At 36.3% G+C, this 72,089-nt stretch overlaps 1 pseudogene; it reads right to left on the reverse strand.

Moving 5' to 3' along the window:
• Nucleotides 1-36,656: 36,656 nt before the first annotated feature.
• On the reverse strand, nucleotides 36,657-36,748 carry LOC124508981 (uncharacterized; annotated as a pseudogene).
• Between the last annotated feature and the right edge of the window lie 35,341 nt (nucleotides 36,749-72,089).

Below are 72,089 nucleotides of genomic sequence, written 5' to 3' on the forward strand. Positions count from 1 at the left end.
TCAGCTTTTATTGCCTCTGTTTTTGGTGTCAAATCCAAAAAACAATTATTGCTAAGACTGATTAAAACAATTATTGCTAAGACTGATGTCAAGGAATTTGACACTATGGTTTCTAGTAGGATTTTTATGGTTTCAGTTCTTACATTCAAGTCTTTAATTCATTTGGTTTAATTTTTGTGTGTGTAGTGTAAGTTAGTGGTACAGTTTCATTCTTTTGCATATGACTGTTGAGTTTTCCTAACACCATTTATTGAAGAAACTGTCCTTTCTCTATAGTAAATATTAGCTTGTTATTACTTAATTGACCATATATGTGTGGGTTTATTTCTGGGCTCTCTATTCTGTTCCCTGCTTCTGTGTGCCCATTTTTATGGTAACTCCATACCATTGTTATTATTGTGGCTTTTTAACATATTTTGAAATCAGAGAGTGTGATGCCTCCAGCTTTGTTCTCATTCTGAGGATTTCTTTCTCTGTTTGGGGTCCTTTGTGATTCTATACAAAGTTTAGGATTGTATGGTCTGTTTCTGTAAAAAATGTCATCAGAATTTTTTTAGGGATTGCATTGAATCTGTAGATTGCTTTGGGTGTATAGATGTTTTCATAATACTATATTTTCATGACGATGAAATAGTTTTCCATTTATTTGTGTCCTCTCCAAATTCTTTCATCAATGGCTTATAGTTTTCAGTACACAGGTCTTTTACCACCTTGGTTAAATGTATTCTTAGGTATTTTATTATTTTTTATATAATTATAAATGGGATATTTCTCTAAACTTCTCATTCTGATGGCTCATTATTTATTAGTGCATAACAATGCAACAGATTTTTGTATGCTGATTTTCTGGACTGCAACTGTGCCTAGTTTATTAATTATAACTTTTTTGTTAGTCTTTTGAGTTTTCTATATAGAATATAGTATCATCCACAAATAGTGACAGTTTTACTTCTTTTCAATTTGGATGCCTTTATTTCTTTTTCTTACCCTTATTGCTCAAGGTAGGATTTCTAGTACAATGTTTAACAGAAGTGGTGAGAGTGGGAAACCTTATCTTGTTGATAATGTTGGTGAAAAAGCTTTCAGATTTTCACCTTTGATTATGCTGCTAATCATGGGCTTGTCATATACAAAATTAACTATGAAGAAACAATTTCTTCTATTCCTAGTTTGTTGAGGGTTTTTTTTTTATCATAAACTCATGTTGAATTTAGTCAAATTCTTTTTCTGTATCAATTGAGAGGTTTCTAAGATTTTTATCCTTAATTTTGTTAATGTGGTGTGCCATATTGATTGAGTTGGAGAGGTTGGGCCACCCTGCATCCCTAGAATAAATCTCAATTGATCATGGTGTATGGTCCTTTTAATGCATGGTTGAACGCAATTTACTAATTTTTTTTGAACGCATCTGTGTTCATCAGGTCAATTAGCCTATAATTTTCTTGTGGTTTTGGTATCATCCTTGTCTGGTTTTGGTATCAAGGTAATGCTGGCCTTACAAAATGAGCTGTGTTCCTTCCTCTTCCATTTTTGGAAGAATTTGAGAAGGATCAGTATTAATTTATTTTTAAATGTTTGGTACACATCACGAGTAATGTCATCTTTTCCTGAACTTTCTGTTTGTTGGGGATTTCTGATTACTGAATCATTTTCCTTATTAGTAATTTCTCTGTTCAGGTATCTATTTTTCATGGTCCAGTCTTAATAGGTTTTTTTTTTTTTCTAAGAACTTATCTATTTCTTCTAGGTGTCAAATATATTGGCATATATTGGTCATAGTAGTGTATGATACTTTGTATTTCTGTGGTAATAGTTCTAAAGTTTATTCTTTCATTTCAAATTATATTTATTTGAGTCTTCCCTCTTTTTTTTCTTAAGTCTAGCTAAGTGTTTGTCAATTTTGTTTATTTAAAAAATTGGCTCTTCGTTATATTAGTCTTCTTGTCTTTTAGTGTCTATTTCACTTATTTCCATGCTATCTTCTTCCTTCTAACTTTAGATTTTTTTTCTAGTTCCTTGAGGTATAAATTTAGGCAGTTTATTTGCGATTTTTCTTTTGTGTGAGGTAGACCTTTATCCCTGTGTATTTCCCTCGTAGAAATACTTTTCTTGCATCCCTTAAGTTTTGGGATGTTGTGTTTGTATTTTCATTTCTCTCAAGGTATTGTTTTTTCTCTTTTGATTTCTTCTTGGCTGTCCAGTAGCATGTTGTTTAATCTCCATATATTTGTGGATTTTCCACTTTCCTTTCGGTACTTGATTTCTAGTTTCATACCATTTGTTCCACAGTGATCCTTGACAGTATTTCAATCTTCTTAAATTTATGGATGCTTGTTATATGGCCTAACATATGATCTGTCCTGGAGACTATTCCATAAGTGCTTAAGAAGAATTCTCTTGCTTTCAGATAAAACGTTCTGTATATATCTGTTAGATCCATCTGGTCTAATGTGTCATTTAATGCCAATGTATTTTTATTCATATGCTGTCTAGATTATCCACCACGTGGTGAAAGTGGGGTATTAAAGACCCTTAATATTATTGTACTGCTGTATACTTATCCCTTAGGTCTATTAGTCTTTGTTTTATATACTTAGGTGCTCCTATGTGGAGTTTTAACCATTTATAAATATTATACCCTCTTGTTGGATTGTTCTCTTTATCATTATGTAATGCCTCTCTTTATCTCTTATTACATTCTTGTTTTAAAGTCTAGTTTGTCTAAATATAGCTACCCCAGATTTCTTTGATCCATTCGCATGAAATATCCTTTTTTCATCCCTTCCCTTTCAGTCTATGTATGTCCTTATATCTGAATTTACTTTCTTGTTGGCAGCATGTACATGAGTTGTGTTTTTCTATTAATTCAGTTACTGTGTCTTTTGATTTCATAATTTAGTCCCTTTACATTTGAAAGTATTACTGACAGGTATGCACATATTACCATTTGGTTAATTTTTTTGTGGTAGTTTTGTAGTCAGTCTCTTTCTTTTATTCTGTCTTGTGATTTGATGATTTTTTGTATTTTTATGCATACTTTATATTTTGTCTATCTACTTTGTGCTTTGTGGTTTTCATAAGGCTAACATATAACAACTTAAAATTATAACAATCTGCTTTAAATTGGTAGCTTCTTGAGTTTAAATGAATTCTAAAACTGTACATTTTCCACCTCCCCACATTATATGTTTTTGATCTCACAATTTACTTTTTTTTTGGCTTCTGTATCTCTTAACCAATTATTGTGGTTATAATTATTTTCGCTACTTTTATGTTTTAACCTTCACACTAACTTTATATCTAATTGTTCCATTATCTTTACAAAATTATTCCAAATTTTACCATTTATCTTTACCAGTGAAATTTATACTTTCATATTTATTTGTTAATAATTAGCATCATTTCATTCCAGCATAAAGAAGTTCCTTTAACATTTTCTAGAAAGTTGGTCTAGTCATAATGGACTCCTTGTTGTTGCTTGATGGAATACTGTACTCTTTGATTCTCAATGACAACTTTGCCAGATACAGTATTTTGGGTTGGAAGCTTTTTCTTTCAGTACTTTGAATATATCATGCCCTTCCTTTCTGGCTTGCAAAGGATCTGCTAAAAAATATGATAGTCTTATAGGGGTTCCCCTTGTCCATAACAATGTGTTTTTCCTTGATGCTCTTAGGATTTCCTCTTTACATTAAAATGTCAAGTTAAAGACCATGTATTTTTTTGTTGGCCTCTGGGTTCAACTTATTGGAACTCTCTGGTGTTCATGGATGTGGATGTCCATTTCGTTTCTCCATTTAGGGAAGTTTTGAGTCATTACTTCTCCCAATAAGTTTTCTCCCCCTTTCTTTCTCTCTTCTCCTCCTGGGACTTTGGTAATGCAATATTGTTCCACTTGATACTGTCTCATAAGTCACCTCAGTTACATTATTTATTTATTTTTTTTTTTGTTTGTTTATGGCCACTTGGAGTTTTTATTTTTTTAAATTTTTTTTCAATATATGAAATTTATTGTCAAATTGGTTTCCATATAACAGACAGTGCTCATCCCAAAAGATGCCCTCCTCAATACCCATCACCCACACCCCCTCCCTCCGACCCCCCATCAACCCTCAGTTTGTTCTCAGTTTTTAAGAGTCTCTTATGCTTTGGCTCTCTTCCACTCTAACCTCTTTTTTTTTTCCCTTCCCCTCTCCTATGGGTTTCTGTTAATTTTCTCAGGATCCACATAAGAGTGAAACCATATGGTATCTGTCTTTCTCTGTATGGCTTATTTCACTTAGCATCACACTCTCCAGTTCCATTCACGTTGCTACAAAGGGCCATGTTTCATTCTTTCTCATTGCCATGTAGTACTCCATTGTGTATATAAACCACAATTTCTTTATCCATTCATCAGTTGATGGACATGTCAGCTCTTTCCATAATTTGGCTATTGTTGAGAGTGCTGCTATTGGGGTACAAGTGCCCCTATGCATCAGTACTCCTATATCCCTTGGGTAAATTCCTAGCAGTGCTATTCCTGGGTCATAGGGTAGGTCTATTCTTAATTTTTTGAGGAACCTCAACACTGTTTTCCAGAGTGGCTGCACCAGTTTGCATTCCCACCAACAGTGCAAGAGGGTTCCCATTTCTTCACATCCTCTCCAGCATCTATAGTCTCCTGATTTGTTCATTTTGGCCACTCTGACTGGCGTGAGGTGGTATCTGAGTGTGGTTTTGATTTGTATTTACCTGATGATGAGTGATGTTGAGCATCTTTTCATGTACCTGTTGGCCATCCGGATGTCTTCTTTAGAGAAGTGTCTATTCATGTTTTCTGCCCATTTCTTCACTGGGTTATTTGTTTTTCGGGTGTGGAGTTTGGTGAGCTCTTTATATTTTGGAACTAGCCCTTTGTCCAATATGTCATTTGCAAATATCTTTTCCCATTCCGTTGATTGCCTTTTAGTTTTGTTGATTGTTTCTTCCTTTGCTGTGCAGAAGCTTTTTATCTTCATGAGGTCCCAATAGTTCATTTTTGCTTTTAATTCCCTTGCCTTTGGGGATGTGTCAAGTAAGAAATTGCTACAGCTGAGGTCAGAGAGGTCTTTTCCTGCTTTCTCCTCCAGGGTTTTGATGGTTTCCTGTATCACATTCAGGTCCTTTATCCATTTTGAGTTTATTTTTGTGAATGGTGTGACAAAGTAGTCTAGTTTCAACCTTCTGCATGTTGCTGTCCAGTTCTCCCAGCACCATTTGTTAAAGAGACTGTCTTTTTTCCATTGGATGTTCTTTCCTGCTTTGTCAAAGATGAGTTGGCCATACGTTTGTGGGTCTAGTTCTGGGGTTTCTATTCTATTCCATTGGTCTATGTGTCTGTTTTTGTGCCAATACCATGCTGTCTTGATGATGACAGCTTTGTAGTAGAGGCTAAAGTCTGGGATTGTGATGCCTCCTGCTTTGGTCTTCTTCTTCAAAATTCCTTTGGCTATTCAGGGCCTTTTGTGGTTCCATACAAATTTTAGGATTGCATGTTCCAGCTTCGAGAATAAAGCTGGTGCAATTTTGATTGGGATTGCATTGAATGTGTAGATAGCTTTGGGTAGTATTGACATTTTGACAATATTTATTCTTCCAACCCATAAGCACGGAGTGTTTTTCCATTTCTTTATATCTTCTTCAATTTTCTTCGTAAGCATTCCATAGTTTTCAGCATACAGATCTTTTACATCTTTGGTTAGATTTATCCCTAGGTATTTTATGCTTCTTGGTGCAATTGTGAATGGGATCAGTTTCTTTATTTGTCTTTCTGTTGCTTCATTATTAGTGTATAAGAATGCAACTGATTTCTGTACATTGATTTTGTATCCTGCAACTTTGCTGAATTCATGTATCAGTTCTAGGAGACTTGTGGTGGAGTCTATCGGATTTTCCATGTATAATATCATGTCATCTGAAAAAAGTGAAAGCTTAACTTCATCTTTGCCAATTTTGATGCCTTTGATTTCCTTTTGTTGTCTGATTGTTGATGCTAGAACCTCCAACACTATGTTAAACAACAGCAGTGAGAGGGGACACCCTGTCGTGTTACTGATCTCAGGGGGAAAGCTCTCAGTTTTTCCCCATTGAGGATGATGTTAGTTGTGGGCTTTTCATAAATGGTTTTCATGATGTTTAAGTATGTTCCTTCTATCCCTACTTTCTCGAGGGTTTTTATTAAGAAAGGTTGCTGAATTTTGTCAAATGCTTTTTCTGCATCGATTGACAGGATAATATGGTTCTTATCTCTTCTTTTATTAATGTGATGTATCACGTTGATTGATTTGTGAATATTGAACCAGCCCTGCATCCCAGGAATGAATCCCACTTGATCATGGTGAATAATTCTTTTTATATGCTGTTGAATTCGATTTGCTAGTATCTTATTGAGAATTTTTGCGTCCATATTCATCAGGGATATTGGCTTGTAGTTCTCTTTTTTTACTGGGTCTCTGTCTGGTTTAGGAATCAAAGTAATACTGGCTTCATAGAATGAGTCTGGAAGTTTTCCTTCCCTTTCTATTTCTTGGAATAGCTTGAGAAGGATAGGTATTATCTCTGCTTTAAACGTCTGGTAGAACTCCCCTGGGAAGCCATCTGGTCCTGGACTCGTATTTTTTGGGAGATTTTTGATAACTTATGCAAGTTCTTCACTGGTTATGGGTCTGTTCAAGCTTTCTATTTCCTCCTGATTGAGTTTTTGAAGTATGTGGCTGTTTAGGAATTTGTCCATTTCTTCCATGTTGTCCAGTTTGTTGGCATACAATTTTTCATAGTATTCCCTGATAATTATTTGTATTTCTGAGGGATAGGTTGTAATAATTCCACTTTCATTCATGATTTTATCTATTTGAGTTATCTCCCTTTTCTTTTTGAGAAGCCTGGCTAGAGGTTTGTCAATTTTGTTTATTTTTTCAAAAAAAACCTACTTTTGGTTTCATTGATCTGCTCTACAGTTTTTTTAGATTCTATATTATTTCTACTCTGATCTTTATTATTTCTCTTCTTCTGCTGGGTATGGGTGTCTTTGCTGTTCTGCTTCTATTTGCTTTAGGTGTGCTACTAGATTTTGCATTTGGGATTTTTCTTGTTTCTTGAGATAGGCCTGGATTGCGATGTATTTTTCTCTCAGGACTGCCTTTGCTGCATCCCAAAGCATTTGGATTGTTGTATTTTCATTTTCGTTTGTTTCCATATATTTTTTAATTTCTTCTCTCATTGCCTGGTTGACCCATTCATTCTTTAGTAGGGTGTTCTTTAACCTCCATGCTTTTGGAGGTATTCCAGACTTTTTCCTGTGGTTGATTTCAAGCTTCACAGCATGTGGTCTGAAAGTATGCATGGTATGATCTCAATTCTTATCTACTTATGAAGGGCTATTTTGTGACCCAGTATGTGATCTATCTTGGAGAATGTTCCATGTGCACTCAAGAAGAAAGTATATTCTGTTGCTTTGGGATGCAGTGTTCTAAATAGATCTGTCAAGTCCATCTGATCCAATGTATCATTCAGGGTCCCTGTTTCTTTATTGACCGTGTGTCTAAATGATGTATCCATTGTTGTAAGTGGGGTATTAAAGTCCCCTGCAATTACCACATTCTTATCAATAAGGTTGCTTATGTTTGTAATTGTTTTATATATTTGGTGGCTTCCATAGTCAGGGCATAGACATTTATAATTGTTAGCTCTTCCTGATGGATAGACGTGTAATTATTATATAATGCCCTTCTTCATCTCTTGTTACAGCCTTTAATTTAAACTTTAGTTTGTCTGATATAAGTATGGCTACTTCAGCTTTCTTTTGACTTCCAGTAGCATGGTAGATAGTTCTCCATCCCCTCACTTTCAATCTGAAGGTGTCCTCAGGTCTAAAATGAGTCTCTTGTAGACAGCAAATAGATGGGTCTTGTTTTTTTTATCCATTCTGATACCCTATATCTTTTGGTTGGCACATTTAGTCCATTTACATTCAGTGTTATTATAGAAAGATATGGGTTTACAGTCATTGTGATGTCTGTATGTTTCATGCTTGTAGTGATGTCTCTGGTACTTTGTCTCACAGGATCCCCCTTAGGATCTCTTGTAGGGCTGGTTTAGTGGTGATGAATTCCTTCAGTTTTTGTTTGGGAAGACCTTTATCTCTCCTTCTATTCTAAATGACAGATTTTCTGGATAAAGGATTCTTGGCTGCATATTTTTTTTCTGTTCATCACATTGAAGATTTCCTGCCATTCCTTTCTGGCCTGCCAAGTTTCAGTAGAGAGTCTTATCGGTCAGGAGTCTTAGCAGTCTCACTTTATATGTTAGAGCATGTTTATCCCTAGCTGCTTTCAGAATTCTCTCTTTATCCTTGTATTTTGCCAGTTTCACTGATATGTCATGCAGAGGATCGATTCAAGTTACCTCTGAAGGGAGTTCTCTGTGGCTCTTGGATTTCAATGCCTTTTCCCTTCCCCAGATCAGGGAAGTTCTCAGCTATTATTTCTTCAAGTACACCTTCAGCACCTTTCCCTCTCTCTTCCTCCTCTGGAATACCAATTATGCGTAGATTATTTCTCTTTAGTGCATCACTCAGTTCTCTAATTTTCCCCTCATATTCCTGGATTTTTTTATCTCTCTTTTTGTCAGGTTCTTCCTTTTCCATAATTTGATCTTCTAGTTCACCTATTCTCTCCTCTGCCTCTTTGATCCGAGCTGTGGTCATCTCCATTTTATTTTGCAGCTCATTAATAGCATTTTTTAGTTCCTCCTGGCTGTTCCTTAGTCCCTTGATCTCTGTAGCAATAGATTCTCTGCTGTCCTTTATACTGTTTTCAAGCCCAGCCATTAATTTTATAACTATTATTTCTAAATTCACTTTCTGTTATATTGTTTAAATCATTTTTGATCAGTTCGTTAGCTGTCGCTATTTCCTGGAGATTCTTTTGAGGGGAATTCTTCCGTTTCATCATTTTGGATAGTCCCTGGAGTGGTGCAGAACTGCAGGGCACTTCCCCTGTGCTGTCCTGAATAACTTGCCCTGGTGGGCAGGCCACAGTCAGATCTGATATCTGCCCCCAGCCCACCGCTGGGGCCACAGTCAGACTGGTGTGTGCCTTCTCTTCCCCTCTCCTAGGGGCGGGATTCACTGTGGGGTGGCATGGCTCATCTGGGCTACTTGCACACTGCCAGGCTTGTGGTGCTGGGGATCTTGCGTATTAGCTAGGATGGATGGGCAAGTGCACAGCAGCATGAGGGGAAGGCTCAGCTCAATTTTCCTTCGGTGATCCACTTTGGGAGGGACCCTGCAGCATGGGGAGGGAGTCAGACCCACTGCCGGAGGGATGGATCCACAGAAGCACAGCATTGGGTGTTTGCGTGGTGCAAGCAAGTTCTCTGACAGGAACTGGTTCCCTTTGGGATTTTGGCTGGGGGGTGGGTGAGGGAGATGGCGCTTGTGAGCGCCTTTGTTCCCCGCCAAGCTGAGCTCTGTCAACTGGGGCTCAACAACTCTCCCTCCGGTTGTCCTCCAGCCCTCCCGCTCTCCGAGCAGAGCTGTTAACTTATAACCTTCCAGATGTTAAGTCCAGCTTGCTGTCTGAACACACTCTGTCTGGCCCCTCTGCTTTTGGAAGCCGGACTCGGGGGCTCTGCTTTGCTGGTGGGCTGCCCCTCCACCCCGGCTCCCTCCTGCCAGTCCGTGTAGTGTGCACCGCCTCTCTGCCCTTCCTACCCTCTTCCCTGGGCCACTCATCTGCACGTGGCTCTGGAGAACCCATTCTGCTAGTCTTCTGGCAGTTTTCTGGGTTATTTAGGCAGGTGTGGGTGGAATCTAAGTGATCAGCAGGACGCGGTGAGCCCAGCATCCTCCTATGCCACCATCTTCCTCAGGATCTCTCAGTTACATTTAAAAAAAAGTTTTTGTTTTCTACTCTAATTCGCCAGATTCCACTCTGGTCTTTGCATGTGCTTACACATGACCTCTTGGAGAATTGTTTCTCCTTTTGCTGAAGCCTTGTGGTCATGACCCCCATTGGGTTTCATACATATGTGCTTTGGGGGGCTTGCTTTTCTGATACAGGTATTAACATTTGGGGTGTTCAATGTGGTGTTCAAACCCTTTGTTCCTCAGGGTAAAGTTCTGGATTTTGTGTTTCTTCCCAGTTGTGGCTCAGAATGCTGGAGTTTTTGGTGAAATTGTATCTCAGTCTTTCTACCTATTCAGTGATGGTTTTCTTTGTTTGCCTGTTGTGTAGTAGTTGCTCAGCTAGTCCCCTCTACCCCCAAGGTCATTTTTACATATGTGTATCTGTTGTGTCCCTAGGTCCCTCTTCCTATTTCACCATCTTAAACTGGTCTCTTTATTATATTTTAAGCCCTGTGTTAATTGATATTAATAAAGATTAGCTTATCAAACTTGTAAGGTATGTATTATTATTAGCCTCTTATATAAATGATAAAACTGAAGCAGAGAGAGGCTAAAGAATTTACCTAAGGCTATACAGAAAAATTGAGAGCCAGTTCATCTAATTCTGTGGACTGCCATCGTCATCACTGTTCTATGTGCTTTAAAATCTTAAACAAGAATTTCTAAGAAAAAGAAAGAAACTGGGGCGCCTGGGTGGTGCAGTCGGTTAAGCGTCCGACTTCAGCCAGGTCACGATCTCGCGGTCTGTGAGTTCGAGCCCCGCGTCAGGCTCTGGGCTGATGGCTCAGAGCCTGGAGCCTGTTTCCGATTCTGTGTCTCCCTCTCTCTCTGGCCCTCCCCCGTTCATGCTCTGTCTCTCTCTGTCCCAAAAATAAATAAACGTTGAAAAAAAAATTAAAAAAAAAAAAAGAAAAAGAAAGAAACAGAGAAAGAAACAAAAGAATTAGGTGGTGAGGGGGATTAAGAAGTGCACTTCTTGTGATGAGTACCAGATGTATTTAAGTGTTGAATCACTAAATTGTACACCTGAAACTAATATTACACTGCATTTTAACTAGAATTTAAATAAATACTTAAAAAAAAGAAAAAAAAACAAGCAAAGGAAAAAAAAGAGAAAAAGAGAGTCAGGGTTGGGGGAGAGAAATCAAGAAACAGACTCTGAATTACAAACAACAAACTGATAGTGGAGAAATGGGTTGAATGGGCGATGTGGATTAAGGAGTGCACTTGTAATGGTGGGCACAGGGTGTTACACGGAAGTGTTGAATCACTATATTGTATACTTGAAACTAATATAATGCTGTATGTCAGCTAGTGGGAATTAAAATAAAAGAAATCATATTATTCAAACTTCTGATTATTGAATCTGAAGTCCAGAAAAGTTATATGAATTTACCTGGATGTTCTTGAAAAACCATTAAACCTTCTGAATTTTCTCATCTTTCTTTGCCGTTACTATGACAACAGTGTCTCTTACGCTTAGCTGTAGAATAGGGAAAATCTTGTAGGTATGAGAAAAGATGAAAACTTGGGGATAATAATTGAATTCAGTTACCCTCACCAGTTGTTACGTGTAGTATTATTTTATATTCGTATACGCTTTAAAATGCTTGCCAAAAAATGGGAAAATCCAAAATTTTAACACACACATTTATATGTGAAAAGAACTATATCTCAAATAAACAACATAACTATAGGTAAAAAAAAATGAGTAAGAACAATTCAGTAACTGAAGAAGTATCTGGATAATACGTTCTCTGGCTAAAGTCAAAAGTCACTCTAAATAAATAGTATGATCAAATTCATAGGCATTCCTCTTGCTTTTTTGATTGGTAGCAGAGGATGGCAATTCAGAAACTTCTTTTTATACATTCTAGAAATGAGGAAGTAAGTATATATATGCCGGTTTTGTCCTGTTGAAGAGAATCACAGATAAGGAAATGAGTAAGAATTGAAAGAACACAGCAGTGTTGAACTAGAATTGGAGATATCAATGTGAATCTCAGGAAGATAGATATGTATATATGTACATGCTTTGAGAGGGTCTAGAAACAATAATACATAGTAGCAGTGAGCACATGTAGCGTTCAGATACATTGGTTTTTATACACCATTCTCCAGTAAAATGGGGCTTGTAGGAGATTGGCTGACTCCAGTGCTGGGCAGGGCAAGAATAAAATGAACCTGGAATGCTTTGCTGGACTACAAAACAAGACATAATGGTAAGAGCGTGTTAAAAGGACACCAGGCAAATGTTAAGAGACTTTTAAATACAAAGAATAAACAAAAGGTTGCTAGATGGGCGATGATGGGGGAATGGGTTAAATGAGTGTTAGGCATTAAGGAGGGTGCTTTTTGGGATGAGCACTGGGTGTCATATGTAAGAGATTAATCATTGTGCTCTACTCCTGAAGCCAAGACTACACTGTATGTTAACTAACTTGAATTTAAATTTTAAAGAAGCCCTCTGCCTCCCAAAAAAAAAAAAAAAAAAAGAGAGAGGATACCAGGGCTATTTTAAACAGAATATCACTGGCCAAATATGAGATAGCTGGAGAAACAAAATGACAAATGATTATAATGCATTATACTTTATAGAGTAAAATTAGAATCCACAAAACCATAGAAATATTATTTAATCAGTAGTGGTAAAAGAGAAAGATTTTCCTAATAGAAAATCAACTAAACGATGTAGAAAGAATAATGTAAGTAGAGAATAACTGTTTTCAAACATCATCATATTAATTTAAGAATTATCAATGGGGGCGCCTGGGTGGCGCAGTCGGTTAAGCGTCCGACTTCAGCCAAGTCACGATCTCGCGGTCCGGGAGTTCGAGCCCCGCGTCGGGCTCTGGGCTGATGGCTCAGAGCCTGGAGCCTGTTTCCGATTCTGTGTCTCCCTCTCTCTCTGCCCCTCCCCCGTTCATGCTCTGTCTCTCTCTTTACCAAAAATAAATAAAAAAACGTTGAAAAAAAATTAAAAAAAAAAAAGAATTATCAATGGATGCAACAATTAATGGATAAAATTTGGAACCGTTACAGGATATTGTTTTCAAAGCATATCTCCAAATCATACTCATTAATGACAAAAAGTAAAAATAGGGGTGAACTTGGTAGGTATGAACTTAAGCAAATTATCAAATACAACTTTTTAGTAACAAGACTACTGACAGAAAGTGCTTTTTCTAATATGATGCCAGGTAAAGAACTTAGGATGGCTTCTGTGGTATCCTGGCCAAAAGGGAATAAGCTGGATCTTATCATGAGGAAACATGAAGTAAACCTAAACTGAGAGTAGTTCTATAGAATACTTGGCCTATAGTCTTCAAATAGGTCAAGGTCAAGAAGTATAAAGAAATATAGGAAATGATTCAAAATAAAAGAAACAAGAGAGACATGACAATGTAATGTAACCCATTCTCTTATATTTTCTTTCATAGTAAAAGACAATTGATACACTTGGCAAAATATCAATGAAGTCTTTATATTGGATAGTAGTACAATATCAATGTTAAGTTTCTTATTTTGACAATTCTGTGATTATATAGAATTCCACAGTTTTAGGAAGTACATACTGAACTACTTAAGAATAAAAGGATGATGTTGTGTCTTTAACTCATTCTGATGTCTCAGGAAAAAAAATTCACATACATATGCATTGAAGAGATGAGAGAGAATAAAGCAAATATATAAAATGAAAAATGAAAAGCATTTGGGAACTCTTTGTGCTCTACTTGCAATTTTTCTGTAAGGCTAAAATTATATCAAAATGTAAAGTTCTCAAAAAAAAGTTGGGGGGTGCCTGGGTGGCTCAGTCAGTTGAGTGTCTGACTCTTGAGTTCCACGTAGGTCATGATCCCAGGTTCATGGGCTTGAGCTCCACACTGCGTGTGGAGCCTGCTTAAGATGCTTTTTCTCTCTCTCTCTCAAAAAAGTAAAGTTTTCTTATAATCTTAAATTACAGTAAATACTTCTCTAATAGTAAACAATTAATTGAATAGATTTTAAGATTAGTAAAAATATTGAAATATATGTATTATGTACATATAATAATAAGTAGAATTCTCCAAACACAGTAGAGATAGAAATTTGTTAAGTGACATATTACAGTTGTGACAGAACCTCCTATATCACATATTCAGTAAGAGATCAGACATAAACTATTTTCTTAAACATAAATTGCAGATGCTTTAGTGGGGAAAGTGAAAATCAAAGCAGTGTAATGTAAACTTTATGTATTAAATAGGTTATATATAAGATTTATTAAACTTTATGTTCTAAACTTTATATATTCCATTTAACATGGAGTTGATATAGAAGAAAATATAAGAAAAAATAAATGTAGTTATACCTTTTTCTATAATTTCAAACAAATATTTCCCAAGTCAGTAAAAATGTTTGATAATGATGATGTATTTTAGCACACTGTCAGAATCTATTAAAATTTAGCAATTTTACCAGGTTTTCACCAATTATTATAGTATCCTATTAAACAGTTATCCATCAATTGATGTACCCACAATAAGAACTTGAAAACAAATATGTATATATTTACTTATGATATCCCACATGCAACAAAAAAGGAATCGTTAGGATTTTTTTAACAAAAAATTTCTAAAAAAAAAAAAAAAGATTGTGACAAATACATGGATAGATAGATCTATATATCATAATATAACATAGAATTTTGAATATGATATATAGATATGTGTATCTATGTTATATTAGCTCTATATCAATATCTACCTAACTATCCAGCTAGTTATCTAATCTCTTAGTAATTCTTTTTTTTTTTTTTGGAACGGATATATTGTTCAATTGGAAAGTTATGAACACATTTATTCAAGCATAACAATTTTTTTACAATATTTTATAAAAGATGATCTCTTACTGCAGAAACAAATACATGCAAACAAGAATATGCAAATATAGATGTAATGGATACACTGTTGTTTAATTTATTGAAGATGTGTTGAGGAACATAAAGACCAACTTGTATAAAACGTTGACTGACAAGTGCTTTCCTTTCACAACTATAAACCAATCCAGATTGTTTATAAACAAACCACAGAGTTAACTAGCTAGGCTCTGTAACAATGATGAAATTTTTTTGTGTTGTGGCTCATCTTGAAATTAAGTAATCTATTTAAAATCAGTTAAGTCTGATCACAGATGTGATTTTTGTGTTATACATCTTGTCACTTAAGTCTGAGGTGGTGACATTTGGCAGACTTTTACTTGAGGTATAAATTGCCACATTCAATGGTAACTATTTCACAATAAAATTGCCGCATCTTGATTAAAGTAATTACTGACCACAGACAGTTCCAAGTTGTGCTTGATAAGTTAGAATTCTTCAACTCTCTACTGTATTATATGTAGGTTAAGTGGTTTAATATGTGATGCACAGAGATGCTTCAAACTGACTAAAAGTTTTAAAATTTGATTGACAGTGCAACTTATAAATTATAAAATTATGTAAAATTATAAAAATTATGTGTATATAACTATATAAATATATAACTATGTAATTTATATATAGTTTTAATATTTTAAATATAAGTTTATAATTTATATAAACTAAATATATAACTATAAAATATAAAAATTATATAAAACTTATAAAAATATTTTTACATATATATGATTAAATTTGGCAGGTATCACTGGCAACACTCAGTTTCAAACATCTTATTTGCCTACATACCAATGAAAACAGTTTTGAACTCTGACAAGTTTCGAGAAGTAAAAAAAAAAATGTTATAAAATACAGACTAAAATAGTTAAGAAATAGTCTTAATACATACTTCAAGGTAGTATATTAACAGTACACAATTTTAACTTTATTTGTGAAAATCATATACCCAACTACCATCCTGCTATTTAAATTTTCCATTAAAATTCCATGTTAGGGAGAATGTTCAGGAACTGGAATAATTCTGCTTATGACCAAATAAGGCAGCATCTTTGATTCATAGTAAAGTCTGATATGGTCCAGTGTTTATGTGTCTGTGGCAAATGTATAAATACACACTAGGGCATACATAAAAACACTCTCTTCCTATTTCAGCTAATAATAATTCAAGGTTTTTTCAGTTCAGTTTTTTTTTAACGCAGGTATAGTTGACATAGAATATTCATTTCAGGTTCACAACATAGTGATTTAACAAGTATATACATTATAAAATGCTTACCATGATAAATGTAGTTCCCATCTGTCACAATTAAAAGTTATTAAATAATGTTGACTATATTCCATATCCTGTAGTTTTTATCCTTGTGACTTATTTATTTTATTACTGGAAGTTTGTACCCCTTACTTGCCTTTACTTATTTCACACATAAAAACTCCCCTAAAATCTACCAGGTTTTTTCACTGTATTTATTTATCTGATTCTGTGTTGTATTTGTTTTTTAGATTCCACATATAAATGAAATTATATGGTATTTGTCCCTTTCTGACTTAACTCACTCAGGATAATATCTTCTAGGTCCATCATCTTGTCATGAATGGCAAGATTTGATTCTTTTTTCTGACTGAGCAATATAACTTTGTGTATATATACCACTTCATCTATGGATGGGTACTTGGATCACTTCCATATCTTGGCTGCAGTGAACATAAGGGTGCACATATCATTTCAAATTAGTTTTTTGGTTTTCTTTGGGGAAATACCCAAATTTAGGCGTTGAATACATAGAGTATGCTGTTTGTGTGTAGTAGAAGAAAGTGGTCCTAGTTCATTTTTTTTCATGTAGCTGGCCGAAACCATTTATTGAAAAAACTGTCTTTTTCCCATTACACATTCTTGCCTTCTTTGTTGTAGACTAATTGAGCATATAAGTGTGGGTTTGCTTCTGGACTCTGTGATCCATTGGTCTATGTGTCTACCTTTGTAGCAATACCATACTATTTAAATCACTTAGCCTTTTTAGCATAGTTTAGGACCTAGGATTATGATACCTCCAGTTTTGTTATTCTTTCTCAAAATTGTTTTGGCTATTCAAGGCCTTTAGTGGTTCCACACAAATTTTAGGATTATTTGTTCCAGTTCTGTTACAAATATTACTGGTATTTTGATAGGGATTGAATTGAATCTAAAGATTGATTTGACATTTTAATGATATTAATTTTGTGATCCCTGAGCTCTTTATTCACTTATCTATGGATGGGTACTTGGGTCACTTCCATATCTTGGCTGCATTGAACATAAGGGTGCATATATCATTTCAAATTAGTGTTTTGGTTTTCTTTGGGGAAATACCCAGAGGCAGAATTCCTGAGTCACATGGTATTTCTGTTTTTAAGTTTTTCAGGAACCTATGTACGTTTTCCTATGGTTGCATGAACTTAGATTCCCACCAACAGTGCACAAGGTTTCCCATTTTCTCCACATCCTTGCCAGCTCTTGGTTGTTTGTTTGGTTGGTTTTGACTTAGCCATTTTGGCTGGTGTAATGGGATAACATATTGTGGTTTTGTTTTTTATTTCCCTGAAAAATGTTGACCATTTTTTCATGTGTGCTGACTGGATGTATTCTTTGCAAAAATGTTTATTGAGGTCTTCTATACATTTTTTTAATTATTTGGACTTTTTTGATGTTTAATTTTATGGATTCTTTATATATTTTGGGTATTAACCACTTACTGGATATATAACTTGCAAATATCTTCTCATTTCACTAGGCTGCCTTTTGTTTTGATGTTTCCTTTGCTGAAAAAAAAAAACTTTTTAGTTTGATGTAGCCAACTATTTATCATTATTTTTTTGTTTCCTTTGCCTGAGGAGAAACATCCAGAAACATATTGCAGACTCTTATGTTCAAGAGATAACTGCCACTATTCTCTTTAAGGCTTTTCATGGTTTTAGGTTTTAATATTTGAACTATTCTGGAGAATGTACAATGTCACTTGAAGAGAATGTGTATTGTGTTGTTTTGGGATGGAATGTTCTGTAAACATCTGTTAAGTCATTTGGTCTAATGTGTCATTCAAAACCTTTGTTTCCTTGTTGATTTTCTGTCTAGATCTAGCCATTGATGTAAATGGGGTATTAAAGTCTTCTACTATTATTGTCACTTTCTCTCTTTATATCTGTTAATACTTACTTTTTTTAAGGTGCTCCTATGTTGAGTGCATAGATATTTATAATTGTCATATACTGGTGTTGGATTAATCTGTCATTATTTAATGCCTTTGTCTTTTGTTACTATCTTTGTTTTTTATTTTATTAATTTTATAAAATGAGCACGAACAGGGGAGAGGGGCAGATAGACAGAAAGAATCTTAAGCAGGCTTCACGCTCAGTGCAGAGCCTGATGAAGGGCTTGATCCCATGACCCTGGGGTCATGACCTGAGCCAAAATCAAGAGCCCGATGCTCTACCAACAGAGGCACCTTGCTTTAAAGTCTCTTTCGTGTGATAGAAGTATTGTTACCCCAGCTTTTTTTTTTTCCACTTGCATTTGGGTATGTCTCTGTAAATCCCTTTACTTTCAGTCTGTATATTTCTTTAGGTCTGATGTGAGTTTCTTTTAGGCAGCATACAGATGGGCCTGTTTTTGTTTTTTAATCCATTCAGTCAGAATATGTCTTTTGATTTGAGCATTTAGCCAGTTTACATTTAAAGTAAATATTGTTACATATGTACTTACTACAGTTTTGTTTTGGTTTTTTTGGATGTTTTATAGTTCTTTTGTTGCTGTGTCTCCTTGTGATTGTTGGCTTTCTTTAATGTTATGGTGGCATTCCTCTCTCTATATTTGTACATATTATAAGTTTTGGGTTTGAGTTAGCATGAGGTTCATATATAATATCCTAAGTATATAGCAGTCTTTATTAAATTAGTGGTCACCGAAGTGCGAACACATTCTAAAAGAACTGCATTTTATTCCTCTTTTTCCTCCTCCACATTTTATTTATATAATTTCATATTTTACATATTTTTAATTTGTGTATCCTTTGACTAATTTTTGTTGAGATAATTTATTTTACTACCTTTGTCTTTTAACCTTTAAAGTAGCTTTAAAATGATTGATCTACTACCTTTAGTCAATTTTTGCTTTGGCTAGTGAAATTTTCTTCTGTCATAATTTTTTCATTTCTGGTTATGGCCTCTTCTGCTTATAGAATTCCCTTTAAAATTTCTTGTTTGGCAAGTTTAGTGTTGCTGAACTTCTTTAACTTTTGTTTATCTGGAAAACTCTTTATTTCTCCTTCATTTGAGTGCTTATTTTGCTAGTTAGAGTCATCTTGATTGTAAGATTTTTTTTCTTTCAGCACTTTGTGCAGGCCAGAAAGGAGTGACATAATACAAAGTTTTTGCTGAAAAAAAAAAACCCAAAAACAGCTAATAGTTTTATGGAACTGTTTGCTGTTTTTAAGATTCTTGCATCAATCTTTGCCATTTTAATTATCATGTGTTGTTGTGGACCTATTTGGGTTCATCTTTTTTGGTGTTCTCTGTGCTTCCTGAACCTGGATGTTTGTTTCTTTCCACAGATTAGGTAATTTTTCAGCTATTACTTCTTCAAAAGTTTTCTGTCCCTTTCTCTCTTATCTTTCTGGGACCCTTATAATGCAATGTTTAGTACACTTGATGTTGTCCCAGAGGTGTCTTAACGTATTCTCATTTTTTATTATTGTTTTGTTGGTTCCTACTATTACCATCTCCTTCAGATTGCTGATCCCTTCTTGTGCACCCTCTCATCTGTTGATTCCCTCTCATGTAGTTTTCATTTATTTTATAGTTCACCTCTGCTAGGTTCCTTTTTATATTTTTTTGAATCTATTGTTGATGTTCTGAGTTCATCCATTCTACTCTCAAGTCCAGTGAGCGTTTTTATGTCCATTACTTTGAACACTTCATCAAGTTTTAGGTCTTTTTCTGAAATTGTGTCTTGTTCTTTCATTTGAAGCATATGCTTCTATCCTTTCATTGTGTTTGTCTGTGTGTGTTTCTATGAGTTAGGCAAAACAACAACTTCTCCCAGTCTTGAAGAAGTGGGCTTGTGTAGGAGTCTCCCCTGTGTTGACATAGATGCCTACCAGCTTCGACTGGCTGGCTGGAGCTGTAGTAGACATGAAGCAGAATACTTTGCACAGGAGATACCCTGAGAGGATGCCTCGTGCTGGAGGTGAGCCAGACATGGGCTGTGGTGTCTCAAGGTGCTTTGTGCTTGGCCTGCCTTGGTAAGACAGTGGGAGCTGGTGTGGGCTAGGGAACCGGGGGTCAGTGAGGTGGCAATCCAGCTCTAGCACTGGGACCCTGCACCAGTCTGCACTATCATGGGGAAGAGGGAACATAAGCGAAGGTACTCACCAACAGCTCCATCCCCACAGAGAGCTTCAGTAGTTTCCCATGCTTGGTGGACACTCCAGGCTTAGTAAATGGATTTTGTTCACTTATGGTCTAATTTCCTTTAAGCTACTGTGTTTTTGTTTTTTGCTGTGCTGCATGCTGGGTGAGTCTGCACATGAACCCCTCAGTGATACGATTCCCTCCTGGGAATGGAGTTTCCATGCTTCCATCTCTCCTGCCATTCTCTATGTGGTCCCTCTTCCCTGTGTTGTGCAAGGACTGTTCCATCACCCCTCAGCATTTCAGGAAGAGTTTCTCTATGTGTAGGTGTAGATTCCATGTGTCCAAGAGAGGGGGTGAGTTCCAGGTCTTCCTATCTTGGACCTTAAGCCAATGATACTTTAGATCTCCTAGAAAACACTGTGATCCTTTGTCTCTGCCTTAGATATTCACTACTGGCAATTTTTTTGAGTGTCCTTCCTCCTTCTTTTTCATGATGGTTTAAAATAACAAAAAAAGAGAAATCTTTACTGGTAAAGTTGTATATATTACTAAATTAATATTGATAGTGTGAAAACAGGACTATAATTGAAAGGTATTATGCTGCCATGCACTGTGTTAATAAATTATACATATTGTAAAGCAAAAATTGTCAAAGGTATCATCCAAGGCTATTGTATAAAGAAGAGAGGGAAGAAGGCAGTCTAAACTCAAATCCACTGATGGGAGGGGTTTTAAAGTCAGAGGTGTGCTAGTGGAGAAGTATGAGGGTACATCAGGGAGGAAGTTGATCAATGGGTAATGCTGTAAGAACTTTGAGTTAGTTGCAAATTAAGAACTATATTTCAATGGGGTTAGGCCATCAGTATTTGCTAATTGGCACCCAACAAAGTTAGACTCTTATCCCAACAGAGACTGGAAGATAAGGGAACTTATCTTACATAATGACTACCTTCAAAGCAGTGGCTCCCAGGTCCTTAATATACACATTTGTGGGTTGTAAAACTGACGACAGGCTTGTAAAATGTTTTCTAAAGAAAATACCCTAAAAACAAAAGACGTCAGGGCCCAGTATCAGGAAGAAGCCTATAAAAAGTTTAGTTAAGGTGAAAAATGGTCAACATGGTAAGATTAAATTTAAAAAAATCTCTATGCATTATTATTTAAGAAAAATCACTGTGCTAAGATCCTATCCCTGTTTTCAAGTATCCAGGTTTGTAAACTGTTGCTCTTAATGATAAAACTGAACATAAATAACACTTATAACATTTATTTATTTATTTTGAGAGAGAGAGTGTGTGTGCATATGAGCAAGGAAGGGGCAGAGAGAGAAGGGAGAAAGAGAATCCCAAGCAGGCTCCTTGCTGTCAGCACAGAGCCAGATGCAGGGCTTCCTCTCATAAACTATGAGATTGTGACCTGAGCCCAAATCAAGAGTCTGAAGCCTACCTGACTGAGTGACCCAGGTGCCCCAAATAAATAACATTTTTGAAATAGAATCCATTTTGGCATGAAAAATGCATTTTGAAAAAGAGGAAAAGAAAAACTAAACTTGATTTTTTTAGTATACGAAAAATATTTGTTTTTAAATTCCAAATAAAAATAAATTATTAAGTAATGTAGGTAATATTTCTGGCTTTTCATTTATATGTTGTCATTTTGGAATAAAAACATTCATGGGTTTGTTATGCTATATGCGTAACAGTCAACACAAAACAAATAATTTAGTAACTCTAAGAAACAAAGAATTATTTCTCACTCATCTTGTATGTCCCTTAATATTTTCTTTCATCCTCACCCCTGGATTCAGGTTGATGGATTTTCGTGGAACATGGTATGAGAGGATGGTAGAGAGTAGGTAATTGTTTCCCGGATCTTTAAGCATCTGCCTTAATATCACTTTCATGCCTATTTCATTGAAGCCATCCATGATATTTAACTTCAAGGGGTGAGGTCTGCCTGGAAAGCAGAGAAAGTATTTGGTATAAAGCATTAGTGACTATCATAATCCACTGACTCATCCCTATATCATCATTCTGTATAACAAACATGGAAAGATAGAACATCAATTCATTTTTAGGCTGTGTGTGAGGATGGAATTTTGATTTACCCAATGAAATTTAAGAAGATATGATACACAGTTTCCTCAAGGAAACATTAATATCTGTATCCTCTTCCCCCTACTTTAAAATGAAGTCACAATCAGTTTGAATTTCTAAATGACTAAGAGAACAACCGTTGGCTGAACTATGCTGGGCATGCAACATAAATACACCTATTCATAGAAAATACCTATTTTTAAAATAAGCTGACACAGAGCTCAATCCCATGACACGGAGGTCATGACCTGATCAGAAATCCAAAGTCAGATGCTCAACTAACTGAATCACCTGCCCCAAGGTAAGTATACTCTTCCTCCCTTTTATTTCACCCATTCCCCTACTCCACCTCCCATCTGCAATGACCAATTCTCTGTATTTAAGATTTGGTTTTGTCTCTTTTGTTCCATTTCTTAAATTCCACATGAGTGAAGTCATAGGATATCTTGCACTAACTGACTTAATTCAGTGACCATTATCCCCTCTAAGTTCATCCACGTTGTTGCAGTTGGCAGGATTTCTTTTTTTTCATGGCCAAGTACTATTCCATTGTGTATATATACACCACATCTTTATACATTGATCTCTGGATGTTTAGGTGGCTTCTGTATCTTGGCTGTTGTTAATCATGCTGAAATTAACATGGGGTGCATGTATCTTTTTAAATTAGTGTTTTCATTTCCTTGGGTAAATACCTACTAGTGGAACTACTGTATCATATGGTAATTGTTTTCAATTTTTTTGAGAAATTTCCGTACTGTTTTCAACAGTGGCTGCACCAATGTAAATTCCCACCAGCAGTGCAATCTTCACATTCTTGCCAATGCCTGTTGCTTGTGTTTTTGATAAAAGCCATTCTGATAGCAATAAGGATACATCTCCTTATGTTTTTAATTTGCATTTCCCAGATGATTAGTGTTGCTGAGCTCTTTTAATGTGTCTGTTAGCAATCTGCATGTCTATTTTTGGAAAAATGTCTGTTTAGGTCTTCTGCCCATTTTATAATCAGATTATTTATGGGATAGTTTGGTGTTAACTTCTATACGTTCTTTATACATTTGGATATTAATTCTTTATGGGATATATCATTTGCAAATGATATCTTCTTTCATTCCATAGGTTTGCTTTTTGTTTTGTTAATGGTTTATGTTGCTGTGCAGTAGCATTTTATTTTGCTGTAGTCTCAATAGTTTAATTTTGCCTTTATTTCTCTTGCTGGGGGGATAAAACTAGAAAAATATTTCTATGGCCAATGTAAAAAAATATTACCTATATTCTAGGAATTTCATGGTTTTAGAACTCACATTTAGGTGTTTGAGTTTATCTTTGTATATGATGTATGAAAGTGATCTAGTTCATTCTTCTGCATGTAGCTATCCTATTTTCCCAGTACCATTTGTTAAAGAGATGTCTTTTCCCTTTAAATATTCTTGCCTCCTTTGTCAAAGATTAACTGACTGTAAGAGTGTGGGTTTATTTCTGGACTCTCTATTCTGTTCCATTGATCTATGTGTCTGTTTTTGTGCAAGTACCATATTGTTAGGATTACTACAGCCTTGTAGTATATCTTGAAATTTGGGACTATGATATCTCTGGCTTTGTTCTTCTTTTCAAGATTGCTTTGGCCATTTGGGGTCTTTTGTGGTTCCATACAAATTTTAGGATTCATAAAAAATGTTGGCATTTTGATAGCGATTGCATTGGATTTGTAGTTTTCATTGGGCTGTATGGACATTTTCATGGTATTGGTTCTTCTAATCCATGAGTATGGTTTATCTTTCCATCTGCTTTTTAGAGTACAGATTTTTACCTCATTGGTTAAGTGTATTCCTAGGTCTTTTATTACTTTGATGCAATAATAAGTGGAATTGTTTTCTTAATTTCTCTTTCTGCTACTTCATTATTAGTGTATAGAAATGCAACAGATTTCTGTTTATTGTGTCATGTGACATTACTGAACTTATTAATTAGTTCAGATAGTGCTTCGGTGGAGTTTTTAGGGTTTTTCATATATAGTATCATCTTATCTGCAAATAGTGACAGTTTTACCTCTTTCTTGCCAATTTGGATGCGTTATATATTTTATATGATTGCTGTGGCAAGGAGTCTGGTATTATTTTGAATAAAAGTCATGAGAGTAGATATTCTTGTCTTGTTTCTGATCTTAAGAGAGAAGTTCTTGGTTTTTCCTATATCGACTTTATTATGTTAACATATGTTCCCTCTAAACCTACTTTACCCTGTTAAGAGTTTTTATCATGAATGAATGCTGTATTTTTACAAATGATACTTCTAGCTCTACTGAGATGATCTTATAATTGTTATCATTCCTCTGGTTAATGTGATTTTTGACATAGATTGGTGTGCAAATATTGAGCCAATCTTGCATCCATGGATTAAATCTCACTTGATTATAGTGTATTATTTTTTAATGTATTGTTGAATTCAGTTTGCTAGTATTTTATTGAGGATTTCTTCATCTAAGATCATCAGAGACATTGTCCTGTAGTTTTCTTTTTCATAGTTTTGTATCAGGATAATTAATGTAGGCCTCATAGGAAGAAGAAGAAAACTTGCAAATTCAATTTTTTGGAATAATTTGAGACTATGTATTAACTCTATTGCCTGTCTACCAATATTTAAAGAAATCAAAGTCCTAAAGGAGAACACAGGCAACAACCTCTCTGACATCAGCCATAGCAACTTCTTACTAAGCACATCTCTGAAAGCAAAAATGAACTATTGGGACTTCATCAAGATAAAAAGCTTTTGCACAGTGAAGGGAACAGTCAACAGAACTAAAAAGCAACGTACAGAATGAGAAAGATATTTGCAAATGACATAACTGATAAAGGGCTAGTATCCAAAATCTATAAAGAATTTCAGAAAACAAATAATCCAGTAAAGAAATGGGCAGAAGACATGAATAGACAATTTTCAAAAGAAAACATACAGATGGCTAACAGACACATGAGAAGATGCTCAACATCAGGGAAATACAAATTAAAACCACAATGAGGTACCACCTCATGCTTCTTAGAATGGCTAAAATTAATGACACAGCAAACAACAGATGTTGGTGAGAATGGGGAGAAAATGTAACCCCTTGCACTGCTGGTAGACATGTAAAAGGGTGTAGCCACTCAGGAAAAACAGTATGGAGGTTCCTCAAAAAGTTAAAAATAGAACTACTCTATGACCCACTAATTGTGCTAATAGATATTTTCCCAAAGAATACAAAAATACTGATTCCAAGGGGGGACATGCACCCTGATGTTTGTAGCAACGTTATCAACAATAGCCAAATTATGCAAAGAGCCCAAATGTCCATCCACATTTGGATAAAGAAGATGTGGTATATATAAATACAATGGAGTATTAGCCATCAAAACGAAAGAAATCTTGCCATTTGCAATGGCACAAATGGAGCTAGAGTGTATGATACTAAGCAAAATGAATCAGAGAAAGACAAATACTCTCACTTACACGTGGAATGATCTCACTTACATGTGGAATTTAAGAAACAAAGCAAATGAACAGAGGGGAAAGGAAAAAAAGCCAAACCATAAAACAGACTCTTAACTATAGATAATAACACCTCATGGTAATCAGCAAGCAAAATCTTACGGTCAAAAAAATGAAAAAATATAAATGTAACACTAAAGAGAGCCATCAGGGTACTTGGGTAGCTCAGTCAGTTGAGCAGCTGACTGGTGATTTTGGCTCAGGTCATGATCCCAGCATCATGTGATTTTTGATATAGATTGGTGTGCAAATATTGAGCCAATCTTGCATCCATGGATTAAATCTTCCCTCTTCCCTGCTTGTGCTCTGTCTAAATAGAAATTTTTCTTAAAAGAAAGCCATCAAACCACAAAAGAGAGAAATAGAAAAGCAAAAGAACATAGAAGAACTCCAAAAAAGGGACAGCAAACTATTGACAAAATGGCAGTAAGTACATACCTATCAATAATTACTTTCAACGTAAATAGACGAAATTGTTGCATCAAAAGATAGTGTGGGAGAGAGCTGATGGCAGAGTAGGAGGATCCTGAACCTACCTGATCTAATAGACACAATGAGGTAACAGCTATATCTTTACAACTAACTCTGAAAATGACCTGATGCTGGCAATACAGACTTTCCACAGCTAATTAGGGAGATACAGTGATGCAGTTGGCAAACAAATCTGTAGCAACCACAAACACACAAATGGGAGGGATTGCAGAAACATGGAGAAGTGAGAGCACCAAACCCATACTGGGCACCCCCGGCACTGGGGTCCCACACTGGGAAGATGAATCCCTATAATACTGGGCTTTGAAAACCCAGTGGGGCTTAACTACAGGAGTGCAAGATGGTAATAGAAAACAGGGTACCTATTCTTTTTTTAATATTAATGTTTGTTTATTTTTGAGAAAGAGAGAGACTGTGAGTGAGGGAGGAGTAGAGAGAGGGAGACACAGAATCCAAAGTAGGCTCCAGGCTCTGTGCTGTCAGCAAAGAGCCCGATGCAGGGCTTAAACCCATGAACTGTGAGATCATGACCTGAGCCACCCAGGTGTCCCCAGAGTGCTATTCTTAAAGGGCCAGCATACTAATAACACTACCCAAGACATATTACAGAAGCAGCAGTTTGAAAAGTGCCTGAAGTGTATGTGAAGGTGGCTTATTCACTAATCTTATGACATGTGCTAAAGGGGCAGAGATCCTTAGATTTCTCCAGGAACAAGAGAGCTAGGGAGGGGAAAAGAAAAGCCTACCAGCAGAGATAGTTGATGCTTGCAGGAGTCAGTGTTAACCCTCTCCATTAACCTTGCTAATACCCTATGATTCATCAAACCTACAGTCTTGGCAGGCATTCCTCCAAAATAGCTACTGCCCCACCACACACTACAGCCTAAACTAGGGCTAGCACCATTCCAAAGTGACTCTAGTGTTGGGGAGAGAGGGAAATAGGCTCACACATCACCATGCCTATCTGCCTGCTGTTGCAGCAACCCTGAATCTTCAGTGGCCACACAGGAAGCAAGCCCTACATACCAACAAGCCTGTGGTGACCCAAGAGATGGCTCTCAAAAGCACAGGAACCAAACACACAGCAGGCAAAGTAGGTCATTGCAGCCCATTGTTCTGAAGGCAACCTCTACTTAGCCACAACAGTATGCTTCCTATAAAAAGACTCAAATCAGACCTAAACACACACATATACATAAATATCTATGCATCTAACATAGGAGCACCTAGACATATAAAGCAAATATGAATAGACATAAAGTGAGAAATGGACAGTAATATAATAATAGTAGGGACTTTAACACCCCACTTACATCAATGCATAGATCTTTCAGACAGAAAGTCAACAAGGAAACAGTGACTTTTAATTATACATTGGACCAGATGGACTTAATCAATATGTGCAGGATATTCCATCCAAAACAAGAATATGTATTCTTTTCAAGTACATATGGAATATTCTTCATGATAGATTAGAAATTAAGCCAAAAAACAAATCTCAATATTTAAGAAGATTGAAATCTTATCTAGAGTCTTTTCTAACCACTAGCACATGAAAGTAGAAATCAAATAGAAATAAACTACAAGAAAAAAATTGGAAAAAAACCCCACAAATATAGGGAGACTAAATGACATGCTACTAAATCCTAAATGAGTCATCCAAGAAATCAAAGAGAAAAATGAAAATATATATGGAGACAAGTGGAAATAAAAATACAATGGTCCAAAATCTTTGGGATACAATATAAGCAGTGATAAGAGAGAAGCAGAAAGTGATAGGCATACTTCAGAAACAAGAAAATAGCAATCTAAACATACACTTAAATGAGCTTAAAAAATAACAAGCATTGCCCCAATAGTAGTAGAAAGGAAATAATAAAGCTCAAAGCAGAAGTATATGAAAGACTTTTTTAAAAAAATCAATGAACCAACAAGTTCTTTAAGAGATAAAATTGGTAAACATTTAGCCAGATTCATTAAACAAAGAGAAATGACTCAGTTATTATAAGAAAGGGAAGAAAACTAACAACCAACACCACAAAATACAAAGGATAAAAGAATATTATGAAAAATTAAATGCCAATAACTTGGACAACCTAGAAGAAATGAATAAATTCCCAGAAACACGTAACCCTCCAAAACAGAATTAGGAAGAAATTGAACAGACCAATTACCAATTCAATTCCAATGCTAATAAAAAAAAAACTCCCAACAAACACAAGTCTAGGACCAGATGTCTTTATATATAAAGTTAATACCTGTTCTTCTCAAACTATTCCAAATTTATTCAATCAGGCCAGCATTACCGACATACCAAAAACAGACAAAGACACTACAAAGAAAACTACAGGCTAGTATTTCCAATAAACTTCGATTCAAAAATCTTCAACAAAATATTAGCAAACCAAGTAGAACAAGAAAAAGTTTTTAATGACAGCATAATCACATTGGATAGATTCAAAGAATGATAGTGTGGTTCAATATTTGTACATCAATGTGACACATCACGTTAACAAGAGAAAGGATTAAAACCCTATGATCATTTCAATAGATACAGAAAAGTCATGTGCCAAAATATAACATCCAGACATGATAAAAATTCTCTACTAAAAAAAAGTGGGTTCAGAGGGAACATGCCTGAACATAATGAAAACCATACAGGAAAAGCCCAATGGTAACATCATAATCCATGCTGAAAAGCTAAAATCTTTTATTCCTGATCTTAAAGGAAGACAAGATCTCCAGTCTCATAAGTTTTATTCAATATAGTACTGGAACTCCTTACCATAGCAATCAGACAAGAAAAGACATAAAAGGCATTCAAATTAGTAAGAAATGAAACTGTCTTTATTTGCACAGGACATGATACTATATACAGACAACTCTAAAGATTCCACCAACAAAACTATTAGAACTGATAAATGAAACCTGTGAAGTTGCAGGATACCAAATTAATATACAGAAATATTCTGCATTGCTTTCCACTAAAAACTAAGTAGCAGAAAGAAAAATTAAGAAAGTCTAATTAATGGTTGCACTGAAAAGAATACCTGGAAATACACTTAACTGGAGAGGTGCCAGATCTATACTCTGAAATCTGTAATACACTGATGAAAGGAATTAAGGATGAGACAAATAATTGCAAAGATATACCATACTCATGGATTGGAAAAATTAATATATCTAAAATGTCCATACTGCCCCCAAAATATCTCAGAATCAGTGCAGTTCTTGTGAAAATACCCATAGCATTTTTCACAGAATTTGAAGTAATCCTATAATTTGTAGGGAACCACTAAAGATGTCAAATAGCCAAGGAATCTTGAGAGGGAAGTGTGAAGCTGGCAGTATCATAATCCTGTATTTTAAGCTTACAATAAAGCTATAGTAATCAAAAGAGTAGGATACTTGCAGAACTATAGATACATATATCAATGAACAGGATGCAGAGCCCAGATATAAACCTACATTTATAGGCTAATTAATCAAAGGAGGAAATTATATACAATGGGGGAAAGACAGTCTTTTCCAAAAATATTGCCGGACAGCAATGTGTAAAAGAATGAAATTGGACCACTTAGTTACATAAGAATAAAGACATAAATGTGAGATCTGAAACCATGAAATTCCTAAAACAAACATTAGGCAGTAATATGTCAGACATCATCCTTATCCACGTATTTATGGATATATCTCCTCAGACAAGGGAAACAAAAGCAAAAATTATTGGGACTACAACAAAATAAAAAAGATAATACACAGCAAAGGAAACCGTCAACAAGATAACACAGCACCTAGTGAATTGATGAAGATATTTTCAAATTCTATATACCATAAGGATTACATCTTGACACTGAAAAACTAAACAATCTGATTAAAAATGGGCAGAGGACCTCAATAGCCATTTTTCCTAGGAAGACGTACAGATGTCCAACAAAAGTCTCAATGTTGCTAAACATCCAGAAAATGCAAATCAAAACCACAATGAGCTATCACCTCAAACCTGTCAGAATGGCTAGACTCAAAAAGACAGGAAATAGGTTATTTTATTCCATATACTCACCAACACCTATGTGCACTGTTGAAAACCATTTTAAAGTTCTCAAAGATTAAAAATAAAAATATCATATGATTCAGTATTTCCACAAATGAGGTGACTTTTCTTCTACTACTGCTACTATGATTATTACTATGACTATGACTACTACTACTTTTCCCAAGGGAAAGGAAAACACTAATTTGGAAAGATGAATGCACTTCTATGTTTATTGCAGCACTATTTATAATAGCAAAGATATGGAAGCAACCCCAAGGCCTACTGAAAGGTGAATGGATAAAGAAGATGTGGTATATGTATACAGTAGAATATTACTCAACCATAAAAAAGAAAGATTTCTTGCTATCTATGACACCGCAGATGGACCTAGAGGATATTACACTAAGTGAAGTAAATCAGAAACAAACCCACCATATGATTTTACTTATACATCCTCAATAATATTATAATAACTCTGTTGGTGGCAGAGGGTGACTACCCATAAAATTCTGAGCATTAAATACTGTAGAGTATTGTTGAATCAATATGTTGCACACCTAAAAATTATGTAACACTGTATGCTAATTATACTTCAACAAAACAAGACATATAGTGGCTAAATTAATAAAACCAAAACACATCAACATACCATATACAAGAGATTCATCTTAGACTAAAGACACATGCACACACACTGAAAGTGAGTAGATAAAACAAGATATTTCATACAAAGGGAAAGAAAAGAAAGGTCATGTAGTTATATTCCTATCAGACCATATAGACTTAAAACAAAGATTGTAATAGAAGACCAAAAGGGGCACTATATAATGATAAAGAAGTAAAGCAAGAAGATTTATAAATATACACACTCAATACATCTTAATGTATTTTGGTACTCTGATGTTAACAATCCTAAAGTTTAAAATTGACAATACAGGGTGCCTGGGTGGCTCAGTCGGTTAAGCGTCTGACTTCGGCTCGGGTCATGATCTCACGGTTCGTGAGTTCGAGCCCCGCATCGGACTCTGTGCTGACAGCTCAGAGCCTGGAGCCTGCTTCGGATTCTGTGTCTCGCTCTCTCTCTGACCCTCCCCTGTTCATGCTCTGTCTCTCTCTGTCTCAAAAATAAATATTAAAAAAAAAATTAAAAAACAATAAAATTGACAATACAATAATAAGCAGTAGCATATGTTTTTCCCAAGTGCACATGACACATAGTGAGATTACATAGTAGGATACCAGATAAAGCCTTAATAAACTAACAAAGATTCCAATTATATCTACCATATTTTGCTACCACAATTATATGAGCCTAGAATGAATTGTAAGAGAAAATTGGAAAAACTGCAGATATGTGGAAATTAAGCAACATGGTACTGTGTAACTACTGAGTCAAAGAAAAAAAATGAAATGAGAAGTAAAATACACCTAGAGACACATGAAAATAAAAATATGATGTATCAACTTCTATGTGATGCAGCAAAAACAGTTCTAAGAAGTAAATTTATAGCAATACAGACCTACCTCAAGAAAGGTACAACAGAAATCTCCAACAAACAATTTAAATATCTAAAGGAACTAGAAAAAAAGAGCAAATGAATTGAAAATTTAGTAGAAAGGAAGAAATAGTAAAGATCACAGAAGAAACAAGTGAAATACAGCCTGAAGACAATAGAAAAAGACCACTGAAACTAACAGCTCTTTCTCTGAAAAAAAAAAAAAAAAAAAAAAAAGAAAAGAAACATAGGTGAATTACTAAGAAAAAATTAAGGCTAAAATAAAATCACAAGTGAAAGAAAAGTTATAAATGACACCACAGAAGTACAATAATAAGAGACTACTACAAGCAATTATAAATTATATGCCAACAAATTAGACAACACAAAAGAAATGGATAAACTCTTAGAAAAATGCAACCTTCTAAGGCCAAATTATAAAACGGAAAATTTGAAAAGACTGATTATTTGCGAAGGGATTGAGCCACTATTGAAAAACCTCTCAACAATACAATCTAGGACCAAATGTCTTCAGTGGTGAATTCTACCAAACATTCAAGGAAGATTTAATGTATATCCTTCTCAAAGTCTTCCAAACTCCTTTAACTCATTTTATGAAACCAGCATTACACTGATATCAAAACCAGAAAAGGATACCACAAAAAAATCAAGAAAATTACAAGCCAATGTCCCCAATAAAAACACATGCAAAAATCTCAACAAAATACAATAAATTTAAAGGATCATATACCAAGATGGGATGGGATTTATACCAGGGATGCAAAGATGATTCAACAACCACAAATCAATCTGTTTGATACACCACATTAATAATAAGAAAGATGGGGTTCCCTTTCCTTTCTCCCTTCTGGTCACATGAGGGGATTTTTCTCAGCTATTCACTGGGGGAAACCAGGGAAACTTATAGAGGTAAAATACAGCAAAAGCCATCTGTGTTCGCTAAATGACACCATTGAAATTTGGCTCCTACCCTTCCCCAGAGACTGGGGGATTGGGGGACTATCTCCTTTAATATTCACGTTTCCCAGAGATGGGTCCCAGAAGGTTGGCTGGGAATCTGGCCAAATAGGAGGACCCTAAGCTCACCTCATCTCACAGATACAACTAGATAACACCCAGATCAGTATAAATAACCCAGGAAAGGACTCCAAGACTGGCAGAACAAGACCCACAACTAAAGGCAGGGAAGAAGCCACATGGAGGAAGGTAGGGAGGACTAGGACATGGTCTGGGAGTAAAATGGACTGTGGCTGTCCATGGTGGGGAGGAATCCGGTGACAAAAAGAAGGACAGAAAACAGACTTTCACACTGAGGAGCCAACAGACATGAAGGAAGAATATCCATATTTGCCTTTGAAAGTGAGAGGGGCTAAATCTCATGAGTTCTTAAAGCCAGCAGGACACAAAGTTTGGAATTGTATTTTTAAGTTTATTTACTTTGAGAGACACAGACAGTGGGAAGGGCAGAGGAAGAAGGAAAGAGAGAATCCCAAGCAGGCTCCACACTGCCTGCACAAAGCTCAATGTGGGGCAGGTACTCACAAAACTGTGAGATCATGAACCTGAGCCAAAACCAAGGGTCAGACGCTTATTCGACTGAGCCACCCAGGTGCCCCAAAGTTAGGAATTTTATTTTATTTTTTAAATTTTTTTTTTAATTTTTTTTTTAACGTTTATTTATTTTTGGGACAGAGAGAGACAGAGCATGAACGGGGGAGGGGCAGAGAGAGAGGGAGACACAGAATCGGAAACAGGCTCCAGGCTCTGAGCCATCAGCCCAGAGCCCGACGCGGGGCTCGAACTCACGGACCGCGAGATCGTGACCTGGCTGAAGTCGGACGCTTAGCCGACTGCGCCACCCAGGCGCCCCTATTTTTTAAATTTTAATGTTTACTTATTTTTTAGAGAGAGACACAGAGTGTGAGTGGGGGAGGAGCAAAGGGAGGGAGACACAGTCTGAAGCAGGTTCCAGGCTCTGAGCTGACAGCATCACCCAGGTACCCCCGAAAGCTTGGAATTTAAAAAATGAGTCCCTGCTTTGGGAGAGCCCAAGGGCATTAGAAGGTGGAATCCCACCCTTAAAGAGGCAGCATGACAGAAAGCTCCCACAGATCCAGCATAGAATCAGCAGTTTGAAAAAAAACTGTGGTCAGACAGAAGAGAGTAATTTGCTCATCTCAGAACCTGGCCCACAGAGACGGGAATCATGGGGAAACCCCTTCTAGAATGAAGGAACTGGCAGGCATCTTTTTACTCCCTCACCTGCCCCCCCCAGCATAAACAATGGACACGCCTTACCTAACTTACTTGAACCAACCTCCGCACCCCCAGATTTTGGCAGATTCATCCTTCACTGGTCACACTCATCTCGGTCCCAGCACTGTGAGCCCCTCTGACTTGTACAAACTTTCCCAACACCACATCTCTTGAGTCATGCATTCTGTGGAACGTCAGTTCCAGCAGTGGTGGGGGCCGGTCTCATTTTACGAGCAGACCACCACATACCTTGATGCCCACAATAGGCAAAGAGAGCTTCTGCAGCAACTGCACTGAAGGAAAAAGAGGCAAAGACTCAAAAGCACAGACAGAACATGCAGCACACATAGGAGACAATCCCTGAAGCATCAGGTCCTGGGGAACAGGGCACACTGCACTGCAGGGCATTACAGTACCTCTTCTTCATAAGATTATTATGCTTAAGTGCAAGAGAAATAGCTGACTTTCCTAGCACACATAAACAGATACTGAAATACAGACAAAATGAGGAGTAAGAGAAACCTCTCCCAAATGAAATAATATGACAAAACCATATGGAGAGAGCAAAGTAAAGTGGATATAAGTCATATATCTGACAGAGAACTTAAAAAAATGATCATAAAGTTACTCAGAAGACTGGAGAAAACACTGGAAGACATCAGTGAGACCCTTAACAAAGAATTAAAAAATAATAAGCCTGGGGGAACCTGGGTGGCTCAGTTGGTTGAGCATCCAACTTCAGCTTAGGTCATGATCTCACGGTCGTGAGTTTGGACCTCACATAGGGCTCGTTGCTGACAACATGGAGCCCTCCTTGGATCCTCTGTCTCCCTCTCTCTATGCCCCTCCCTCACTTGCACTATCTTAAAAATAAACAAAACGCCATAAAAATAATCAGAGGGGTACATGGGTGGCTCAGTTGGTTAAGCATCTGACTCTTGATTTTGGCTCAGGTCATAATCTCACAATTGTGAGACAAAGCCCTGTGTTGGGCTCTGGACTGGTAAGAGCCTACTTAGGATTCTCTCTCCCTCTGTCCCTCCCCTGCTGATGCTTTCTGTGTCAAAAAACATACATACATACATAATGTATCAGCACAATAAATGAAAATAAAAATACACTTGGTGAAATAAAGATGATAGATGAGGTACAAGAACAAATTAAAGACCTGGAAGAGTAATATAAAGTAACTGAGTTGAGCAAAGGAGAGGAAAAAATATTATGCAAAATGAGAATAGACTTAAGGAACTCAGTGACTCCATTAAGTGTTATAGGGATCCCAGAAGAAGAAGAGAAAGGTGGCATAAATTGTATTTGAAGAAATAACAGCTGAAAACTTCCATAACCAGGAGAAGGAAACATATATACAGATGTAGTAGGAAGCATAGAGATCCCCCTAACAAAATCAACCCAATGAGACACACATCAATACATACATTAATTAAAATAGAAAAAAGTAGTAATAAAGAATTTTAAGGAAAAGAAGAGAGTGACCTAGAAGGGAAATTCCATAGGTCTATTAGCAAATTTTTCAAGAGAAACTGCAGGCCCCAGGGCAGTGGCATGATATATTCAAAGTGTTCACAGGGAAAAATCTGCAGCAAATAATACTCTATCCCTCAAGGCTATCATTCAGAATGGAAGGTGAGATAAAGAGTTTCTCAAAAAAACAAAACCAAAGGAGTTAATGACCACTAAACCAGCTGTACAAGAAATATTAAACAGGTCTCTCTGGGTGGAACGGAACACAATGAGAAAGTATGAAAAGTAAAAAAAAAAAAAAAAGTAAAAGAAGTATTTCTGTAAAAATCAGTCAAGGGATTCATCAAATAAAAGGATTTAAGATATAATCCCCATGTACCTACAACGTGGGAGGGAGACAAGTAAAGACTGGGTTTAAACTTAATACAGAATACTATATGAAGATGATGTTTTATACAAACATAATGGTAACCACAAATCAAAAACCAGTTCTAGATATGTAAAGAATAAAGAGAAAGGAATCCAAGTATATCATTAAAGAAAATACACCATGAAAGAGAGCAATAGAATAATCAGAGAAAATCTATAGAAACAACCACAAAAGTAACAAAAGGCAATAAATGCATACTTATCAATAATTAGGTTGAATGCAAATAAACTAAATGCTCCAAACAAAAGATACAGGGTGACACAGTGGATTAAAAAAGCAAGACCCATCTATATGCTGCCTAAAAGGATTCATTTCTGATGGAAAGATACTTGCAGATTAAAAGAGCATGGAGAAAGTTATTATGTTAAATGGATACCAAAAGAAAACTGTGATAGCATACTTATATTAAGCAAAATAAACTTTATTTTTTTAATGTTTGTTTTTGGGGAGAGAGAGAAGACAGAATCTGAAGCAGGCTCCAGGCTGTCAGTGCAGAGCCTGATGCAGGGCTGGAGCTCGTAAACCATAAGATCATGACCTGAGTCAAAGTGAGACGCTTAACCAACAAGGCACCCAGGCATCCCATGGGCGAAATAAACTTTGCGTGTCATCCTTGCGCAGGGCCCATGCTAATCTTCTCTGTATCGTTCCAATTTTAGTATATGTGCTGCCGAAGCGAGCACTAAACTTTGAAACAAAGACTGTAAGAAGAGACACAGGACACCATATAATAATAAAGAGGACAATCCAACAGGAACAATTGGAAATATGTATACACCCAACATGAGCACACACAAATACATAAAATAGTTGATAATAAAGGAACTAATCAATAATACACAATAATAGTAAGGGACTTTAACACCTCACTTACATCAATGGATGGATCATCCAAACCAAAAATAAACAAGAAATGAGTGGCTTAGAATGGCACATTGAACCAGTTGGATATAACAGATATATCCAAACATTCCATGCTAAAACAGCAGAACACACATTCTTATCAAATGCGCAAAGAATATTCTCCAGTTAAAAAATTCTCCAGTTGATGCGTATTAGGCCAGAAAATAAATATCAAAAATTCAAATAGACTGCAGTCATATCATTCATCTTTTGTAACCACAATGCTATGAAACTAGAAATCAACCACAAGAAAATATCTAGAAAGAACATACATATGTGGAGGCTAAATAACAGCCACTAAACAGCAGATGGGTCAACCAAGAAATCAAAGAGGAAATAAAAAAAATACATGGTGGCAAATGAAAATGAAAACCAATCGTTCAAAATCTTTGGGATGCAGCAGAGCTTTTCTAAGAGGGAAGATTATAGAATGCAGGCCTACCTCAAGAAGCCAAAAATATGTCAAATAATCAACCAAACCTTACCTCCAAAGGAACTAGACAAAGAGCAAACAAAACTCAATACTAGTAGGAGAAAGAAAATAATAAAGATTATCTATTTCTGCTCTAAAGAAGACACTAATATAAAAGCAAAGAACAGATCACTGAAACCACGACCTGATTCTTTGTAAATATCAACAAAATTGATAAACCTTTAATAAGTCTCATTGAGAAAGTTAATATAGAGGATTCAAATAAATAAAATAAAAAATGAAGAAGTAACAACCAATGCCACAGTAATACAAAGAATTCTAAGAGAATATTTTGAAAAATTATATGCCAACAAATTGGGCAACCTAGAATGAAATGGATAAAGTCCTAGAAACATAACCTACTAAAGTTGAATGAGTGATCACAAAACTCCCAACAAACAAAAGTCTAGGACCAGATTTCCTCACAGGTGAATTCTACCAAACACTTATAGAAAGATTAATACCAATTCTTCTCAAACTATCCCGCTCTAAAAAATTGGAGAAGAAGAAAATTTCCAAATTAATTCTATGAGGCCAGGATTACCGATACCCAAACCAGATAAAGACCACTACAAAAAAAGAAAGAAAGAAAGAAAGAAAGAAAGAAAGAAAGAAAGAAAGAAAGAAAGAAGAAAGAAAGAAAGAAAAAGAAAGAGAGAAAGGGAACTGGAGGCTGATCTCTCTGATGAACAAAGATGGACAAATCCTTAACAAAATATTAGCAAACTGAGTTAAACAATGTATTAAAAAAATAATTCACCATGATGAAGTGGAATTTATTCCAGGGATGTAAGAGTTGTTCAATATTCACAAGTCAAACAACAAAATACATCACATCAACAAGAGAAAGGATAATAATTATATGATCATTTCAATAGATACAGTAAAAGCATCTGACAAAGTATAGTGTCCATTTGTGACAAAAACCTTTCAGCAAGTAGGTTTAGAGGGAACATACCTCAAGATAATAAAGACCACATATGAAAACCCATGGGCTAACCCATGTTAGTATTAGCTAACATACTGAGTGGGAAAAACAGAACTTTTCCTTTAAGATCAAGAACAAGACAAGGATGTTCACTCTCACCACTTTTATTCAACACAGTACTGGAAGTCCTACCCAGGGCAATCAGACAAGAAAAAGACATAAAAAGAGATTTCAAAATACACTACAAAACTGTAGTTAGAAAAAAGAAAACAGTATGGTACTGACACAGCAATAGACACATATATCAATGGAACAGAACAGAGAGTACGGAAAGAAACCTACAGTTATATAGTCAATTTTCAACAGTGGAGATAAGAATATCCAGTGGGAAAAAGACAGTCTTTTCAACAAAAGGTGTTTGGAAATCTGGAGAGCAATATGCAATATAATGAAACTGGACTGCTATCTTATACCATACACAAGAATAAACTAAAAATAGATTACAGAGCTAAATGTGAGAGGGGAACTACAGAAATTGTGGAAGAGAGTACAAGCAGTAATTTCTTAGTGCTGTAGGAAACATTTCCCATGTCCCTTCAGGCATGGGAAACAAAACCAAAAATGAACTATTGGATCTACATCAGAATAAAAAGTTTCTCACATCAAAGGAATCAATAAAACTAAAAGACACCCTACTTAATGTGAGAAGATATTTGCAAATGATGTATGTGATGAAGTGTTAGTATGTAAAATGTATTTTAAAAACTTAAAGTCAACACCAAAAAAAATAATTCAATTAAAAAATGGGCAAAAATATGAACAGACATATCTCCAAAGAAGACATACAGAGGGCCAACAGAGACATGATAAAATGCTCAACATCACTCATCATAAAGGAAATCCAAATCAACACCACAGTGAGATATAACCTCTCATCCGTCAGAATGGCTAGAATCCAAATCACAACAATAAGTGTTGGCAAGGATGTGGGAAAAAAAAGAACCCTTGTGCCCTGTTGGTGGGAATGCAAGCTGGTGAAGCCACTGTGGGAAATAGTACAGAGGTTCCCCAAAAAATTAAAAATTTCTATATGATCCAGTAATTCCATTACTGGCTATTTACCAGTCCCCCCAAAAACACTAATTTGAAGGGATATATGTACCCCTATATTTACTGCAACATTATTTACAGTAGCCAAATTATGGAAGCAAAATTTCTATCAATAGATTAATGGATAAAGGTGTATATATATATGTATATATATACATATATACACACACACACACACACAATGAAATATGAGTCATAAAAATGAAGAAACTCTTGCCATTTGCAACAAAATGTATGAAGCTAGAGAGTATAATGCAAAGTGAAGTAAGTCAAAAACAAATACCATGTGATTACAGTCATATGTGTAATTTATGAAACAAAAAAATGAGGAAAAAAAGAAAAACCAGACTATTAAATATAGAGAAGAAACTGGTGGTTGCCAGAGAGGAGGTTGTAGGGGAATGTATGAAATAGGATTGAGAGTACACTTGTAATGATGAGCACTGAATAATGTATGGAATTTTTGAATCATTATATCATACACCTGAAAATAATATAATACTGTATGTTAACTATACTGGAAGTAAAAAAAAAATAAGTTATCTTCAAGTTTAATATGCTTGAAAACTTAGTAGGCTAGATGGTGAATTACGAAGAGTACAGGGAACTATGAAAACATGACAGGAAATTGAGAATGAATTCAACACAATTTAAAGAGACAACTAAAAAAAACATATAATGACTGTTTTTTCAAATTGAAGAAAAAATTCAGTTGTAGATTGAAGAAGTATTATGAACTCTATGCAGATGAATACAAAAAAAATCCCATGTAGCAACATCATAGTTAAACTAGTGTAACAAAATTCAAAAAAGATTCTTAAAACCATTCAGAGATAAGAAAATATATCTGTTGGGAAATAGGTTCAAGAATTCCTTATACTTACATAAACGGGTTAAGAAAGCTTACCGCCAAAAGCCTCCACAGACAGGGAGAAAGCACCCAAGATTAGTCATTAAGTAGGAAGAAGCCTAGGGCGGAAAGGTGCCACCACGGGGGTGAAAGCGCCCAAGGTTAGTTAGCGAAATATAACGAGATCACGAGTAACTTGTTACATCACCTGCAGGAAATTACTTTCCATCTGGCACCAATATACTATTGTGCTTTGATCATAAAATCCACTTGCCCCCCGGACCCTTTGCTTTTTACACACATAAGTTAACGATTGCTATCTGATTGTTTTCTTCACATCCACCATGTGTGTAAGCTCTTGAGAGCTCAATAAATTAGGAGACGAAACCCCCTGTTTGGGGCTCTTGCCTCCTCCCGGACGTTGGCCTCTCTCATTTTCAATTCTGCATCTGCTCTCCTCCTGGACAAGAGAGAATTCCAGACTCCTGGTCTGTGACATATATCCAACAGCTTGATTTGACAAAGAGACTGCCTAAAGGAAAATTTATTCTATGTTATAGGTATTTTTTAAAACTTTCATGAGGAATTACACACAATGGTAATATGTTGAAATGTTACCTCCAAGTCTGAGAATAAGACAAGAATGCTAGCTGTCACTTCTTTAAGATTACATTTGAGCTCACAGTATTAAAAAAAATTTTTAAATGTGTAAGTACATGAAATAAATAATAAGCCTGTCATTATTTGCATACCAGCATTATGTCCAATAGTACTGATCACAAGGTCCAAATACAAAATTAATAATATTCATATATTTTATATAAAAATCATAAAAATAAAATTTTTAAATGTTAAAATAGCTTCAAAATTACAAAATACCTCCAAATAAATGTAAAAAGCATCATAAAAATACACTGTATAAAGGAAAACTGCTATTGATAACAGATCAAATTTTGGAAACACCCAAATATCTTTCGAGTGTAAAATGGATAAAAAAATTGTTACATTCAATGGACTATCATACAATATAATCTTCAGATATGCATAAATATTACATAAGTGATTAAATATTATAAATATAATATTAAGTAAAACACAGAAGGACATATTAAGATATAATTTATAGAGAGTCTTTTAAAAATAGTAAACCATAATCTTTTTCGAAGTCAGTTTTTTTGGGGAGGACAGAAGATGCAGAAACTAGTAGGTAGCAATGAGGGTCTTTAGTGGTGCTGGCTAGTCTATTCCTTCACATGATGGTTACCTTTGTATGTGTAGTTTATGCTAAGTCATTGATGTATGCAGTTATGACTTATGAACTGATATATGTATGCCATATATGGGGGGGAAGCATTTGATAGTCTGAATAATCAGTCCCTACTGAAATTGTAGTCTGTTACACTGATAGCTAATTGTACGTCAAACACTTGAATCATAGCCAAGGAAATGAATCAGGTCTTTTGATCACTTAAACAACTATCACAAGCAAAAATATTTTTACTTTAGTAATTTGCCTTCTTAATTCAAAATCTACTCAAAATTGCAAATAGTGCAGAGTCCCAGTTCAAGATAGTGATACATAAAAATCTTGAACTCACCTTCTCCCACAGACACTCTGACTCCACAACTACATATAGAACAATATCCTGTGGGGGGAGGGAACCCCTAAAAACTGAGTCACTCCAACACATCTGGCAAACAAGAAAAACAATCCACAACAAAGCAGATAGGAGAGGCTGACACAATCTCACGATAAACCCCACCCCTGGTGCAGTGACCCATCATCAGGAGTGAACTCAAAACCCAGACCATCTCTCTGAAGAGTGGAAGGTTTAAACCCCACATAGGGAAATCACATTATATTTATGTTAAAGCAATACTGCATTCTGGAGTAAAAATTCCAGTTTCATTAAAAATACTAAGAAAATTTATTATAATACAAAGCCCCCATAAACATCATTTCCTCTTTTTACCTTGTGGGATTTACCAGTAAAAAAAACATTTAACGTAGAAATAAACCATGCTGAATTCCTACAACAAAGGAAGGTCTATTAAGTATTATTTATCCTGAATCTATTATATACTGAGTGACATAATAGTACTGCATGTATTATGAAATTTGATTAATATTACTATCAATTTTTACTTTTTAAATTCTAGAACCCAGGGAAAGACAAATTAGGTAACTGGATCAAATTCTTTAAGATAATGGATAAGCCAGTTCCTGGACTCAAGCCTGATCGTTTCTAAAAGTTGTGCTCATAGTCATTACTACACTAACTTGATTTTTTATTGTTAAATGGAATGGCATAATATAAATATACTTTTATGATGTAATCTCAACTGTGTTTATATTTCCCAAAGAACATTAAAAATATTACCATTATTAATCACATTTATTACCAGGTGATGGAATCACAAGTGATTTTTCTATTTGATGAATAAAATTGCTGTTATAATTACAATAATTGCTTATACTTTCAGAGAATTTTTTCAAAATATATCTTACACACACACACACACATTCACAAATTAAGTTGAAATGTTACTTTTGGGTTTTAAAAGTTTTGGCTTAATTGTGAGGAACAAGGGAAATTTTTCTTAAATTGCTTCATTCTATAGATATTTTTAGAACTCTAAAGAAAGAAAAGATCTTAGAAATCTTCCATGTTAGCAAGAACTCATTTCATTGGCTGATAAATAGAGCATGAAAAAGTTTTCAAATAGAATCACAGAGTATTTGAGCTGGCAGACATCTTTGTGGTCATTGAGCTCAAATTCTACAATGCTGTAAAGAGACTGATATAGCACTATCTTGGGCATACTGGCATCCATTTTCTGTTTGGATGCTTCCAATGACAGGTTGCTCATGATTATCTCAGAACATGGTCCATTCCAAAATTAGTCAGTTATAATTATTGAGATGTTCCTTTTATACTGAGATGAAGCCTCCTTGTTACATTCACCTGAGTATAATTGCTTTTCCAGAATGCCATTCCAAATACTAGACATTTAATACTCTTTCCTTAAAATATCTCAGTTTTTAGTTACTCAAAATATTCTCTTTGAAATGGCTTCAACATTCTCATTCACTCATTTCAGAACATGTTTCTGCACTTGTCAATGTCCTCTTAAGTATGACACCCAAAACTGAAAATTATACTCCAGATGATGTATGATTCATGCATAAAACAGTAAAACCAATTCCTTCTTTATTCTAAACACTACATTTCTATTAATGTAACCTAATAATGCATTAGCTGTCTTTTGACAGTCATGTCACACTGTTGACTCTCATTGAAATCATCATTATTATAATAACTTCTAGTTAGTTTACATACAGAAAGTGATTAAGTCAGACTTCAAGAAGGCAGAAATTTTAATGAAAAACAAGTAAGAATAACGTGGGAATTTCTTAGAAGCAGATCAGACAACCAACTATGAGTCATTTTGATGTTATTTTTAAAAAGAAAGTGAGGAAAAGCAACTTCAAAGATGATACTAGATACATCAGTATCTTTTCCCTGACATGACAGACAGGAAGGGCTATGTGTAGAGTTCTAGATAAATTAACAGTAAAACCATGTTCTCTTCTTTTGATTAGTATTAGCATGGCATATCTTTATCAAGCCTTCTACTTTGAACTTGAATTTTAAATCGATTTAATTTTTTGTAGATAACTTATTCAGTCTGAGAATTTTTGCCTTTTAATGGCTGCATTTATTTTTTTAATGTTTATTTATTTATTTTGAGAGAGAACCAGGGTATGAACCGCCAAAGGGAAGAGAAAGAGAGAGAAAGAGAATCCCAAGCAGGCTCTAAACTGCCAGAGCAGAGCCTGACATGGGGCTCAATCCCACGAACTGTGTGAGATCATGAACTGAGCTGAAATCAAGAGTCAGACCCTTATCTGACTGAGCCACCGGGGCGCCCCTTAGTGGCTGCATTCAGATACCTCGCATTTACAGTGTTTATTAAGCTATATTAATATTTGCCATCTTGTAACTATTTTCTGTTGCATTTCTTCTTAGTTTCTTTTTTCAGTATCTTCCTTATCTAGTTTTAATTAAGAGTTTAACATAATTCGATTGTATCTGCTGTGTTATGCCATTTAGGCTTTTTAGGTTTTTCTATGTTCCCTTGAAATTAAGTCCACTTTTAAATACACTTTATGGGGGCACCTCGGTGGCTCAGTCTGTTGAGCATCTGACTTCGACTCAGGTCATGATCTCACACTCATGGCTTCCAGCCCCGCATCGGGCTCTGTGCTGAAAGCTCAAAGCCTGGAACCTTGCTTGGGATTCTGTGTCTCCCTCTCTCTCTGCCCCTCCCCCACTCGTGCACGCAAGCGCGCGCTCTCTCTCTCTCTCTCTCTCTCAAAATAAATAAACATAACAATAAAAAATTTAAATACACTGTATGACTTTACATATAGTATTTTCTAACAGACTATCCCAATTCTTCCCTCCTACCCCTTATGACATTGCCCTCATTCATTGCCCTTATCCATGTAATTATTCAATGCATTGCAATTACTGCTTTAAACAGCTATAATTTAGATAAAATTTATAAAAATGAAAGATTATATATTTAGCCTTAATGTATTCTCTGACACATCTTGTGTGTTCCAAATTTCTGATCTGCATATTTTTCTACTCCCTGAATTACTTCTTTTTAATATCACTGGTACAGAAATTCTAGGTTTTTTCTTATTTTGTTTTGTTTTGTTTTGCTTTCAGTGTTTAAATGTATCAGTTTACTCACTTCCTGCATGATTTCTGAAGAGAAGTCTGATACAATTCTTATCTTTATTCCTTAATAGTTGAGATATTTTGTCTTTCCTTGGCTACCTTCCAGGTTTTCTGTCTCAGATTTCCTGCTTCCTGAATATGTCCAGTTCTGTGTGTGTGTGTGTGTGGTATTTATTTCCAGCTCTCTTCACATGTTAGAGCTGAAAGTGGAGGTCCACATGTTCTGTTAACTCAAATTCCAGGAGGAATAATAAAAATAGTAAATGAAAAACATTTACTATCTTCTGTTATGTGCTAGGCACTGACAGATATCGTATATACCTATATGTTTATGTAAATAGATTCATTTAATACTTACAATGACTCTATTAGTAGCTATTATCCCCAGTTCACAAATATACAAAATAAAGCCTAGCAAGATTTAACAACTTGCCCTAGTCCACAAAACTAAATAACTGGCAGAGCCTGAATTCAAATGTAGGCAGTCAAAATTTAGAACTTATAGTAAGTAATCACTGTATTTTATTGCCTGTGCAACCAAATACACAAGTAGTTTCTAGCTCTGTACCAGAACGAGAAGTTGTGGCCAAGTGCTATCCACAGGTGAGAACCTCTGAGGAATTTTTGGCGCAATTGGTGCAACTGAGAACTACATTCAAATAATAGAAAATGGGTTAATGTGCAACCATCCTTTGGGGAAAAAGCAGAATAAAGTCAAGAACAAGACAGTGGTAGCAATTAGCTGACATCCCATAACCCAAAGGGTTAAGTTTAGGCTGCAGGGTCCTTTGGAGACACACAATTCTCCTTGTTTCTGGAAATTCCACCAGAGGTCTATGATCTCAGGTATTATTTTTCCACTGAGCGTCATCCTGAGCAGAGATCAAGTCCTGTTAAACCTTGGTCTTTTATGAAGACTCACACCAAGTCCAGAAAACAGACACTAAGACACTTCTGTAGTTTCACCTGCCTCCTCACTTCTCTGGGCCTTGTAGATCTCAGTAAAAATAATAAATAACTTACTGTGAAAATTATTTTTCATTTAAATGTGAAGTATTCAAGTTAAACTAATCTCCTATTTAACTATAAGCCAAAATCGGATGAGCACAACCTTCCTATCCAAGAAGTCACTAATGACGAGAAATCATTAGTTTAATGAGAAAATGACTGTTAATAAAAGGCAAACTTTGAGTCAAAAACATGTTTCTAAAATATAATTTTTTGGGGGCGCCTGGGTGGCACAGTCGGTTAAGCGTCCGACTTCAGCCAGGTCACGATCTCGCGGTCCGGGAGTTTGAGCCCCGCGTCAGGCCCTGGGCTGATGGCTCAGAGCCTGGAGCCTGTTTCCGATTCTGTGTCTCCCTCTCTCTCTGCCCCTCCCCCGTTCATGCTCTGTCTCTCTCTGTCCCAAAAATAAATAAACGTTGAAAAAAAAAATAAAATATAATTTTTTTCAAGAAAAAGATAACATTTTGTAAAATGCCCTATGCATATTCTTCAAGTATTTTCTGTCCAGAGTAAGTTTGAGCTCATGACTTTAAAGCCTGCTTAAATGATCAAATAAACCTAATAGGACAAATTACATATTCCAGCAAGAAGCCAGAGAATATTATCAAATATTGACATTTCAAGAAATTGGATATAAATTGGACCAGAGTAAGAAATGGAACAACTGACCAAGGAGAATAAGGAATCTGCCTGAAAATGAGTACTGGGACTAAGGGTAAAATTCAAGGACCCCACCTAATCATTTTTTATAATATCACTTAGGTAAAAGTGCTGAGTCAAAGTGGGTACTAAAATCTGAATTTGTGAAATCCAGGTTGTATTCTGAACATGTGTCTTAGGGAGAGGGCCTTATACTAGAGGGATATCTGCCCAGAGCATCTTTTCCTAATTCTGATAAACTTTATTTTTCTGCTATTCCTTAAGATAATGACAGAGCTCATGACCCACAGATCAAGGTGTGGGGAGTAGTAATAAGGTAAAGCAAGGCATGAGATAAAAATATGGGATCTGTTGGAATCTGTTGCAAATGAATAATTAACAATCTGTTAACAGCAATAAATAACAAATAACAGATATAACAACCTGTTGCAGCTGAACAATTGTTCTCCATACACTAGTTTGGAACCTCACCCATTGTAGTACATATATCTTTTATATACTATAAACATTCTTATAAACATCTGGCCTTCCTATGGATGTCACCTGTTAAGGGCAGTTAGAAAATCACTAGTTATTTAGTTTAGGCTTCTACGATGATTTTGGAAGACAAAATACTTTAGAAGTATTTTCCATACCTATATATCCATCCTTGCTTAGTAAAGACTGTGAAATCCATAAATGGATGGGAAATCATTAGAAAACTGCCTTCTTTTCTTTTTTGCCTATGCAAGACTAACATCCTTTGACAAAATCCACACAAAATCTAATTCCACACAGTCATAGATCCTCTTCTAACAGGAAGTAGGTTGATTTTGGAGTTTAAAGGGAGGGCCTAATATGTGAGAGTCTAAAAATGTCTTACTTTAAAAAAAATACCAAATGAAGTAAAATAAATCTTTCTTAAAGTTTATATTTTCAGTGTGATTCAAAAGGATATTTGCAATGACATGGATAGAACTAGAATGTATTACACTAAGTGAGATAAGTCAGTCAGATAAAGACAAATACCCTATGATTTCACCCATATGTACAATTTAAGCAACAAATGAGCAAAAGGAAAAAGAGAGAGGCAAACCAAGAGACAATCTCTTACATATAAAGAACTGATGGGATAGGAGGTGAGTGGGGGATGGGTTGAATGGGTGATGGGGATTGAGGAATACAAGTGTTGTGATGAGCACTGGGTACTATATGCAATTGTTGAATCACTATATTGTATACCTGAAACTTCTATTACATTGTATGTTAAATAACTGGAATTTAAATAAAAACTTAAAACAATAAAGGAATACTACACCAAAAAAGAGGAAATTACATGTGTATTTTTTAAAAAGTGAGAACAAAATAGAAAAAGAAATAATCATAGAAATGAAAAACATGGTTATCAAGGAAATAAACTCAATGAAGTCATGCTCAAAGTACTTAGAAGCAGTGAAGACTGGCATGATAAATTATTTCAGAATATATACAAAATAAAGAATGAGCATGAAAATTCCCTTTGTTTAGCATTTTCTAAAGAGAAAAAGACATTCTCAAAAAATGATGCTATTCTTTAAAATAAACTTACAAATTTTTAAATAAAGTATTATGAAAAATAGGAGGGAGAAGTAAAATAAGACTGAATCTGTATTAAAAATGAAAACAGATATTATCAGCTAAATTTCCAGAATTTTTCTGATATTGCTATGAATTTTACATGACTTAATGTGTCTAATACACTTATTTAAACACTTGATACATAGTAAAGCATTACTAAATAATAAATTGTCTTGTTACAATTATTACCATTATTACTAAGAAGAAGGTCCACCACTTACTACTTCAAGTTTCGACAAGGAGACAGTATTCACAGCATGTATAAGTATATGTATAAAAGTATATCTAAGTCTGACAAAAGACTGAGGTTCAGAATATATGAAGAACACCCACAAGTCAATAATGAAAAAACAAATAACTCATTAAATACAAGCAAGAAGACTTTGACAAGGAGCTCACAAGTAAAGATGTATGAATGGCCAATAAACATAGTGGAAGGCATTGAATACCGCGTGTCATCAGATAAATGCAAATTAGGAACAGAGACATAAAACCTGCAAGCATGGCTAAATTAAAAGTCTGACAGAAACAATTTTTAGTGAGGAAAGGAAAATATATCATATATTGTTGGTAGGAGGGTAAAAGACTAAAATGATTTTAGAAACAAATTTTGCAATTCCTTACAAAATCAAACATTCATTTACTCTGTGACCATTCAATTCTATTTCTGTTTCCATTTTAAAGAGAAATAAAAATATATGCCTGCAAGAAAGAGTTGTAAAAACATGTTCATAGCAATTTTATTCACAATAGGAAAACCAAAACAACCCAAATATCCTACAATACATAAGCACATTTTAGTATATTTGTATAATACTATTCAAAAAAAAAAAAAAAAGGAAGGAACAACAGTATGGATGAGTTTGTAATACATACCCAGAAGAAGAAAAAAAACTCTGGATACAAAAGAGTACATACTGTATGATTCCATTTATATGAAGTTCTAAAACATGTATGTGGTTGTTGCTATGTCAGAAGGGGCAGGAAGGAACTTCCTAGAATGATGAAAATGTTTTTATACTAAAACAGGTGTGGTTTATATGGTATATACATTTGTAAAATTTATCAAATTATAAGCTTAACGTGCATTTCACTTTATATAATTTTAAACTAATAACCAAAAAAAAAATACTGAAAAAAAATTGAACTCATTCGAGTAGGTTTCCTGTTCATTGTAACATGTTTAAAAATTCTTGGGGTGCCTGGGTGGCCCAGTCAGTTAAGCGACTGACTTCAGCTCAGGTCACTATCTGACTGGAGTCCAAGCCCCATGTCAGGCTCTGTGCTAATAGCACAGAGCCTGGAGCCTGCTTTGGATTCTGTCTCTGTCTCTCTCTCAAAAATAAATAAACATTAAAAAAGTTAAAAATTCTGAAATCATTTTTGGGTATCATCTGTTGAGCAAATAAGTAAATGTATTAAGGATTATGGTAGCCAGATTTCTCGCAGTTGGTAAAAAGGGTATTACAAATATGAAAAAAACTGAATAGAATATACTCTTTGGTGTTTGGAATCAGAGGTGATATATTAGTATAGAATCATGGTTTCCAATATATGTAATGACTGTGTGTATATTCTAGCTAGAGAGAGACTAGAGATAATAACACACAAGTGCTACTGCATTTATCTAGCAGTTGCTTACTAAGTGCCACATTTTGCTAAAAAGAACTAGGGCTCAGAGAAACAGATTATCCCATGACTGGAAGGAGGTAAGTTCAAGAAGAGTCTGAAATAATTTTTTCATGTAAAGTGGGAAAAAAACTTCTAAAATAACTTATAAAGAGAACATAAAAGTTACCTTGAAAGGGTTGCCACTGGCTAAATTTGGGGAAATCTGACCATTAAAGTAAACAATATCACTAATGAATGACAACCCATGGTCAGAAATAGGAATCCATGAATCCACCTTGATGTAAACAAAATGCATGAAAGACAAAGTAAATGTGGGAGGAAAAAAATACTCTTCCTGTAGAATACTAGCTAACAAATATTGCAGTAGAGAACCAGCACAATATAAAACTAGTGTGTGGCAGTTTAATGAATGAAGGATATTATATTTACACAGTTTCAAAATACCTACCTATTAGACAAAGAAACAAAACTGCAGCAGAAACCTAACACTATCTAATTTAAGAAAATGATTAAAATTATCATCATCATTTTATTGGAACAAACTGACATTGCATGTTTCCAGATGGAAACATCATTTCTGTGGTATTCCTGCCAAAATGCGTACCTTGAATTAAGGAAGAAATGTCAGAGAAGCCAAACTGAGGCATGGTCTATAAAGTAATTGGCTTGTATTCTTCAAATATCAAAGTCAAGAAAGACAAAGAAAACTTGAGGGACATTAAATGAAAAGAGGCTAGAGATATGACTAAAACGAATTTTGCATCTTTGATATTTGCATTTTTTTAATTGTATCATATTGTTTTTTTTTTAAGCTGTAAGGAAATCATAGAACGAAATGATGTGATACTTCACTGGAAAGATGGCGGTGTAGGAGGACACTGGGCTCACCGCACCCTGCTGATCATTTAGATTCCACCCTCATCAGCCTAAATAACCCAGAAAACCACCAGAAGACTAGCATAATTGACTCTCCGGAGCCAAGCGTTGACAAAAGGCCCCCGGAAGAGGGTAGGAAGGGCAGAGAGGCAGTGCGCACTACATGGACTGGCGGGAGGGAGCCAGGGCAGTGGAGGGGCAGCTCGCCAGGAAAGGCAGGTCCCCCGAAGTCTGGCTGGCAAAAGTGGAGGGGCTGGACTGCGTTAGTTCTGACAGCCAGCGGGACTTAACATCTGGAATGTTTAAAAGTCAACAACCCTGCTCTAGGAGAGCTGGGAGGGTGAGAAGTTGCCAGGAGGGGGATTGTTGAGCCCCAGAAGACAGAGCTCAGCTTGGTGGGGGAACAAAGGCGCAGGCAAGCACCATCTCCCTCTCCTATCCCCCAGCCAAAATTCCAAAGGGAACCAATTCCCGGCACCAAACTTGCTTGCAGCCTGCAAACACCCAACCCTGTGCTTCTGTGGATCCATCCCTCTGATGGGTCGTCTTCCTCCCGCTGCAGCAGGGCCCCTCCCACAAGAGGCCACGAATGACAAGGCAAGCTAAGCCTGCCCCTCCCGCCCTTGTGCATGTTGCAGATCCCCCAGGCTAATTCACCCTTGGACAGATCCCTTCAAAGCAGCACCACAAGCCTGGCAGTGTGCCAGCAGCCCAGACAGGGGCCACACCACTCCACAGTGAGTCCTGCCCCTGGGAGAGGGGAAGATAAGGCACACCAGTCTGACTGTAGCCCCAGCGGTGGGCTGGGGGCAGATATCAGGTCTGACTTTGGTCCTGCCCAACAACACAGGTTTCTCCAGGCAACATAGAAGTGCCCTGCAGTTTGGAGCCACCGCAGGGACTACCCAAAATGATGAAATGGAAGAATTCTCCTCAAAAAAACTCCAGGAAGTAGTGACAGCTAACGAATTGATCAAAAACTATTTAAGCAATATAATGGAACAAGAATTTAGAGTAATAGTCATAAAATTAATCTCTGGGCTTGAAAAAAGCATAGAGGACAGCAGAGAATCTATTGCTACAGAGATCAAGGGACTGAAAAAAGTTATGAGAAACTAAAAAATGCTATAAATGAGGTGCAAAATAAAATGGAGGCAGCCATAGTACAGATTGAAGAGGGAGAGGAGACAATAGGTACATTAGAAGATAAAACTATGGGAAAAGAGGAAGCTGAGAAAAAGATAAAAAATCCAGGAGTATGAGGGGAGAATTAAAGAACTGAGAGATGCAATCAAACAGAACAATATCCATAATATAGGAATTCCAGAAAAAGAAGAGAGAGAGAAAGGGGCTGAAGGGGTACTTGAACAAATCACAGCTGACAACTTCCCTGATCTGGGGAAGGAAAAAGGCATTGAAATCCAAGAGGCACAGAGAACTCCCTTCAGACGTTAACTTGAATCGATCTTCTGCAGGACATATCCTAGTAAAACTGGCAAAATAGAAGGATAAAGAGAAAATTCTGAAAGAAGCTAGGGATAAACAGGCTCTAACTTACAAAGGGGGACCCATAAGACTAGTGGCAGACCTATATACTGAAACTTGGCAGGCAAGAAAGGAATGGCAGGAAATCTTGAATGTGATGAACAGAAAAAATATGCAACCAAGAATCCTTTATCCAGCAAGTCTGTCATTCAGAATAGAAGGATAGATAAAGGTCTTCCCAAACAAACAAAAACTGAAGGAATTCATCACCACTAAACCAGCCCTACAAGAGATCCTAAGAAGGATTCTGTGAGTGAAATGTTGCAAGGACCTCAAAGTACCAGACACATCACTACAAGCATGAAACCTACAGACATCACAATGACTCTAAACCCATATCTGTCAATAATAACAATGAATGTAAATGGACTAAATGCTCCAACCAAAAGACAAAGGGTATCAGAATGGATAAAAAAAACAAGACCCATTGGGGCACCCGGGTGGCTCAGTCAGTTAAGCAGTCGACTTTGAATCAGGTCATGATCTCGCAGTTTGTAAGTTTGAGCCCCGCGTCCGGCTCTGTGCTGACAGCTTAGAGCCCAGAGCCTGCTTCGGATTCTGTGTCTTCCTCTCTCTGACCCTCCCCGTTCATGCTCTTCCTCTGTCTCAAAAATAAATAAACATTAAAAAAATTTTTTTTAATAAATAAATAAAAAAAAGATCCATCTATTTGCTATATACAAGAGACTCATTTTAGACTGGAGACCAACTTCAGATTGAAAGTGAGGGGATGGAGAACTATCTGTCATGCTACTGGAAGTCAAAAGAAAGCTGGAGTAGCCATACTTATATCAGACAAACTAGGCTTTAAATTAAAGGCTGTAACAAGAGATGAAGAAGGGCATTATCTAATAATCACAGGGTCTATCCATCAGGAAGAGCTAACAATTATAAATGTCTATGCACCGAATATGGGAGTCCCCAAATATATAAAAGAATCACAAAGATAAGCAAACTTATTGATAAGAATGTGGTAATTGCAGGGGACTTTAATACTCCACTTACAACAATGGATACATCATCTCGACACAGGATCAATAAAGAAACAAGGGCCCTGAATGGTACGTTGGATCAGATGGACTTGACAGATATATTTAGAACTCTTCATCCCAAAGCAACAGAATATACTTTCTTCTCGAGTGCACATGGAACATTCTCCCAAATAGACCACATACTGGGTCACAAAACAGTCCTTAATAAGTATAAAAGATTTGATATCATACTACGCACACTTTCAAACTACAATGCTATGAAACTTGAAATCAACCACAGGAAAAAGTCTGGAAAACCTCCAAAAGCATGGAGGTTAAAGAACACACTACTGAAGAATGATTGGGTCAACCATGCAAATAGAGAAGAAATTAAAAAATATATGGAAACAAATGAAAATGAAAATACAACAATCCAAATGCTTTGGGATGCAGTGAAGGCAGTCCTGAGAGGAAAATACATTGCAATCCAGGCCTATCTCAAGAAACAAGAAAAATCCCAAATACAAAATCTAACAGCACACCTAAAGGAAATAGAAGCAAAACAGCAAAGACACCCCATACCCAGCAGAAGAAAAGAAATAATAAAGATCAGAGCAACAATATAGAATCTAAAAAAACTGTAGAGCAGATCAATGAAACCAAGAGTCGGTTTTTTGAAAAAATAAACAAAATGGATAAACCTCTAGCCAGGCTTCTCAAAAAGAAAAGGGAGATGACCCAAATAGATAAAATCATGAATTAAAATGGAATTATTACAAACAATCTCTCAGAAATACAAGGAATTATCAGGGAATACTATGAAAAATTATATGCCAACAAACTGGACAACCTGGAAGAAATGGACAAACTCCTAAGCACCCACACACTTCCAAAATTCTTCCTAACCAGCAAGAAATAGAAACCTTGAACAGACCCATAACCAGCAAAAAAAATGAATCAGTTATCAAAAATCTCCCAACAAACAATAGTACCAGATGGCTTCCCTGGGGAATTCTACCAGACATTTAAAGCAGAGATAATACCTATCCTTCTCAAGCTGTTCCAAAAATTAGAAAGGGAAAGAAAACTTCCAGACTCATTGTATGAAGTCAGCATTACTTTGATTTCCAAACCAGAGACCCACCAAGAAAAATGAGAACTATAGACCAATATACCTGATGAATATGGATGCAAAAATTCTCAAGATACTAGCAAATCGAATTCAACATCTTATAAAAAGAATTATTCACCATGATCAAGTGGGATTCATTCCTGGGCTGCAGGGCTGGTTCAACATTCGCAAATCAATCAATGTGACACATCACATTAATAAAAGAAATGATAATAACCATGTGATCCTGTCAATCGATGTAGAAAATGCATTTGACGAAATTCAGCATCCTTTCTTAATGAAAACCCTCGAGAAAGTCGGGATAGAAGGAACATACTTAAACATCATAAAAGCCATTTATGAAAAGCCCACAGCTAATATCATCCTTAATGGGGAAAAACTAAGAGCTTTCCCCCTGAGATCAGGAACACGACAGGGATGTCCATTCTCACCGCTGTTGTTTAACATAGTGTTGGAAGTTCTAGCATCAGTAATCAGACAACAAAAGGAAATCAAAGGCATCAAAATTGGCAAAGATGAAGTCAAGCTTGCACTTTTTGCAGATGACATTATACATGGAAAATCCGATAGACTCCACCAAAAGTCTGCTAGAACGGATACATGAATTCAGCAAAGTTGCAGGATACAAAATCAATGTACAGAAATCAGTTGCATTCTTATACACTAATAATGAAGCAACAGAAAGACAAATAAAGAAACTGATCCCATTCACAATTGCACCAAGAAGCATAAAATACCTAGGAATAAACCTAACCAAAGATGTAAAAGATCTGTATGCTGAAAACTATAGAAAGCTTTGCAGAAAATTGAAGAAGATACAAAGAAATGGAAAAACATTCCATGCTCATGGATTGGAAGGATAAATATTGTTAAAATGCCAATACTACCCAAAGCAATCTATACATTCAATGCAATCCCAATCAAAATTGCACCAGCATTCTTCTCGAAGCTAGAACAAGCAATCCTAACATTTGTATGGAACCACAAAAGACCCCAAATAGCCAAAGTAATTTTGAAGAAGAAGACCAAAGCATGAAGCATCACAATCCCAGACTTTAGCCTCTACTACAAGGTTGTAATCATCAAGACAGCATGGTATTGGCACAAAAACAGACACATAGGCCAATGGAATAGAATAGAAACTCCAGAATTGGACCCACAAAAGTATGGCCAACTAGTCTTTGAAAAAGCAGAAAAGAATATCCAATGGAAAAAAGACAGTCTCTTTAACAAATGGTGCTGGGAGAAGTAGACAGCAACATGCAGAAGGATGAAACTACACCACTTTCTTACACCACTCACAAAAATAAACTCAAAATGGATGAAGGACCTGAATGTGAGACAGGAAACCATCAAAACCCTAGAGGAGAAAGCAGGAAAGTACCTCTGTAACCTCAGCTGCAGCAATTTCTTACTTGGTACATCTCCAAAGGCAAGGGAATTAAAAGCAAAAATCAACTGTTGGTTCCTCATGAAGATAAAAAGCTTCTGCACAGCAAAGGAAGAAACAATCAACAAAACTAAAAGGCAACCAATGGAATGGGAAAAGATATTTGCAAATGACATATTGGACAAAGGGCTAGTATCTAAAATCTATAAAGAGTTCACCAAGCTCCACACCCGAAAACCAAATAATCCAGTGAAGAAATGGGCAGAAGACATGAATAGACACTTCTCTAAAGAAGACATCCAGATGGCCAACAGGCACATGAAAAGATGCTCAACGTCACTCCTCATCAGGGAAATACAAATCAAAACCACACTCAGATGTCACCTCACGCCAGTCAGAGTGGCCAAAATGAACAAATCAGGAGACTGTAGATGCTGGCTAGGATGTGGAGAAACGGGAACCCTCTTGCGCTGTTGGTGGGAATGCAAACCGGTGCAGCCACCTGGAAAACAGTGTGGAGGTTCCTCAAAAAATTAAAAATAGATCTGCCCTATGACCCAGGAATAGCACTGCTAGGAATTTACCCAAGAGATACAGGAGTGCTGATGCATAGGGGCACTTGTACCCCAATGTTCATAACAGCACTTTCAACAATAGCCAAATTATGGAAGAGCCTAAATGTCCATCACCTGATGAATGGATAAAGAAATTATGGTTTATATACACAATGGAATACTACGTGGCAATGAGAAAGAATGAAATATGGCCTTTTGTAGCAACGTGGATGGCACTGGAGAGTGTTATGCTAAGTAAAATAAGTCACATAGAGAAAGACAGATACCATATGGTTTCACTCTTATGTGGATCCTGAGAAACTTAACAGAGGACCATGGGGGAGGGGAAGGAAAAAAAAAAAAAAGTTAGAGAGGGAGGGAGCCAAACCATATAGACTCTTAAAAACTGAGAATAAGGTTAGTGAGGAAGGGAGCCAAACCATAATAGACTCTTAAAAACTGTGAATAAACTGAGGGTGGGAGGGATGGGAAAGTGGGTGATGGGCATTGAGGAGGGCGCCTGTTGGGATGAGCAGTGGGTATTGTATAGAAACCAAATTGACAGTAAATTTCATATTAAAATAAGTAAATAAATAAAAATAAATAAATAAATATATAAATATATAAAAGAAATTATGTAATTTGAATACTGGCTAGAGTTGTGGGTAAAATAATACTACAGTAGCAATACAAATTTTCTGATTTGGGTAAAGTACAACACTAAGAGAATATTATTGTTCTTTAGAATTACATGCTGAAATATTTAGAGCTAAATGAGCACAATATGTCCAACTAATTGTCACCACATTCAGAAAAAAACAAAATTTCCATGCATGCTTTGGAAGCTGGACTCCAACAGGAGCTCTCATGGTCCCTATTTCCTGGTACTTCCTGGACTGGACTGGGTAACTTGTTTCTATGGACCAGAACAAAAAAGAGTTATGGTGTATGCCGTAAGTTACTAGGTCACAGGTGTCAGTGTGGTGTTACTGCCTCTTTCTTGGAGTGGATTCTCCAGCCGCTTCAGACCACAGCCTCAACACACATAATGAGTACAACTCTAACAACACCCTGAGCAGAGAATTTAATAAAAAACCTTACGGACTAAATAACCACATTTTCAATGGAAAATTCATAATAGGAAATCATTTTTAACAATAAATGTAGAGGTAAACAAAACACAAGGAAAAACCAAAATATTCAATTGGGGAATCGACAGAAAGAACATAAAAATATAGACATTTTAAAATGGAAAATAACAAATATAAAAATGGCAAGAAATACCTATAATTAATATATTTATAAAATATAAAATCAAGAGCTTGTTCTTTGAGTAGAACTATACAATTATAAAAAATATATAATACGATCAAAAGCAAAAAATAGTAAAAAATAAAAATAACCATTAAGTTTAAACAATTATAAACTACTAATTATCAATGAAAATCATTTGTAAAAATTTTTTTAATGTTTTTATCTTATTTTTGAGAGAGACAGAGTGTGAGTGGGGGAAGGGCAGAGAGAAGGAGACACAGAATCTGAAGCAGGCTCCAGGCTCTGAGCTGTCAGCACAAAGCCAGACACAGGGCTCAAACTCACGGACTGCGAGATCATGACCTGAGCTGAAGTTGGAAGCCCAACTGAGTCACCCAGGCGCCCCAAAAATCATTTATTTTTAATACTCTCAGTGCATCATAAGTTCTGAGAAGTGAGTCATCGTCTTGACTTTGCTCAGCACTATATAATCAGTACCTAATACAAAATAGGTAGTCAACAAATGCCTCTTGAGTATGTACATATACCAATGCATAAATGGGTATTCTCTCACATTAACTAAAGAGGAAAAAGCAATATATTCATATTGATAGAGAAATACAAATGAAAGCAATGATTATGTATAGCTCATACATCTAATCAGCAAAATCACAATATTTTAAAGGATTAGTTGTTTTCAAATTTGCAGGAAAATAGTCATCTCATACATAATTGCTAGGAATTTACATTGGGTAGAGGCACTTTGGTGGGAAATGTGAAAATGTTATTAAATGTTCGCCTATTTTTTTCTCTTTTTTTTTTTTTTTTCTTTTTTGAGGTTGGGGAAGGTCAGAGAGAGAAGGAGATAGATAATCCCAAGCAGGCTTCACACTGCCAGTGCAGAGCCCAACATAGAGCTCAAACCCATGAACCACGAGATCATAATCTGAGCCAAAATCAAGAGTTGGATGCTTAACTGACTGAGCTACCGAGGCACCCCTGTTCACCTTTTTCTTTTTATCACATATATATACATCGCATATGTATGTATATATATATATATATATATATATATATACACACATCATCTCTAGAAAATATTCAAATATGGGCATAATAAGCATGTATAAGAATATCCCTACAACACGGTTAATAATAACCAAAGGAAGAAGACAACTAACTATTCACATGGACCTAGCTAAATAAATTACATAATATTCACTACTGGATGCCATCTATGCAGCAGTTCAAAAGACTGAAGAACTGAATGGGCTGAGGAAGATCTCCAATATATATTACCAAAAAGGAAAAAAAAAACTATGCAAAACAATATAATGATATTTATATAACAATAAAATGAAGTATGTATTACTTTGGTAGCATATATGTACTTATAAATATAGACTCCTGAAATATTTTATCCATACACTGCCATCATATTACTTCCCTAACTATATTTAGAATAAGATACATGTCTAATATACTTTAGGCGAAACCTCTAAAGGAACGGGAGATTTGACTAATGAAAGGCACTTTCAGATTTTGTTTTCTCTTTAATACTAAAAGTGGATATAATCTATATTGCTCACTTCTTTTCATATTGAATTTTGACCTTTTAAATATCCTTTGTCTAAAAATATACCTTAAAATTATTCTTCAGCTTACACAGTTTAGATATGAATTCTACAAGTAAGTAGCATTTTAGGCTGCCAATGTAAGGAGGAAACATCTACATAGTGGTCAAATTTTTGCTTCCCAAGTTTTAAAACCACTTTGCAATAATTATCTTGTCTGATCATATGTATTTCCCAAAAAATGATTTTAATACATTTTCTTAAATAATTGGCATTGAGAAGTCGTCAAGAAACATTTATATGTATATAAAAAAGTGAATTGATTTATTTTATTTTTTATTCAGTTTCCTTATGGGATTTTTTTTTTCTTCTCTGTTTTTGGTTTCATTCAGTTGGAGATATTTATAAACTCTTTTAATTAGCTGCAGAATTATAATCCAGTTTGTATCATCCAATGCACATGTATATTTTAAAAACTACATTTGTGAAATGCCATACTTAACTGAGCACAGAGTGTCCTGCTGCTGAACATTGACTTAATCTTAGGATATCAGGGATGTGAAGTAAAGAACTAGGCAAACTTAAATAGTCGGACTGTTGAACGCTTCAATTCACCTGCAGCTAATCCACCAAGTGGGACACCCTATTTGTTGAGAAATGCTGTGCCAAGGATATCACATTTAATGGCTTTGGCAATAAGAATGATTTTCATCAGCTGTAACAAACAAGTTCCTCATCTCCAACCCTACCATCTGTCCTCCTGGTTCCCACCCAGAACTCTATATATGGGCTCAATTGAACAGGTTTCAGACTGCCTAAGGTCACTGCACAATCAACCTTAACAGATGGCATCACAGCGAACATCTAAACTGTAGCAGTGGCCAAATGCAGAGGATAATCCTCATTGCTGAGGAAGAATGCCCTCTGTGCATGCCGCCCTGATGTTCTGATTCTACTAAACATTTCACATGAAAATAAGGCTCCATAATCTCTATATTAATAGTTTAAGTGGATCAGTCCTTGTATTCATTTTCCAGTGCATTTTCTATCTTAAACCTGGTTTCTATTGTTTTCATTGTTTGGATATAATTAGATAAAGATGATACTCTGCAATAATATCTACTCCTAGTGACTATATATATATATATATACACATATATATATATATATATATATATATATATATATATATATATATGGAGAATTGGGTAAGCATGCTTACTTTAAGATATTAGTGTTTACTGAAAAAAAAATAGTCACTGTTAAAATGGTCACATACAGCTTAAGATAACCATAAGTAATTAACGATAAATATAGCATCTTTTTAACTCCAAATTTAGTACTACTTAATTAATACCCAGACACACATACTTATCTCAGTTGACTTATATTCTTACTTGATTTCTCAGCATCACTTCAAATTCAACAGTGAAATCATTATTCTTGCTTACAAGATGGCTTTAATCCTTAACTTTCCTATTTCTGTTATGGATAGTTTTATTCCATCATTTGCTTACCTATAATATTTGGAGACAAAGAATGCTGGAACTTAAAGCTCATCCGGTCCTCTCCCCCCCCCCCACCCCTCAAATAAGAACTGTTAGCCACTTAGTCCATCATGTTCCAAGAATCCTGGAAACTAAATACATGTCCTCCAAGTGGAAAGTGAAGACATCCTTTATGAAAAAGCAGACTGGCCCAAGAGAAAGCCCTATGTATACTGAAACCTCAGAACTCCCAATCAGAAGAGTCAGAGAAAATTCTCTGTAGCAAAATCTACCTTCACAAGCCCTATTATGCACATTGAAGAATGTAAAATACAATTGAGGGAATACATTTAAACTTATAATACAATTTAAATAAATGGAGGAGAGAAAGATGGCAGAATAGGAGGACCCTAGGATTGTTTTGTCCAATGAACACAACTAGGTAATTATCAAATCATCCGAAATACCCCAGAAATTGACCTGAACACTGACAGAACAAAGTCCCTAAGTAAAGGGAGGGAAGATGTAACAGCAAAGAAGATAGGAAGTTGGAGATGTGGTTTAGGGGACAAATGGATCACAGTGCTGCGGAGTGGAGAGTGGTGATCGTAGAGAAGGGTGAGGGAGAAGGGAGCACACAGGGGGAATGGCCAAGGAGAATATTTTCCCAAATCCATTGGCTTGAATAATGAGAGGGGTTGAATTTCATGAGTTCTTGAAACGAGAAGACCTTAAAACCTGGAGTTTTAAAGGTCAGCAGTCTTGGCTGCCATACAGCTGGAAGGGCATTGCACTGCTCCTAGAGAGAAGGCAGACAACAACCTGAGGGCAGACAGTGTGGAAACAGCAATCAGAAAAATACTTAGGGCACGATGGGGAGACATTATTCCCTCTTTTCATAGCGCATCCTGAGAGGCGGCATTCCCTGAGACGACTCTCTGGGAACAAAGGAACTGGCCAGTACCATTTTCCTCTCTTGCCCCTCAGCATAAACACAGAGCTACCTGAGGGAATCAGCACAGTGCCAATGCTGGCTGCCTGACTTGCATACACCAAGTCCTACCCTCCTGTGCTCTGGCAAGACCACCCTTCTCAGTCAAGCTTGCCTCAGCGCCAGCATGGTGGGCCCCTCCCCCCAAGACCAGCACAATCCCTTGCCCACACAATGTTTTCCAACGAGAGAGGTTTGCAGGACCTCAGTTCTGGTGGAGTTGGTGTCAGTCTCATTTCACAACCAGAGCACAGCAGTTAAAATTCACTGCATTCAGGCCAGGGACCAAATACTGCCAACAGCAGGCAAGGAGAGCCTCTGCAGACAACTGGCCTGAAGGATAGAGCAGCCAAAACACAATACCAGAGTGCATACAGCACACCAGAAACACTCCCTGAAGCACCAGTTCCTGGGTACTACATGACCCCTTATTCCTAAGGCCATTACTTTATCAGTAGCAGGAGACATAACTGGCTTTTCTAACACAAAGAAAGGTGGAGACTTAGACAAAATGCCAAGAAAGAGGAATTTATCCCAAATCAAAGAACAAGATAAGGCTACAGCCAGAGATCTAAGCAAAACAGACTTAAGTAACATGCCTGATGCAGAGTTTAAACGAACAATATAAATATACTCAGTGGGTATGAGAAAAGAATAGAAGACATCAGGGAGACCCTTACCACAGAGAGATAAAAGAGTGAAAAAAGAATCAGTGAGAGATTAAGAATGCAATAACTGAGATTAGAAAAAGGCTTGATGCAATGAACAGCAGGCTAGAAGAAGCAGAAGAATAAAACAAAGCACTACTCCAGATGATAGGAGTAAAAGGAGGGAACATGGTCTTTAAGAAAATAGAGTGTATGGAAGGGCTGAATCAGTATATTGTAAACCTGAAGCTAATATTACGCTGTATGTTAACTAAATGGAATTTGAATAAAAATGTTTAAAAAATGCAATATGTTCCTTAAAAACTTTCAAATAATTTCCTATCAATGTAATGTACCAATTTGTATCTAATTGAATGTATTAATATAGTTATTGCTCAGGTTTTTTATGTTGTATTAAACCAATTTAAGGGAAAATAGTATACAATTATTTTCTACTGTATTACCATAAAAAGGTGTTATTTTATACTTTTATAATATTTGTCATATCTATTATTAGATTTCCTTATATTTCCTTTTCTTGCTATTTTTTGTTAAATGAATTTGTTGATACTAGTTTCTTCAGTAGGCTTGTAAATTTATTCACTGATTAAGTTTTTGCTGTTCAATAATTCCAAAATATGTATTTTCATTAAAATGAAAGTTATTTTTCTTACAATGGAATACACAATAAATTAACAAAAGTTAAACAATAAATTGGAAAAAAAGGTAGGAAATGGCCCAAAGTCCCAGAAATAACCAGGAATGCATTAGTGTGCAGTCTTCCAGTCTTTGTTTTAAGCATTTGTTTATTTCTGAGTGTACATTTCTATATATGCAGAAAGAACAAGAGATAAGAAAAGACACAGAGAAAAATATTACCTGTCTTACAAAGTGAAGAATCTACTCTACAACTTTTTATTTTGACTTAAGAATACATTAAGGGTAGAGGATTCTGGGAAGATGGCGGCGTAGGAGGACGCTGGGCTCACCGCGCGTCCTGCTGATCACTTAGATTCCACCTACACCTGCCTAAATAACCCAGAAAACCGCCAGAGGATTAGCAGAACAGAGTCACCGGACCCAAGTGCAGACGAGAGGCCCACGGAAGAGGGTAGGAAGGGCGGCGAGGCGGTGCGCGCTCCACGGACTGGCGGGAGGGAGCCGGGGCGGAGGGGCGGCTCGCCGGCCAAGCAGAGCCCCCGAGTCCAGCTTGCAAAAGCGGAGGGGCCTGACGGACTGTGTTCCGACAGCAAGCGCGACTTAGCGTCTGGGAGGTCATAAGTTAACAGCTCTGCTCGGAAAGCGGGAAGGCTGGAGGACAAAGGGAGGGTGAGCTGCGGAGCCCCTGGACGACAGAGCTCAGTTTGGCGGGGAACAAAGGCGCTCGCCAGCGCCATCTCCCCCGCCCATCCCCCAGCCAAAATCCCAAAGGGAACCGGCTCCGGCCAGGGAAATTGCTCGCTCCGCGCGAACACCCAACTCTGTGCTTCTGCTGAGCCAAACCTCCGGCAGCGATCTGACTCCCTCCGGCTGCCACAGGGCCCCTCCTGAAGAGGATCACCTAAGGAGAAGCGAGCTAAGCCGGCCCCCCCTGCCGCCGTGCACCTTGCCTTCCCACCCCAGCTAATACGCCAGATCCCCAGCATCACAAGCCTGGCAGTGTGCAAGTAGCCCAGACAGGCCACGCCACCCCACAGTGAATCCCGCCCCTAGGAGAGGGGAAGAGAAGGCACACACCAGTCTGACTGTGGCCCCAGCGGTGGGCTGGGGGCAGACATCAGGTCGGACTGCGGCCCCGCCCACCAACTCCAGTTATACACCACAGCACAGGGGAAGTGCCCTGCAGGCCCTCACCACACCAGGGACTATCCAAAATGACCAAGCGGAAGAATTCCCCTCAGAAGAATCTCCAGGAAATAACAACAGCTAATGAGCTGATCAAAAAGGATTTAAATAATATAACAGAAAGTGAATTTAGAATAATAGTCATAAAATTAATCGCTGGGCTGGAAAACAGCATACAGGACAGCAGAGAATCTCTTGCTACAGACATCAGGGGACTAAGGAACAGTCACGAGGAGCTGAAAAACGCTTTAAAGGAAATGGAAAATAAAATGCAAACCACCACGGCTCGGATGGAAGAGGCAGAGGAGAGAATAGGTGAACTAGAAGATAAAGTTATGGAAAAAGAGGAAGCTGAGAAAAAGAGAGATAAAAAAATCCAGGAGTATGAGGGAAAAATTAGAGAACTAAGTGATACACTAAAAAGAAATAATATACGCATAATTGGTATCCCAGAGGAGGAAGAGAGAGGGAAAGGTGCTGAAGGGGTACTTGAAGAAATAATAGCTGAGAACTTCCCTGAACTGGGGAAGGAAAAAGGCATTGAAATCCAAGAGGCACAGAGAACTCCCTTCAGACGTAACTTGAATCGATCTTCTGCACGACATATCATAGTGAAACTGGCAAAATACAAGGATAAAGAGAAAATTCTGAAAGCAGCAAGGGGTAAACGTGCCCTCACATATAAAGGGAGACCTATAAGACTCGTGACTGATCTCTCTTTTGAAACTTGGCAGGCCAGAAAGAATTGGCACGAGATTTTCAGGGTGCTAGACAGCAAAAATATGCAGCCGAGAATCCTTTATCCAGCAAGTCTGTCATTTAGAATAGAAGGAGAGATAAAGGTCTTCCCAAACAAACAAAAACTGAAGGAATTTGTCACCACTAAACCAGCCCTACAAGAGATCCTAAGGGGGACCCTGTGAGACAAAGTACCAGAGACATCACTACAAGCATAAAACATACAGACATCACAATGACTCTAAACCCGTATCTTTCTATAATAACACTGAATGTAAATGGATTAAATGCGCCCACCAAAAGACATAGGGTATCAGAATGGATAAAAAAACAAGACCCATCTATTTGCTGTCTACAAGAGACTCATTTTAGACCTGAGGACACCTTTAGATTCAGAGTGAGGGGATGGAGAACTATTTATCATGCTACTGGAAGCCAGAAGAAAGCTGGAGTAGCCATACTTATATCAGACAAACTAGACTTTCAATTAAAGGCTGTAACAAGAGATGAAGAAGGACATTATATAATAGTTACAGGGTCTATCCATCAGGAAGAACTAACAATTATAAATGTCTATGCGCCGAATACCGGAGCCCCCAAATATATAAAACAATTACTCATAAACAGAAGCAACCTTATTGATAAGAATGTGGTAATTGCTGGGGACTTTAACACCCCACTTACAGAAATGGATAGATCATCTAGACACACGGTCAATAAAGAAACAAGGGCCCTGAATGAGACACTGGATCAGATGGACTTGACAGATCTATTTAGAACTCTGCATCCCAAAGCAACAGAATATACTTTCTTCTCGAGTGCACATGGAACATTCTCCAAGATAGATCATATACTGGGTCACAAAACAGCCCTTCATAAGTTTACAAGAATTGAAATTATACCATGCATACTTTCAGACCACAATGCTATGAAGCTTGAAATCAACCACAGGAAAAAGTCTGGAAAACCTCCAAAAGCATGGAGGTTAAAGAACACCCTACTAACGAATGAGTGGGTCAACCAGGCAATTAGAGAAGAAATCAAAAAATATATGGAAACAAACGAAAATGAAAATACAACAATCCAAACGCTTTGGGACGCAGCGAAGGCAGTCCTGAGAGGAAAATACATTGCAATCCAGGCCTATCTCAAGAAACAAGAAAAATCCCAAATACAAAATCTAACAGCACACCTAAAGGAAATAGAAGCAGAACAGCAAAGGCAGCCTAAACCCAGCAGAAGAAGAGAAATAATAAAGATCAGAGCAGAAATAAACAATATAGAATCTAAAAAAACTGTAGAGCAGATCAACGAAACCAAGAGTTGGTTTTTTGAAAAAATAAACAAAATTGACAAACCTCTAGCCAGGCTTCTCAAAAAGAAAAGGGAGATGACCCAAATAGATAAAATCATGAATGAAAATGGAATTATTACAACCAATCCCTCAGAGATACAAACAATTATCAGGGAATACTATGAAAAATTATATGCCAACAAATTGGACAACCTGGACGAAATGGACAAATTCCTGAACACCCACACTCTTCCAAAACTCAATCAGGAGGAAAGAGAAAGCTTGAACAGACCCATAACCAGAGAAGAAATTGAATCGGTTATCAAAAATCTCCCAACAAATAAGAGTCCAGGACCAGATGGCTTCCCAGGGGAGTTCTACCAGACGTTTAAAGCAGAGATAATACCTATCCTTCTCAAGCTATTCCAAGAAATAGAAAGGGAAGGAAAACTTCCAGACTCATTCTATGAAGCCAGTATTACTTTGATTCCTAAACCAGACAGAGACCCAGTCAAAAAAGAGAACTACAGGCCAATATCCCTGATGAATATGGATGCAAAAATTGTCAATAAGATACTAGCAAATCGAATTCAACAGCATATAAAAAGAATTATTCACCATGATCAAGTGGGATTCATTCCTGGGATGCAGGGCTGGTTCAACATTCGCAAATCAATCAACGTGATACATCACATTAACAAAAAAAAAGAGAAGAACCATATGATCCTGTCAATCGATGCAGAAAAGGCCTTTGACAAAATCCAGCACCCTTTCTTAATAAAAACGCTTGAGAAAGTCGGGATAGAAGGAACATACTTAAACATCATAAAAGCCATTTATGAAAAGCCCACAGCTAACATCATCCTCAACGGGGAAAAACTGAGAGCTTTTTCCCTGAGATCAGGAACACGACAGGGATGCCCACTCTCACCGTTGTTGTTTAACATAGTGCTGGAAGTTCTAGCATCAGCAATCAGACAACAAAAGGAAATCAAAGGCATCAAAATTGGCAAAGATGAAGTCAAGCTTTCGCTTTTTGCAGATGACATGATATTATACATGGAAAATCCAATAGACTCCACCAAAAGTCTGCTAGAACTGATACATGAATTCAGCAAAGTTGCAGGATACAAAATCAATGTACAGAAATCAGTTGCATTCTTATACACTAACAATGAAGCAACAGAAAGACAAATAAAGAAACTGATCCCGGGGCGCCTGGGTGGCGCAGTCGGTTAAGCGTCCGACTTCAGCCAGGTCACCATCTCGCGGTCCGTGAGTTCGAGCCCCGCGTCAGGCTCTGGGCTGATGGCTCAGAGCCTGGAGCCTGTTTCCAATTCTGTGTCTCCCTCTCTCTCTGCCCCTCCCCCGTTCATGCTCTGTCTCTGTCCCAAAAATAAATAAACGTTGAAAAAAAAAATTTAAAAAAAAAAAAAAAAAAAAAAAAAGAAACTGATCCCATTCACAATTGCACCAAGAAGCATAAAATACCTAGGAATAAATCTAACCAAAGATGTAAAGGATCTGTATGCTGAAAACTATAGAAAGCTTATGAAGGTAATTGAAGAAGATTTAAAGAAATGGAAAGACATTCCCTGCTCATGGGTTGGAAAAATAAATATTGTCAAAATGTCAATACTACCCAAAGCTATCTACACATTCAATGCAATCCCAATCAAAATTGCACCAGCATTCTTCTCGAAACTAGAACAAGCAATCCTAAAATTCATATGGAACCACAAAAGGCCCCGAATAGCCAAAGGAATTTTGAAGAAGAAGACCAAAGCAGGAGGCATCACAATCCCAGACTTCAGCCTCTACTACAAAGCTGTCATCATCAAGACAGCATGGTATTGGCACAAAAACAGACACACAGACCAATGGAATAGAATAGAAACCCCAGAACTAGACCCACAAACGTATGGCCAACTCATCTTTGACAAAGCAGGAAAGAACATCCAATGGAAAAAAGACAGCCTCTTTAACAAATGGTGCTGGGAGAACTGGACAGCAACATGCAGAAGGTTGAAACTAGACCACTTTCTCACACCATTTACAAAAATAAACTCAAAATGGATAAAGGACCTAAATGTGAGACAGGAAACCATCAGAACCTTAGAGGAGAAATCAGGAAAAGACCTCTCTGACCTCAGCCGTAGCAATCTCTTACTCGACACATCCCCAAAGGCAAGGGAATTAAAAGCAAAAGTGAATTACTGGGACCTTATGAAGATAAAAAGCTTCTGCACAGCAAAGGAAACAACCAACAAAACTAAAAGGCAACCAACGGAATGGGAAAAGATATTTGCAAATGACATATCGGACAAAGGGCTAGTATCTAAAATCTATAAAGAGCTCACCAAACTCCACACCCGAAAAACAAATAACCCAGTGAAGAAATGGGCAGAAAACATGAATAGACACTTCTCTAAAGAAGACATCCAGATGGCCAACAGGCACATGAAAAGATGTTCAGCGTCGCTCCTTATCAGGGAAATACAAATCAAAACCACACTCAGGTATCACCTCACGCCAGTCAGAGTGGCCAAAATGAACAAATCAGGAGACTATAGATGCTGGAGAGGATGTGAAGAAATGGGAACCCTCTTGCACTGTTGGTGGGAATGCAAATTGGTGCAGCCGCTCTGGAAAGCAGTGTGGAGGTTCCTCAGAAAATTAAAAATAGACCTACCCTATGACCCAGCAATAGCACTGCTAGGAATCTACCCAAGGGATACAGGAGTACTGATGCATAGGGGCACTTGTACCCCAATGTTCATAGCAGCACTCTCAACAATAGCCAAATTATGGAAAAAGCCTAAATGGCCATCAACTGATGAATGGATAAAGAAATTGTGGTTTATATACACAATGGAATACTACGTGGCAATGAGAAAAAATGAAATATGGCCTTTTGTAGCAACGTGGATGGAACTGGAGAGTGTGATGCTAAGTGAAATAAGCCATACAGAGAAAGACAGATACCATATGGTTTCACTCTTATGTGGATCCTGAGAAACTTAACAGGAACCCATGGGGGAGGGGAAGGAAAAAAAAAAAAAAAAAAAGGACGTTAGAGTGGGAGAGAGCCAAAGCATAAGAGACTGTTAAAAACTGAGAACAAACTGAGGGTTGATGGGGGGTGGGAGGGAGGGGCGGGTGGGTGATGGGTATTGAGGAGGGCACCTTTTGGGATGAGCACTGGGTGTTGTATGGAAACCAATTTGTCAATAAACTTCATAAAAAAAAAAAAGAGATAAAACTTTGAAGCCCACTTAAAAAAAAAAAAAAAAGAATACATTAAGGGTATGTTTAAAAATCCATGTATATACCTTACATCATAAAAACAATCTCATAGGGGCATCTGGGTGGCTCAGTCGGTTAAGTGACCGACTTTGGCTCAGGTCATGATCTCACGGTTCATGAGTTTTGCCCACGTCGGGCTCTGTGCTGACAGCTCAGAGCCTGGAGCCTGCTTCGGATTCTGTATCTCCCTCTCTCTCTGCCCCTCCCCAGCTCGTGCTCTGTCTGTCTCTCTCTCTCAAAATAAATACATAAATGTTAAAAAAAAAATTAAAAACAATCAAACAATCTCATAAATATTTTAAGTATTCACCCCTATTTATTTTACCAGTTCAGCTCTTTGGACATTTTAGTTATTTATAAGTTTCTACTGTAATTTATATAACATTAAAATTAATGTTTTAATTTTAATTTTATTTTAATGTTTAATGTAATGTTTACAGATACATGTTTGCATACACTGGCAAAAATATATTTAGGATGAACTCTTAAAAGTAAAATTCCATCCCCTACTGGACAACCAAAGGGTCAAAGTAGATATCAAAAGTAAAATTTTAAAAATACCCTGAGATTAAAAAAAGGAAAAAAGGAAAAAGAAAACACAACATACCAAAATTTAGGGAACCCAGCAAAAGCAGTTACAACAGGGAAGTTGATAGTGATAAGTGCCTACCTTAGACACAAATACAATCTCAAATAAACAACTTAACTTTATACTCCAAGGAACTAAAACATAACAAACAAAGCCCAAAGTTAGTAGAAGGGAGGAAATAACAAGGATAAGGATTAATATAAATGAAATAAAGACTACAAAGGCAATAGAAAGATCAGTGAAAATAAGAACTGGTTCTTTGAAGAGATAAACAAAATTGATTAACCTTTTCATTTCTGAAAGAAATGAAAGAGGAGAAATTATAATAGATGCCATAGAAATACAAAGAATCGTGACACTACTGTGAACATCATACATCAATAAATTTGCATTTCTAGTAGAAATGGATCAATGCCTAGAAACATAAAACCTAAGAAGACTGACTCATGAAGAAATAAAAAAAATCTGAACAGAGCAATTGCTAGTAAGGAGATTGGAGGAGTAACCAAAAACTCCCACAAATATAAGTCCAAAAGCAGAGGGCCTCACTGGTGAATTCTATTCACATTCAAAGAATTAACCTCATTCCTTCTCAACTGTTTCCAAATAAATAAATAGACAGATAAAAGGGGAATGAACATTTCCAAACTCATGTTATGACACTAGCATTAACCTGATACGAAAAAAAGGATGCCACAATAGCAAACCGAATTCAATAATACCCTACATATATATTATAAAGAATATATATAAAATATATATACATGATATATTTAATGTATATATATACGTTATACATAATATAAATATATACATAAATATATATACAGTATACTATATATATGTATATAGTATGTATATATGTGTGTGTATATATATATATATATATATACACACACACACAAGCACATACACTATAATCAACTGGGATTTATTCCAGGAATGCAATAATGGTTCAATATCTACAAATCAATGTGATATACCACATTAACAGAATGAAAGATAAAAATCACATAATCATCTCAATAGCAGCTGAAAAATCATTTTGCAAAATTCAATATCCATTTATAAAAACTCTCAACAGAATGAGCATAGAGGAAACACAACTCAACACAATAAAAGCCATATATGATAAGCCCATAGTTAACATCATACTCTAGGGTACAAAGTTGAAAGCATTTCCTCTAAGATCAAGAACAAGACAAGGATGCCCACTCCTACCACTTGTATTTAACAAAGTACTGGAATTCCTAGCCACAACAATTAGGCCAGAATTAGAAAAATAAATAAATAAAGCATTCAAATTGGAAAGGAAAAAGCAAAACTGTCACTAATTGTCAGACGACCTGATTCTAATAAAGGAAACCTTAAACATTCCATTAAAAATGTTATAACTAATCAATGAATTCATTAAAATTAGGGGATACAAAATCAATACCACAGACTCTGTGTTTCTATAAACTAGTAATAAATTACCAGAAAAAGAAATTAAGAAAATAATCCTATATAAAATTACATGATAAAGAATAAACTACCTAGGAATAAATTTAACCAAGATGGTGAAAGACCTGTGCACTGAAAATTATAACACATTAACTGAAGAAATTGAAGTCACAAATAAATAGATATTGTATCATCTTGGATGTGTAGAATACTGTTCAAGTGGCAATCCTACTCAAAGCATCTAAAGATTCAATGCAATCCTTGTATAAATTCCAATGGCATTTTTTCACAGAAATCGAACAACCCTAAAATTTGTATGGAACCACAAAAGATCCTGGATAGGCAAACTAATCTTAAAAAAAGAAGAATACAGCTGGAGGACTCACATTCCATGATTTCAAATATTACAAAAAATAGTAAGCAATACAGTGTGATAAGTGCATAAAAAACAGACACAGATCAATATAATAGAATATGG

Source organism: Lynx rufus, unplaced genomic scaffold (genome assembly GCF_022079265.1).
Source record: "Lynx rufus isolate CCGP_SWC_20201006 ecotype Redwood Valley unplaced genomic scaffold, mLynRuf1.p SCAF_13, whole genome shotgun sequence".
NCBI classification, from domain to species: Eukaryota; Metazoa; Chordata; class Mammalia; order Carnivora; family Felidae; genus Lynx; species Lynx rufus.